Here is a 72,089-nt window from a genome sequence, read left to right as displayed (position 1 = left end):
TATATCGTGTTATTATATCATTATACCAAATCATGAATACCATTTTAGATAAGTCATTCGTATTTCATCAATTTGATTTTTGAGAACTTTAGAGATTTGTTTTTTATTGTCTTAAATTCTTGGTTTTTATTAAATTTCTCAAATTTAGTTAACGTAAATGCATTTTTTTCATCTTTATTAAAACCTTCCTCTTTGAAAAAAAAGAATCAATTTACTTTTTATCATAATATTTCTAATATAAATTTATCACCACTCGCCTATTTAGAAAAAATAAAAATTATATTCACAAATCACAATTATCACAATGCAAAATATAACAAAACTCATACTACTTTAATTAAATAAGCAATATTGTATAAATTCAAAACTTACAAAAAAATTACCATAGGTAGCGATACATAAATCATAATAAGATACTAACCTTGATCTGTGAGAGATCATGCAAGAATTTGTATTTATCTCTCTTCACACACTTTCATGATAATTTACATGGTAGAAAGATTTTATAATCAGAAAAAAAAAACTAATCTCTTTTATAAATTAATGTCTCCATTAAAAAAATTTATTTATCTTTTATTATAATTTTCCATAATATAATCTTAATATAAATAATATATAATATAATTTTAAAATATATATAAATATATAAAAAATTCAAAAAAAAATGGGGGAGCCGTGGCTCCCCTTGTCATTACCTAGTTCCGCCAATGCACTTATATATTATGAAATTGTCTTATCTCTAGTCGATGTAAAATTTCTAACAAGGCAGCACGGTTTCTCTTAAATATTATTATTTGCACTTGTTTTTTTTTTCTTTAATTATATATATATATATATATATATATATATATATATATATATATATATATATATATATATTTTGTGTTCATACGGATCCAGTACCCCACTAATTTTGATGCATTACTATTGCTTTTGTTATCTATCTTGACCTTATTGTCGTGTATTTATTCTCGTCACATGTTTGTTATCGTCAATTTTTATGCAAATATATGTATATATATTACATTGATGCACTAAATTTTTCTTGGGTTTAAGTGCATGTTATGTAGATCATTATATATTTTAATTATTTTTATTTATTTATAACAATATATAAAGAGAATTCTTTATTTTTTTTAAATTTTAGTTTTATTTTTTAAAATGTAATTATTTATTAAATTTTTAAAAATTAACCGTTATTTTTATAAATTTTTTATAAAATTGTCTATCTCTATTTTTTTTCCTATTTATCAATAGTTATTCTCTCATCTTTTCTGATATATTTCACTTCATTTTTAATAATTTTTTTTTATATATTAACTTAATAACATTACAATATTATTACCTATTAATATAATATAACACATATCTAAAAAATCATACAACACAGACACTATCAGGTCTGTGTTTACATTAGTGATGATGATGTGAGTACGTCTTCTCACATTTTTTTTTTTTTTGCGTGGCTTATAGCTTTTTGCTAATTTTTATCTTGGATTATATTTTTAGACTTAACTTTTAGATATTATAATTGGTATTACATATTAAAGTTACGCATTAAATTTTAATTATCTGAAGCTTTTAGTTGAACCTCCAGCATGGTGTAATATAATAATACTGAGAATAACAAAGCAAGCAAAGGAGGTACGATAAATATATGAGGTCGAAGGAGAAACACATATGGAGAGTTGAAATTGAAAAAAGTTGGAGGAACAGAAGAAGGTGAATTAAAGAGAGTGAAGAAGATATACATGTTACAACTATGTCTTCAACTGTTATTTGTTAACTCGGTAGTTTCAAAACATTCACTAAAGAAAATCAAAAGCAAGGGACGAGATTTTCTAAATTAGGTTAAATATTAACAACAAATTTATTGAGAGTCAGTTAAGAGTGGTTTAATCGTCTACCAAAAGTCTTTAAAAATCATATAAAATCATAAATTCACATAGAAACTGCACATCCATAAATGTTAAACTTTAGATTTCTTAGACTAATCATTTTCATGATCTGACATTTATCGAATATTTTAAGCACCTGATGAAAACATAAGAAGATAGCTCAAATTCTATTCAAATAATTTCTATTTTTATTTTTTTAAAAGACTATCAATTAAAAAAATCGATTTTAAATCTCCTATTTTTTTATCAGTAAAAAATAATAAATTAAAAAGAGAAATGCTCTAACTCTTATACATAAGACTTAACCTTTATAATAGATACTGAAACTTGGTATGGCCAAACAGCAGAAAGTCTACAAGCAAAAAAAAACTCAGCACATAAGAAGATATCCTTGATAGTAGTCAAGTTAAATCTCCTATTAAAATATTATTTAGACAAAAAAAAAAGTTTAAACACGGTGTTAAATAAATATGAGATAAAATAACATAAAGAGAAATAAAAACAATTTTTATATTAGTTTTTATAAAGTTCCACTTGAATATGTCTTAGTTGTAAATATTTTTTTTTTCTACAAACTTCTTCTAACTCAAACTTGGTAACATTTGACTTGTCTAACCAAGATATCATCAAAGTGTTTTTTTTAAGAAGTATTTTCCATTCTTTAACCAAAATCATACAAAATTTGTTCAAGTTAAGTAAACTAATTTTTTGTCATACAAATATTAAGCTTGTGATGATGGGAAAAAACATCATGAAAAACATCAATGTTTTTATTCCTGCTCCAAAATAAATAAATAAAAAATCATAATTGTTGTTTAATGACAATAAAAGAATAATATTATGTGGAATATTTTATATCACATAGAGAATTCATACCCTTTTACCTTAAGGACAATCACACTCTTTAAAAGAAGAATGTAATCCAAACTTTACAACATTCTACTATAAAAGTATAAGAAAAGTCAAATAGAAATTTAAATTATTTTTAATTTAGGATATCTGAAACCATGAACTTAAAGTCTATTATGTAACCATTATCACTCACTCGTTGTTTATCCTAGATAATATGTGACTTTCCATAATGTATTATTTTTATCACTCAACATTACCATTATATTAGAGCTAAGATATAAAAAGAAAATAAAGATTCTTAAGCTTAAAAAAATTATTTCCATATACAATATTTCCCAGGTATTTATAGGAATTTTTCAAAAGTAATTGTTCCCCTATTTTGTTGTTTTTTTGTTTTACTTATTCGTGTTTGTTGATTTTGAATTTGAGGTACTTCTTTATTCCAAAATTTCACCTTTAGTTGATTTAGATGATTAAACATTATTTGGACAAGTTTTTATCAGTACTTTCAAGAAAGAAAGAAAAAACTGAAAATAGTTTCTTTATAAATTAACATATAATTGTTCTGAATTTTTGTTTTAGTTTGTACACAAACCAATTTAGTTTATAAAAAATAAATATTTTGTTTTTATTTTGTAAGTGCTTTCGAAAAAAAAAATCTTTTAAACAGACTTATGGTCTTTAAACTAATTGAGATTTTTGAAATAGGTTTCTAATAAGGTCTCTAAACTAAACAAATAGGCTCATGGGATTATTCTTTGGTCTCTTGAAATGGCTACAACTTACGATAATTTTAAAGATCGTAAAAGTTCAATTGAAAATTAGGAATAATTTACAAGACGCGGGGCCCAATTAAAGATTGTTAGGTACCTGTAACTAGTTTATGGATTTATTTAATGATTTAACCATTTAGTTATCAGTTATTTTTCTTAATTTAATTTTAATTATAGATTTTTATTAATTGTTTTTAATGCTAGAATTTGATTCATTGTTGTTTTGTTATTGGTGATGGACTTTTTTTTTACGCTGAAGCTTTAGGCTTTATACTTGCCATGAGATCGAATCCTTATACTCATTCTTAGCAACTAATTAATATTGTATTAACCTGTTACAAGGGGAAAGAAGACACAACCAATTCAACGTAGCCAGAAAATAAAACGATTATTCAAAGTCATTATTAGATGCTTTGATATGTTTGCAGCTGTTACTGCTTAATTAAATAACAAATCTTCATTCCTTTGCAATGGCAACAAATCCAGATTTGATTTCTTTATTCCATCAATGACTAATTCCATTCTACTTTGGTACAGTACCCAGTAAAAAGAAAAGAACAAAATGGAATTTTTCCAAGTGTCTTTTTTAAATATTATTCGTGAATTCACTACAATGGAGTCAGCAAACAAATGGACTCCCTCCAACTATGTTAAATATTATTATATATATACAACTGAGTCAAACAGGGGAACTATAACTACAACTTTTTGTGTTTGTATATTTATTTAATTTTGTTCAGAATTGTTATAAATACTAGCCATATTTTTTAATATATTGTTACTTGTGAAAAAATAACCTCATCCCCAAAAAAAATGTAAAGACGTCAAAATGGAATAAAAATAGAAACAAACAAACAAAGGGATTACTCCACATAAATGAAGTTGTACAACATTAATTAATATTAATACGTCAATACTATATGTTCTGAAATTTCGACGAATTCCTTTAACCGACAAGCAAGTGTGAAAATATGTTCTGAAATTAAAATCCAACAGCAATTGATAATGCTACTTACGTAAAAAATAAAAATAAAAAGAATTTTGACATAATTTACCGACAGTTTTTTATAAGGGGAAACAAACACAGTGTGGATCTCTGGTCAATCCAAAAGTCAACAATATCGCATGAATTCAATTCATGCACACGTCGACGCATACAGTTCTAACTTTTATATATGTGGAAGTGATAAATTTTAGTGTAAGAGCTTATAAAAAGTAGTGCACAAGGGTTTAATTATTTAAAAAAAAAGATTGATTTTTGTAGTATGTTGAAATATTTAAAAAATAGGGTTAGGGCAAAATAGTTGAAGCCATTGGACGGCCATAATAATCTCTTAATAGAAGAAGTTTACGAGACATATTTTTGACTTACAATGTCTTCCATCGACATGTCCAATAGGTTCACGTCAAGTCCCAAGAATATAAATGCATGTAAAAGCAATAAGAGAAAAGCATGCGGTAGAAAGACAGATAGAAGAAAGGTCGTTGAGTTTCGTGCACGGATCTATATTTACAAATTAATTAATTAGAATAGCATTACTCTATTTATACAGATCACAACCTTCCAAATAAAACGCATAGCCATTTTGCGGTAAAAGTATTTAATTAAGCAATGGTTTTATTAAAAGCATATACATATATATAATCTTAATATTTTTAAACTATGTAACTTGTGAAAGAGAATTATGAACAAATCTGAGGTGAGAAATAGGATAAGAGAAGGGGTTAATGCTGGTTGGCTTTCAAGTTTCAATTAAATAATGAATTTAAAATTCAACAACCATGTATCAGATTTGTCGTGGTCCATGGAATAAAACAAATATATTATTTTAAAAGAGAAGAAACGTGGTATTTAAAAGGAGGGTATGGTGTTGAGAAGCTGAGAAGCTATGCTATGCTTCCTCGTTACGAGGTAGAGAACCTTCTGGATCTCTCTCCATCCACCACTTCAAGGTGACTCTGGTTTCTTTTGTTTCTGTGAAGAAGATGGGTAGAGCTCCTTGTTGCTCCAAAGTAGGGTTGCACAGAGGTCCATGGACTCCACGAGAAGATGCATTGCTCACTAAGTATATTCAAGCTCATGGAGAAGGCCAGTGGAGATCACTGCCAAAAAGAGCTGGTATATATACATAATCTTGCTTCATCTTCATCTTCATCTTCCATGTCAATGTTCTTCATTCATCTTCTTCTGCTTCTGCTTCTCCCTTTTTAATATATTAATCTGAAATCAACATCTTCCTGTTTCTTCTTTTCCTTACTCTCCTATCTTTATTATTATTACTTTTCTTGTCCTTGTTATCATCGTCAAACTTTCGTTATATAATATGTTCCTGATGAGTATGTTAAATGGCATCTTTCGTTCTCTGTTACACCATTACATCTGATTGTCCTTATTCTATTAAATTTTTTTAATCGCGTTATTTTTACAAATAAGGTTAATAAAATTTATCTCATGTATTTTTCCGTTTTTAAACATGGGTATAGTGGGGACAACGTGATAGCTGTCAAAAATTATATTTTCTCGGTAACATATTAACTCGAGTTGTCCCCCACCTTCAATCATCTGAGTTAATTAAGTGAGTTTGATTTTAATTACCACAAATATGAAGATGGTAATTAAGTGTACGATAGACACAGCGTGTTTTAGTTTTGTTTTTGAGTTAGATAATGATGGTTGGTGGTTGATGCAGGTCTTCTGAGATGCGGAAAAAGTTGCAGACTGAGATGGATGAACTATCTGAGACCAGACATAAAGAGAGGAAACATAACCCCAGAAGAAGACGATCTCATAATTAGAATGCATTCACTTTTAGGAAATCGATGGTCCCTCATTGCTGGAAGATTACCAGGACGAACAGATAATGAGATAAAGAATTACTGGAATACCCATCTTAGCAAGAAGCTGAGAAATCAAGGAACTGATCCTAAGACGCACCACAGGTTAACCGTACCACCAGAGAAGAAGAAGGGCAAGAAGAAGAACAAGCAAAAGCACGAGAATAAGAAAGCGACCTCGGAGAAAACCTTAGTTTATCTACCAAAAGCCGTGAGGGTTAAGGCTCTGTCGTGTGTGCCTCGGACGGAGAGCACCTTCACCCTGGATTCGAATTCAGGTAGTGCATCGACGAGCCAGGAGAAAGTTCAGAGCCCAGAAGAGGAAGCAAGAGAGGTAAACATGGTTTGGGGTGTAGGAAACGAAGGAGACAATGGTGGGGTTGGGATTTTCTTCGGCGAAGACCATGACCTAGTCAACACTTCCTCTTACGTGGAATGTCATTCCGATGATGTTCACACTGATCATGGTACGCTACAAAAGCTCTACGAAGAGTACTTGCAGCTCTTGAAGGATGAAGAGAAACCTGCGGATGAATTAGATTCTTTTGCCCAATCTTTATTGGTGTAGATGTAGAAATAATGGTAAAATATATGGTTGGAAGTTATAAAATAAAGTTTGCTCTAGCAAGCATGTGAGCATTGTATTATTTATTCCTTCATCAGCGTTGATTAATTAATCCCGATAACTTTCTGAGTTATTAATTAACACTTATCAAAATTATTATCTTAATTATAGAGTAGTAGTTTCTAATCTATTGATGGAATTAATAATTAGAGGCTTTTTTGAATGACCCGTGAACATTGGTTTGGTCACTCGTATATATATACAATGTTATAAAACTGTTTCTCACACAATTTTATGAAGTTAATTAACTGATGTGATGATTAAGTAGAAGATTTGATAATGATTCCCATTTCTGAGCAATGATTGAGCATAGATTAACCTATTGGCTCTCAATTCCACAATTTTAGTTTTGATTTTCAGTTAAATTATGTTTATATAGATATTATGAAGATGATTAGATGAGGAATCAAAACTTTTTCCCTTTACAGCGAGTGTGTGAGTGAGGAACATAATTGCCCATTTAGTTAATAGGTGATTGTATGTGAGGAGTGCACATGGCTATTTTGGCTGTGCATGAGAGACTATAAGCTATGAAGGAGTTAGGTTCAATAATGTCATATTATAATTATAAATTGTGCACTATTAAACTAAGATATCTTACTATGTTAGAAAGTGAGATAAACTTCCAGCGAAGATGTTTGAAACTTAGCTTCTCACGTGCTTACCTTCTAGCTCCTCATCGCTACAATTTAGATTACACCATAATCAATCTTACGAGTGTGCATGTAAAAAGAAAACTAGTATCATGAAATTCGAAAATACTTAAAGTAGTAGGTTTAACTTTAACGATTGATAAATATCTGTGAAGTTTTGAGTTCCCGAGAAGGAAAAGTACAGACTTATTGTATTACACAATTTGTGTAAAATACAGCGTAAATAATATTCAAACATAAGAAAATGAAAAAAAAATGTTTATTAAACTTAATAATCGTACTTAATAATTTATGAGAATTGTCACATTGGAAAAAAAATGGAGATATAGCATAATACTAAAATCACCCTAATCTCTTGAAAACATAATACAAGAGTCACAATGACTATATATATTAAATTTATAATATTGAATAGAAACTCCTCTTCTAAAGTTGTTGTATCTGTTTTAAAGTTCATATGAACTTCGACGCATATAAGAAAAGAAACGTGCAACTAGTTCGTCTATAAAATAGAAAACTACATTTATATATTATAAATTAAAGCAACTCCCAATCTTGAATGATGATTATCAATTATTGAGATTTGTTATTGTAAAACCCATGGAAGAGATCCAGTTATTAGTGACAAGCATGGAGTTTCTGTTGTAATACAAATCAAGGTATCTTAAATATCCTTATTGTATATAAACTATTTAACAATATTTAAGTTTTTTGTCAATTTAAATAGTAAAGTATAGTAGCATAAAAAAAGGAGATTGTAAAAATTATGTTGTTCTAATAATTACTCTGAATATTCTTTTCTTCTATTTTCAACTTAATGACAACACCTTTGCCTAAAGTCGCCGAAATTTATGCAAGAGGAAGTGATGTGTTTAATGGATGCGTGTGAGAGAAGCTGAGTGAAATAGTAATCAGTGTGTATCATTCCTGGAAAAACACTTGTGTCACTGATATGAATATCATTTTTTTTTTCGATTAAGATCTGCGAATATTAAAATGGCTTACGGAAGCATCAATAATACACCCTAACAATTTTCTTGTTGGATTTAATTATCGCCTCTATACAAATATTATTATTTTTTTTGTTAAAAAAGGACAAATTTAGAAATAAATGAATTGATGTAATAACTAATTATCATATGATCTTACATTTTCTCTCTCTAATTTTAGTATAATTGATCTTGAAAGTGTTGATGCGAAATTATTGCTTTGTCTATATTGTAATAAAAAAAAAATACTCGCAATTTATAATACAAGTTAATTAAAATTTGGTAAAATTAAATAACTACATTAAGATAATCTTAAATCTATCTAAAATTAATAAAATTAAGATAAAAAACACGTTTGAACGATATGATTCATTAATTGTAAATGCATATGACAACTAATATTATACTTTTTTAATTTAAAACGTATATACTGGTATGTTTTGTGAACTAAGCAGTCCAAACATAACTATAAGTAGGTAATGAACTTATGTTAATTTATAGAGGATGAAGCCCCCCTTCTCCAACCAAATACTATTTATTAAGATTTTAAAAGCAGAACGCAATCAAATATGAGTTATATAAATAGATGGACAATTTACCATAAATAAGGTTACTGAAAGAGGTGAGATGTCTCTAACAATTTGACAAATAAGTATGATACAGCCATTAAAAATTAATATTTATATTATTTTTAGCTCAATTTTTAATTCGTTTGATATTAAATTTCAATTTTCCAATATGAGTTTTAGATTTTAGATTAGATTTCGTAATTCCACACTACAATGTCAAAGATTGAATATGTAACGTTGCATTTAGAAGTCACGAATTTTTGGTGCCGAAATGGATGAGCAGCCAATACATTTAGACCAGTGCTTCGAAAATCAAATGTATTTGCTATAAATATATGCAGATGACATCTTCACGAGATAACAGTGTTCAAGATTTCTTTGCTGTGGATTGGACAGAATAGATTATAGGTTTTTTTTCATCACCATAGAGTCATAAAAATGGTTTGTTTAGGGGTGAAAGTACTGATATAACTACATTGTCAATTTTGGCACCCCTACACAAATTTAATAATGGCGTAGTTGGTGGTGTGGCCGTGATGATTATTTTTTTCTTTTGGGACGATTTGGTCATTAGCGAGGGAAGTTTTTTTCTTATTGATAGTGTAATCTTGGATAAGTTGAGTTTTGACTGAATGATACTGCATACTTCTATATTCTTCATGATTCTTCTACTCTTTCCTATGACAAGTTCTTGAGACAGTGGAGATTTTATGGGGAAGACAAGTTCTTGTGCTGTCACAACCTATAATCCTTAATAGATACGCTAATTGGTTTGAATTAAATTTGGTTGCTGTTGTCCTGTTGCAAAATCTTTTGCTGCTGGATATATGAATAACATAAAGACCATTATTTTTGTTTGACGGGTTGATGAATTTATTGTTTGGGAGGGAATGATTAAATTTCTGTTTTTGGGGAGACAGTTTCATAGCAAACAACAGAAACATGCAAAGAGAAGGAGTTAGAGTGAGTATTATAAAGCGGCAAACGAATGTTCTTTGTTATTGAATTCAAAGGGTATCCTAATATTCCTTTCACATGTGCACTTTCCCATCTAAATTCTCCAATATCTGTTTACACTTTGAAATTCTTCTACAAACCCCTTTAACCTTCGCCATTTTCCCATCCCTGCCAAACCAACTTCATCTGAATATCATTAGACTCAATTTCCCGCATAGCACAATGAATTCTTACACAATACACTCATTTTGCACTTTTACACCTTCATCACTCCCTTCAAATTACTTTCCTTCTTTTTTTCAAGAAAAAAAAAAAAAATATATATATATATATATATATATATATATATATATATATATATATATTGATAGTGACGAAATTGGTAAAAAAAATTCAGGAGTATCAAATTAATTTTTTTTATTTATAAATTATTATATTTAATTAAATAAAAAAAACCTTTCCATTTCTTTTACTTAAACCATTTTTACGTAATGATTCATCTAAACACTTCTCAATTTTTAATCTTTTTAATTCATTGATTTCTCACAACAAGAATATTCTAATTTTTATTCCAATTCAAGATTATTCAACTATTTCATTACGTGCAGTGAAATTTGTAATGCAGTCCAATATAAAATCCATAACAATTTACAAATTTTACCATATATAGTGAAAAATACAAAATTCTTAAAGTTCATAATGTAGGGTTATATTAATTTAGGAAAAATATAATTAGAATTAATGTCAATTTCATAAAAGAATCTCAACAAACATAAGTGGGATTCATACTGATTTGGAAAAAACTTAATTTCAAAGAAACATTATAATAAGAGAATCATAAATCATAATAGAAAGACACCAAGAAAGTATGATACTAGAAAGAAAGAAATACAAAGAGATAAATCTTGATTTATACAATAAATTATCCCAAGTTTTTTCGGGGCAGTTCCCAATACGGGAAGCTACCTGATTAGCAATTAGGAATAATGTAGATAGAAGAATGGTATTAGAACTGCGTGTGAGAGAATACTGCTATCTTCTTGGTTGCCAAAAGACTGAATGCATGCAAAAGAAAAAAAAAATCTAATGTCTTATTTCTCTATATTAAAACTGATTAATGAATATTAGTTTTATATCCTTATCGGTAGATACCAAGACCTCTCAACAGGTTACTGAACAGTCAAAGTTCATCACAGTCACATATTGTTTACACTGAACAATTCAATCCATCACCGATCGTTCATTAGAAATCCAATATATACCATGGCGGATCTTGACCAACATTGTTGGGAGAGCCAAAATAATACATCCAAAATTTATACATTTAATTATTGGCATTAATACCGTAAAAATGAATATATAACTTAGTATAACAATAAGCTACATCATTAGCGGGGAATCAAACCACACTTAAAATCCAAAAGAAAAATCGATGATAATCAAACCACACTTAAAATCCAATTATAAAATACACAGAGTACAATCCATTTTCTTCTATGTTCATAAAATAAAAAATTAATATACAATAGACTCATTAAATAAATTATTAAACTAATATTTCACTATCAAGTGAGACAAAAGATAATTACCTTCTTCTTTATTTCTTCAAGAATAGAAGAGAACAACTAAGATATGAGAACAAAAATAATAGATCTTTTTCTCTTGAGAAACAAAAGAAAATAGACATATAATGGAACCACAATTAAAATCTGATTATAAAAAACACATAGTACAATACTTTTTCTTCTATGTTCATAACATAAAAAAATAATATAAAAGAGGTTCATTAAATAAATTATTAAACTAATATTTCACCATCAAGTGAGATGAAAGAATTACCTTCTTCTTTACTTCCTCGAGAATGGAAGAGAACAAAGGAGAAATAAGAGCAAAAATAAAATATTTTTTTCTTTCCAGATACAAAAGAAAACGAAAACAGGTAAGAATGAAAGTTGAGAACAATTTGTGAGAAACTCAAACTATAATAAAAAAATAATAAAAATATCTTGATAAATCTTTTTATTCTTTATTATGTATGGTTTTATATTTTATTATTTATTACCATTAATTATTATTTTTATAAAAGAAAAGAATATTTTATTTAATATTTATAATAAAAAAATCAAAATACATATCATAAAAAAATTCTAAATTTGGGGGGTCATGGCCCTCCTCTGCTACCATTATCCTCTGCCACTGAATATATAATTATTTATAAATTAATAACAATTGTACAATATAATTGATATTAACAAATAATATAATTTATTAATTAATATTAATTCACAATAATAACAAAATAGAGAATAATAATTTTATATAGTAAAAATATATAAAATACAATATCATATTCCTCTTGTGTGTAAGTGTCACATTGGAAGATAGGATTATACGACAAAAACTTTTATAGGAATGAAACATTTCCTCCTCCATTTGAATAAGAAACAAGGTTTTCCCTACTTATGCGCATTATCACATCCATTTCATATGAATGGTCTTTGTACATACAAATACTAAACTCACCCAACATGTTCTTAAAAGCCTTATAAAATATTGAAAAGTAAGGAAAAGACCAGAGAGCACCGAATTTATGAGAACATCCAGACCACGGAAAATATTTACTCTTTTACAAATTCATGATCTTTGCCCTTTCAAATATCCCGAAAGTTTTACAGGTTTTGTTATAGGGTATGTGTTGGTTTGTTGCATATGATAGACATTCTTTTTTCTTTTCTTTTCTTTTTTTACAAAAAGAAGAAAATTAGACAGGTTTTGCGCACTGTGTGCACATTTTATATACACACACACGTAACTTCACAGTTAAAGATCTAGCATGACTGGCCCCTAGCTTGCGAGCACCGACAAGAAGGGTTTTGAAGATTTTGTTTCGTTTATATTTTGCAGTTGCGGTCCACTGCAGTCAAAGTTTGGCTGTGATGATTTCATAAAACGCTACCTGTCAACCAAAGCTAGCTAACGCTTTTGTTTTTTCTTTTCAATTTTCAAGGACAGAAACCACTGAAAGAAATTAATATGTTATATCGCAATGTGCATGGTAAGACATTTTACACTTCCTACTTTGAATTCACCCCTATACATTTGACGTATGCTATGTATGTCCAAAATTCAAAAGACATGCCATATATATTTTATATATTTTTTCAACATTTCTTTAGGGTAAAACAATGAAGTTTATTATACAAAACATTTAAACTTCTGACGGTGTTCTGATTTTTAGCTCCTTCCAATGTAGTTGGAGTTTGGCGTAGCCACGTGGGAATTTGTATTGCTTGGTCTTATTTCCATTTGTGTTAGGTCCCCTGTCCCAACAGTGAGATGTACAAAAGTCACAGAATGTTTTCAAGTTCTTGTTTTTATGTATATACTTTTACGTTTACCGTCATTCAAAATCTGTCTTTTGTGGCCGCCTCTGCATCTTCCTCGCACTTAACCTTTGAAAAGGTAGCACATACACAAGCAAGAACTTCTCTGCTTTTCCTATTATAACAACTTCATCTTCTACATATATAACCTTGATTATACTGAGTTATGACACTAATAATATTTCTTCATGGCACCTTTCCATGCTGATGAGGCAAAGACGAGTATGCAACTTCAACCTTGCGCAGCTTGCAGAATGTTACGCCGCAGATGTGAGAGTAAGTGCGTACTCGCTCCGTATTTCCCAACCGATGAAGTTGAGAATTTTGCTCTAGTGCATAGAGTGTTCGGTGCTAAAAACGTTGTCAAAATTATTCAGGTGAGATATATATAATGATGCATCCATTTTGTTCGTAGCAAAAGGTTTATCTAATTAGTTTCTTTAACTAAAATATGCGTATTGTTTGTTGTTGTAGAGGGTTGAGGAAGCAAAGAGAGGTGATGCAGTTAAATCCATGGTGTACGAGGCCATAGCAAGGGTTAGAGATCCAGTTTATGGGAGTGCTGGAGTTATTTATGAGTTACAGAAGATGATCGAGGAACTGAAGGCACAGTTGGATTCGATAAAAACACGGATCTCAGAGATTAGAGAAGAAAAGGAGCGATTGTTGAGCATTGGTAACAGTTACGATCCTTTATCTGACATCAATGTCCCTATGTTTGATTCTGCTATGGCCTCGGATCCGTTTGAATTTCATGTGGAAGGTGGCTGGCTATACAGCAATATCTCAACACCCTCCTAGAACATTATATATACCTCTGCTCAGTAATATTGTACACCTATGTGCTCATATTTTAACAATTTTACTTTCTTTTCTAAACGATGATCACTAATTAATGAATATTAGCAAAAGACATGCTTTAAAAAAACTTTTCTGTGCATACTTCATACACAGATTTAGAATAAAGATCTAGAGAGTTATAATATAAAAATTATACAAATTACATTATGTATAAATTCAAAATCCTTTCCATTTTTTGTTCTCTCTTCAAATTTATCTGAATCAACTCCGAAATTACAAAGACAGAATACATTGTAATCAAAATTGGCAATGTCCACTGGATAATGTGAAATAAACTCAGCAGAACGGCAATTTTGTTTTTTGAAAAAAAATATTATTTACGATTACTTTAGTGTAAAAGTTATACTAAGTATTTTTTTTATTTCATGTAAGAAATTATACCAATAACTACATTATTAAACTCAAAATCTATATATAAAGCAAAACAGAAAATATTTATTCATATTAATTCTAACTTTCAAATATTATACAGATATATTTGACTTAAACTTAGTAGAAAGATAAATCTTTAATTTTTTAAATTAATGGACTTGTAGATATGGGTTTTCTCAAATGAAAAATATTACTCAAATGTGTTCCCATCTAGGCAGAGGTATTCAGGACACAGCGTTTATATATATATATATATATATATATATATATATATATATATATATATATATATATATATATATATATATATATATATATATATATATTCTCGTGACATGAAATTTCTCTACCATTGTTATAACTTATAAATAATGTTATTTTGTTTAAGTTTTGTATTAATATTTTTATTATTTAATTCAAATCCCAACTTTTGAGCGTATTAAATACTTAAAAATAACTACTTTTCCATTCTGAGCTATTCAAAATTTGGACCAAATGAAAAAATTAAAATATCTCATTTTTCCTTAAATTAACTTTAATTTAATATTTATTAACTAACCAAACTAATTGTGTAAGAACTTTTTAATTTTAATTCAAATTGGAAAAGGATTTAGTTAAAATAAAATATAAAAGAGATAAGTCGTAAATATATAAATGCAAAGAAGTAAAATAATTTATCCTAATTTTAGTTCCTGACCAATACAAATGTTAATTTCGCAACAGACAGCAATATCAACAAAAATATATAGAAAGAGGCAATGGCATTTTGAGTCCCCCATTTCACAGAGTTACAAAATAAAACCCATAACCCTAACCCACCCAACATTTTGTTTGCTATACCGACACAGTTGAGGAAATAAAGACAGGGTTCTGAATTTCTAATATATGACAAATAATAATAATAATGGTTGACGTATATAGGAGATACGTTATCTAATAAATGCAAGGAGGAAAAGAACTTGCATAGACATAGGTGAATGAAACTTTTCTTTATTTGGTTAAAGTTTCGTACAAATGAATCTTTTTGGTACGAGTCTAGAAAAAAAAAACAAAGGGTTAAATATTTTGTATTTTTTTTAATTTAGAATTTTTTTATTTAGACATAAAATTAGAATTTCTTATCGTTTTAAATTTTAATATATTTTTTATTTTAAATTTTAAAAATATGAATATAGCTATTTTAATATAATGATATTAAATTTATTTTACATATGTCAAATAATGTTTCAGATTTATATTTAAATTAAAATGTATTAAACGGTTTAAATAATTTAAACATCAATCTAACACATTATACACGTTAAAATAATTTAAAGACCATCTCTATTTAAATTTTAAATTTAAAAATTAAATTATCAAAATTTCAAAATTTAGAATCACTACAAGAAAATGTCTTATAACTAAAAGTTGTTAGTCTGACCAATTTAGATATCAATTTACAAAATTAAAATTTATTAATTAGTATAGTTACTAATATAAATAACAAATTATAATTGGTCACTAAATTTGTCACTAATTAATTAGAGACCAATTTAGTAACTAGTTATGTTGATAGCCAAAACTTAGGTAACTAATTTTTAGTGACCAATTTTCTTTGGTAACCAAAACTATGGTAGCTAATTTTAAAAACCAATTTAGTGACCAATTATAATTTTTTATTCATAATATAAATTATTTTAGTAACCAATCATTTTTTTACTTTGTAAATTTGTATCTAAATTAATAATTATAGTAACTAATAGTTTTTTATCACTAAAATTAGTTACTAATGAAGCATTTTCTTGTAGTGAATATAAACAAATTCTAATTTCACATTAAAATTTAAAGATTTAAAAACATATTTAACTTTAAAATAAATATGATAATTCAATAACTCATATTTACACTATAAGTTCTTAATAATTTTTACTATGCTACTTATTTTTATGATTTTTTTAGCATTTATCTTAGTATATGAATTTTATAAAAGTCTTAGTTTTAATTATTTTTAGTTTACGCATTAGATCTTTAAGACTTAAAAGAATTCTTATAACTCGAAATCTTATTTAATACTGGAAATTTAAATTTTATATTACATCAACATCAAGAGTGTTTATAAAATTTATATATTTTAAATGTCCTTGTATTTTAAAGCTAAGCAAATGTTTTTTATTTGAATGACTTAAGGTGATGGATTAAGTAGAGTCGTTATACATATTGGTCCGGTTAAGTTGATGGATTATTAAAAAAGTTTGTATAGTGTTGGATAAAAGAACTGTTTTGACGTGTTTTAAAAAATTAAACCTAAATTCATTTAAACTATAGGTAGAAAATATTTTTCTTCAAAATAACCTACTATGACTTTTTTATCTTGATATTGTAAATTAATTTTGTAGTTTTAATGATATAATAATTTATTGTAGAAAACTATTATAGAATTTTAAGATTCATGATTCTCACATATTTATGTATATAACCATTTAATGAGATATTCAATAAGAATATGTTCTTCAATCATATTCTTCAATATTTATTTTTAAATCTCATTTTTTTCGATCTATCTCTTTTTTTTGTCTTTCTTTTTATTCTCACACTCTTTTTCTTTGATGGCTTACTGTAAAAGAAGCTTATGACTATAGACAAAACCCTAATAACCTTTTACAAGATAACGTCCATCAAGTTGGGGGGTTGAACTTGATCTTTATTTCATTGTATTTTGACTTTTTATAATAACTAATAGACCATTATATTTTATTAAATAACATTTGGGCCTATCATACTATTTCAAATGAGTCATATAATAAAAATAGTTCGTCATTTAATTCTACCACAACTTATTTTCCAAGTTTTTTTGGGCTAGTCCATTGGCCTGAGCAATGACGAAACTTGGATAAAAATTGTAATGGTGTCAAATTAAAATTTTTTATATATAAATTATTATTTTTTAAATAAATAAATAAACTTTTCATTTCTTCTACTTAAATTATTTTCTCACATCGATCGGATGTATTTTTCAATTTCTAATATTTTTCCTTTCTATTCCAATTTAAGACTATTCAAATAATTTATTATGAATAACAAAATTTGTAATGCAACTCAAATACATTCATAAAATTTTTACAACTTTAAACTGAAAATACAAAATCCCTAAATTTCATAATTTATAATTATACTAATATGAGGAAAACTATAATCAAGGTTCATGCCAATTTCATAAAAGAATTCCTAAAATCTTGATTAGGGTTCATACTAATTTGGAGAAAACTTAAGTTGAAAATAACATTGTAAGAGGAATAAGAGAATCATAAATTTAAGATACACATAAATCATAATACAATATTAATCTTGATTGATGAGATATATTGTGATAATATATTCATCAATCTATGTGTTCTTCAATCTCTTCCCTCGATTATTTTTTTATCTATCTTTTTACTTTCATACTTCATTGATGACTTACTGAGAAAAAATCTTATGTACAAAAATAAAATCCTATTCCTTTTTATTAACGAGCATCCATCAAATTAATTTTTATTTTATTTTTTAAACAATAAAAATACATAAATAAATAATATATATATATAAACAAAATGATAAAAAAATTTCAAAACTTAATAAATAAATAAATATATATATATATATATAAAATATAATATAATATAATAGTATATAATGTATATATAATATAATTAAAGACTTTTTGAAATTTTGTATAATATAATATATATATATATATATATATATATATATATAATTAAATACATGTAAAAAATAAAATTGAAGATTTTTGGGGAAATCATGACTCCCCTTAGTCATAACCATGTTCCGCCGATGGGATAAGACTATTTTTACAAATTCAGCTTTCAATTATTTAGGTTTTTAATTTTTTTGCTAATATATCGTGTAACGTTATTTGTTTATGATAATAATATTTGAATAAATTTATACATTTCTTTTCCTCTTTGTGTAACTTTTGTGTATTAATCTTAATTAATTATATTCATGCTTCTATTTGTTCATTTGATTGTGAAATGTGAGCTTACTGATGTATATGTTGTTTGTTTTATCAAATATAATTTTTTTTTTTTGGTTTTAACATCCAATATTATAATTGGAGGATTTTAATGTATAATATCTTATGTATTGAAAATACGTAGTTTAACATTGTTTAATTGTTGGGATAAAATTTTAACTTATTATTATTAATTACAAAAAGTAACTTATGATATTCTAATCTAAGAAGTATATAAGGTCAATTCACAATATATAAGTGAGTGTAATCATCATCTTACAAGTCGGTTTTGTGACATTGAACTAGACTTAAAGTCTATTTCTAACATGGTATTAGAACCAAATTAGAGTTTATCTTAGCGAAATTTCTTTGATATTTTGTTTCACCTACTATCGGACAACTAACGGATAATCCAATAATTTCTAGTCCCACGTACGAGATGAATATACCTCGATGTGAGGGAATGTGTTGGAAGTTCCACATCGACTGGAGATAAGACCAATTCAAAAATATTTTATTCGTCTAGTATGGATTGTGTTGATTAGGGGAATTTAATTTAGTTGGATGTTCTGCCACCCACTAAAACTTTGGTGGTTCTTTAGAAGTCGTTGTATGATCATTTACCTAAAAAAGAGAAGTGGTTTTATATTTTATGTGTTATTTGTATAAGAATAATTTTGAATTTGCCTCTCATTTGTTCTTTCCTTGTATATAGTTGTGGGAATGGTTGAATGGACTTTATAAATATTTATCGTTTCTCTCTTTATATTTGATTGTTCAATTTATAAAGTCTCATTGTAATCTTTTATTTTGAGTGATTAAAGTATATGTCATTATTATTATTATTACATATATATGAATGATTTAGAGAATGAGAAATCACAATACACTTCAGGTTTCAATTATTTTTACTTTTGAGTGAGAATAAGTTAATTAACCTCAAAGTACTTATTTAATTATTTTTATAATCATAATTTGTGAAGTGTAATTTTTATTATAAATTTTGTTATTCTCATACTTTGTATTTTTTTTTTTGTATTTTATTTTAATGAAATATCAGCATATATGAAAGTTGATAACAATGCTTAACCTAAATTATATGAAAGGTGACCGTGTATATTCTTGTTCACCTACTACAATGTGTAGTGCCGAATCTTTCCATCGTTCCCTCCCAAGAAAAAAAAACAAACAATAACATGGATCGCAGTTATGCTCATTACTCGTTGAATAGAGTATTCAATTTCTTCCGCACTCTTTCCGTCATTGTTATTTACTACTATTAATTCTCCACTCCACCATAAAATAAAACTTCTAAGCTCACGCAAGCACATTGTTTTATAAACCCACCCAATTAATGCAATTCTTCTCATAATGCCCCGTCACCTCAATCAACAATAATTAATTCTTACTCCATACTTTCTAAATCAATAACCATGCATATTTACCAATAATTTCATTCAATGATTTTAAATTAAAAGATCTTACAAATAATAACTACAAAAATTATAAAAACCAATTGAAGGGCTTGGATAAAAAGTTGTTACTGATCAAATTTCATACCTACACCGCAAAAGTCAGCATTTATAACTTCTTTACCAAATTAATTAATATTTAATTCCAAGGACAGGCCGAAATCGTGTTTGGCATATACCTACACGATTGGGATTTTCCTATGCCATTCTGCACCTTCATAATAAATAAGAAAAGAAAAAGAAAAGTGAAAGCTCACTCTTGTGATCTAAGAAAGATAAGAGTGCTTACTTAATTCTTATCATATGATGGCCCGCTGGAGAGGTAATCAGCCTTTGATTTTGGCGCTTACTGCCACGTGTCACTATCAGAGCGTACACAAAAACCTCTGTAGATTGATTTCCTGTGGGCCACCATTGCCAAACGCACACACCAACCATTTGACAAAGACTGCGTAAGTAGTAAGAGATAATGCCGAAAACGGCGTCGCTGTGGTCCTAAACCGGGGTTGTTGTCGTGTCCATGACGGAGCAGAAAAAGGGTGTGTGAGAAAACCGACAGCATAGAGTAGTGGAATGATAACGAAAACGAAAAAACAAACAGCGTCATCTCCTTCTTCTTGTTCACTCTCTCATTCGTTGGATCCATCCATCCCTTCATTCACCTTCATCCGTGATCTGCCGGTTTCTTCCTTGGTTCGTTCACTCAATCCTTCTCTCTTTTCTCCGTTTTCGTCTCAATTTTTTCATATGTTTGAATATTTTGTGTGATTAGTCCCGGGATATGGTCGGTGTGCTTATTTTGGTGGCTCGAATTTGTGGTGTCTGTGTTCGTTTTCTGCAATTGCTTCAGATTTCGTTTAGGTGTTGACTGATTCATATGCTTGTTATGAATATGGTTGGGTTTGCCCATTTGTATCTGTTTTGGTAAGTTTTTTTAACTTGAAGCCTTGGAGAGACACTTCCGCGCAAGAGGGTTTTCAGTTTCTGTATTATTTCTTCCCCGCCCTTTTGAACTATTTATATGATTTGGTGAGTGCATGTGCAAAACCCAAAACTCTGTAACGGGTTTTGGGAACTTTGAGGTTGTGGCGTCCCTCTTTTATGCAGGGTTGCGGCGACCATCCTTTTCCAGGCTTTTTAGCCATTTGCATCACAGGTTTGGTGATTTAGATACACATACACTGAAAGCATGTTCTATCAATAATTTCTGGCTACTGTGGCATTATTTGAGTTTTGTTATTGTTTTCCCTTTGGGGATAGAGTAAAAGAAATCGAATACGAGAACTATTTGATGAAAATTAACAAAACCTTATTCATTAATAGCATGTGCCACAACATAGCCTTAGTTACAATCAGGGACAAATGCAGAAACAAGTTAGGGAAGGAGTCAGTAATGAACAAACTTTAGCATATATAATTATATTTAAGTTTATATGTTTTTATTTTTTATAAAATTACGGTATACATATACAATTCTTTAACAACAAAATTGAGAGGGTGGGGTTGCTTACCAAACCTTGGAACTCATACGCTTTGAGCATGTTGCTAAAACATCGTAGAGTGTTTTTGGACTTCAGAGTTCGGGCTTCTAATCTACCATTATACGAATTCCTTCTTGCATTTTTTTTTTCTTTTGTGTAAATGTGGTATGAGTGTAGATTTTTTAATTTAACTACTTGTAATTCTATTTTTGTTCAGAAAGTATGAAGAAAGAATAGATAAACGATGGCAGGAGCAGAAGCGAGGGCTCTGTGGCAAAGAACTGCAAATCGTTGCTTTGTCCAAGAAGATGCGAAGAGAGCTCCCAAGTTGGCTTGTTGCCAATCTTCATGTGCAACATCAAAATTGGTTGATATGGAGCTTGACAGTACAGCAGATGAATCTGATCATACTACAGTTAACGTGACGCAATTTAACAGGAAATCATCAGTTTCTAATTTATCATCAGACTCTAGGTGGTGGTTGCATTTGCAACCTAATTATGGGTGTCAAAAGGGTCTAACATATGAACAGTTAAATGCATTAGATGAAGAGGTCGAAACTTTGATAGCTAGTGATGTAAGTAAGAATTCTCAAGAATTTCAGGAATTAATGAATGTGATGGCAAAACATGAGATAGTGGACGTTGAATGTGTTGGCTGCTCAGAATCCTCCATGAAAAGTAATGAATTTTCATTGGAATCAGATTATTCTTGGATTGAAAGTGATACAGCCGAACCATGGTGGCGGACTACAGATAGGGATGAATTAGCTTCATTTGTTTCGCATAAATCACTCAACCACATTGAAAATTGTGATCTTCCCCCACAACAAAAGAAGCATCTTAGAGGATACCCATGTGCACGCATGAACAATTGCAAAACAAGGACGGGAAATTTAGATTCAGCATTGATGCATAAGAACCAGTGGCCTTCTGCCCGTGAAGGGCTTTTATATTTTGCTTCTGATAAATGTTCAAGGTATTTGCTGTTAATTTCATTTTACTGCATAATGATATATTCTACCATAGATTTTATTCTGCCAGTACTTTATTTTTCTTTTATTCATGCACAATTTGTTCTTTTTATTTGCATAATATATGTTTGGCCCTGCATCATTGTTTGCAGTGATACCCCCAAGCATGAGGATGTCAAAAGGAGTGAACATATTTTCGATGAAAATCCCAGCAAAGCTCAACTAATGGAAGCATTGTGTCACTCTCAAACACGTGCAAGGGAAGCAGAGGAAGCAGCAAAAAAGGCATACGCAGAGAAAGAGCATATTGTTACTCTCATTTTTAAACAGGCCTCACAACTTTTTGCCTATAAGCAATGGTTACAACTGTTGCAGCTGGAAACACTTTACAGTCAGATTAAGAACAAGGATCAGCCAATCTCTACTCTCTTTCCAGTGGCTCTTCCATGGATGTCCTATGAAGGTAGAATCTCACGAAAGAGGAAACAAAAAATATCCAATCCCAAACAAGAAAGGCAAGTCAATGCAAAGTGTGATATTACAACATATGTTGTTGCCTTTGCTTTAGGATTGAGTCTTGTAGGAGCTGGCTTGCTTTTAGGATGGACAATGGGTTGGATGTTGCCTCGTTCATAGTTCTGTAAGATTTGATCGCAGCCCTGCTTGTCATATAAATTGATGAACAAAGGGAACTTGGTTAAGAGGGAATGTGGCTACAATCATTTTACCGGATATGTATGTAATGTTGTAGATTTGTTGATGCTTCTTCTATTGTAAATTCTAAGTTGTGCTTTGGTATTGGATCTGTTGTGTTGATGAGATAATGTACATAAATCTTTGTGTAGATAATGTGAAAGAGCTTTTTTCTTTAGATACCTCCCTCCACGGGAAGTAGATTCTTTATTATGCTATTTTGTAGCTACTAACTGCCAAAATCTTTATTTGAGTGACTAGCTAACCTTATAAAAATGTTGGGGATGACTCTTTGTGAGGAGAAAGGTTAACATCTTTCGTAGTAGTTGAATTTGTTGTACTCTGTATCCAATCTTTTAAATTTATAAGACTATATCTTGGTTTTATGCATTTGTTCTTATTTTCTCGGATCCTACCTGTATTAAACTAACTTATTCTGACCAAGTCTAGTCAATGGACGGCTCCAACCAGTGGCGGATCTTGGCTAATAAGTTTGGGGGAGCCAAAATAATATACTCAAAATTTATATTTTTAATTATTTCCACTAATAAAATAAAAATTAATACATAATTTAGTACAACTGTACTTAGAAAATAAATCACACATATCTAGAGTATTGTTATTTCAAATTCTTGAACTATCAATAATTAAATCAAAACTAAAATTTTCAGCTATTTTTTTTTTCAACTTAAATATGAAAATCTTTCCAAAGAATTAATACGAAAATTTTCACCTTTAATTTGTTGAACATTAAGAAAAGAATCATTTAGTTGAACGATATGATCATTAGTATTATGTTTCAGAATTTGTAAAGAAGTTGAATTTGTCTTATTTTTATCTACACAAATAGTTTCCCTTTTATGACTTTCAAAAATGAATCTATTATTTTAGTTTTCATCACAATCTAATCAAAAATTGAGAGTTCCTAACAAAGAATGTATGATAATCAAGCAACAATTAAAAACCGTTATAAAACAACACATAATACATTAACTATTAAAAAATATGTTAACTATTAAACAAATATTTCAGAATCAAGTGAGACAGGAGAATTACCTTTTTTTTTCAATAATGAAAGAGAACAAACGAAACAAACGAAAGAAAAAATAATGAATTTGTGTCTAAGTATTTTTTCTTTTAAAAAATAAAAAGAAAACATGTGAGAGGAAGAGAAAATTCAAAAAGACAATAAAAAAAGAAAATAAAATATATCTTAATAAATATTTTTATTCTTTATTATATTTGATTGTATATTTTATTATTCATTATTATTAAATGTTATGCATTATAAAAAAAAAGACACCTAATTTAATAACCATCAATTGTGAATATAAATTACATATAATTTAAAAATTTTGAAAAAATAAAATAAAAATTTATAAATTACATATAATATAATAAAAAATTAAAAAAAAGGGGGGGCCATGGCCACCCCATGCCCTTTAGAAGCTCCGCCGTTGGCTCCAACAATTTCATTAATCTAGATTAACATATAAATTGTCTATCAATATAAATTTAGTTTGCATTATGTATAGTTCATTATTGAGCTTATGGATCCATTATATTTGATTTAAATTGTTTCTAGTGAAATGTACAAGTTCTTACAAGAAGAAAAAAATATTATGCTTAATTTCAATCTTTTAAAGATTTTTTTTAGCTAATTCAGCATTCTTTTTTATAGTGAATTGGGTTCTGTAGTCGATTATGTTCTACTCATAACTCAAATAGTTATTTTCTACTCAATTTATATGAATTAAATCGATTAAATAATTCTACTAAAAGCTCTATTCAACATTTACTAAACTAAACATCAAATTTTATCTAATGAAAAAATCTCAAACTTTCTTGTCTTCACATCTTCACAAGTTTTATGATTTTGAAGTTCTAAAACTATATTTTACCCCAACTACATTGTAAACATTCAAACATTTGAATAGAAAATAAATAATTTGAGGATTGTTGGAAATAAAGAAAAGAATAGCAATGCTACTGTTACATAATTTCAAAAATGGATTAACATAATTGGTCAAAATGATTTGAGGATCAAAATCTGAAAGGATCTAATTTTAAAGGACAGATATACTAGAAATACAATTTTGTATGCATACTATCTATTATAAGTTAAAATTTATTGGAATTTACAAAATTGTGAGTCCTCCTAATTATTCTATAAGCATTTTATTAATTTTATAATTCGTATTAAAGGTTAACATATAATAGGTGTGTTAGAAATATGTTCAAGATAGTGCTACTAATATTCTTCTTTAAAAAGGTACATTACTCATTGAAAGAACTGAAACAATCATAAAGTCTTTATCATTTGGATTCATAAGCCAAACATATTTGACATAATATCTGTTAGTTATATTTAATTTGTCCAAAAATTATAATCAAAGACGTTGTAGACGTCACATGAAGAGGGAAACTAAAAAAATGTTGAACAGTTTTCTTCCCCTGACCAATAATATATTTCCTTTCAAATAGTCTTACCTTCGCGTAAATACAATATACAACTCCAGAAGGTGGGCTCCCTCTGTCAGTTTGGGTCGGAATTACGGGCTCATTGTATGACACCATTAGCAGCCCACTAGCAGCCCAATATGCTATACAGAGAATGATGGGCCGGAGTTGTAGGTCCAGCAATGTAAAATTGAGAAGGAAAAATATAAAAATACAAACACACACAATAAGTAGAAGATTCTAAATTGAAGCAAAGAAATCGGAAGCGAGAAAGGAAGAACGAAATCGAAAATGGCAGTGATGGAGAAGTTGAAGATGTTCGTCGTTCAAGAGCCTGTTGTCGCCGCTTCCTGTCTCATCGCTGGCTTCGGTATTCTCAAAAGCCCTAATCTTAACTCTCCCCCTTTCGCGAATAATTTCATGTCAGAAACTCCGTTAGTGGTGACTGATTTATCTTTCTATCTGCAATTACTTATTGGGATTCATTCTTGTGAGACTTCTGAATTCTGCACTTGATTTTCGGAGAATTGTAGAAATTTTTAGTGTCAGTGTTTCAACGGTTTGGATGTAGATTTTAATGTGATTCGGTATTTGTCATAATACCCTGGACATTCAGCATGTCCATTTAATTAGCTCCCTATGTCCCAGACCTAGCAGATTATATGTGCTCGTGAAATTTCTTTTTATCTGTTTTTTTACTTGTTTTTTGTTTGTTGTAGTGTGACTTCAGTGTGCATTTCGTGCCTGTGATATTAGATTTTTTACTTTTGCTGTTCAGAAAACTGTTATCGTGAGTCTTGATCCTCCTTTAATCAGGCTAATTCCAATTGGCACATAGCATTTGGATCTTTAATCACGCTAATTCAAATTGGCACATAGCATTTGGATCACAAGCATTAAAATAATTCCTGTCTTTCTTACATCTTATTTGCTTGAATGTGTTATGCTTTTATTTGATAGGTCTACGTGCAGTTTGGCATGCACCATTTGAATCACATTGAAGAAATTGTTCTAGCCTGAACTTTGTGCATCCAATTGCCTGAATCTTTTCTGCTTTTATTTAATAAAATTGCCTGACAAATAGGGACGAATTCAAATTGCTCTTTAAATATCCTTTTTATTACTTAGGGCCTAAAATAAAAGCATAGCGTTCTATTTGTGGTTCTTGGCTCCTTTCTATTAGCTCCCTTGGTGTGTCTGGAAAGGCAGAATGATAGTGAGAGTTCTGCCTCTGGTTTTAAAATTTATTTTGATTAATGTTATCTATAACCAGTGTATTTCTGTAACGAGTCTACTCAAAATTAGATTTAGTTTAAAATTGTACATATTTTGGTCATAGTTATTTTCTACTGACAGGCTAATCACTTATCTTGCCGCGTAATGCCCCTCAGGTCTATTTCTTCCAGCCTTTGTGAGACCCATGTTGGATTCATATCAGGCAACCAAGCAACCTCCTCAACCTGCTTTAAGTGATGTAAGTGTTGCTTTTGACACTAACTTTATTACACTGTTTTCAAATCCAAGCAGTTCTATAAATCTAGGTAATATTTTTGTTTCATCAGTGGTAGTAATATTATTCATACTAAAATTTCTTTTGGTGGTGCTATCTCCTAAAATTTAAATTTCCAGACTCCAGGATAAGCTTCAGTTGTTTCCAATGTCCTTAGAGAGAATACTCCGTCCCCTTCTTTCTGAATAACGTATAACTAATAAAAGGTTAATTTGAAACAACCGAGTTTCAGCATCAGAATGTATGATCTGGGTTTTGAAAACCGTCCCTAACTTTCGTCTCATCCACTCTCGCTCAACATTAGGCAAACCTTCGTGATATTTTTGTACCCTCCGCATTTGGATGTTAACCCTCCGTTAGTAGCAAGAATTGCTCGTTTTGAAGGGTTTATAATAACATTTCTAACGGCAGCTAATGGGAGTTGCATAAGGGGGTGGCTCTTAAACTTTAGAACCAGTTCTTCTGTATATTACCGTTGAAACAATTGACGCGACAATTCTGATATAAAATCGTAGCTTATACAGAGTATTTTTTAGATAAGTTTTTATATGAACACTTCCAAAAAAGTTAAATAAATTTAATTACACGTTAAAATTAATTTATGTACAAGATAGTTTATATAATTTCTTTCATGTTAACTTTTTTAAGCAATGAGTTTTTACTTTGCATAATTTCATTTTAGTTTTTGAAGAAGTTAATTTGATTTTTTTCTTATTTGATCTTAAAGTGTTTTTCGAAAACATTATTCAAACATATGTCCGTAAACTATCAGTCCTAACCATCCTTAAAGCCTGTGAAACCATTGCATCCTTTTTATGTTCATTGCATCGATACTGAGAAATTGAAGTATTAAAATCCCATGTGAAATAAAAGAGCGAACCCAAATTGAGTTATGCAATCCCACCGTAGTTGATAATTAGAAATGCTACAAGGGCTTTCTGCCACCAACAATACCACATTAATGGTCTCCTGATGCTGGTGTCTTGTTTATTGCAGGTGGTTGCAGGTATGTCTGGTAAAAAGTAAATGTGATTTACTTGAGAGATGCAAGGGAAAATTTGCTGACTTCCTTGTTTGAACTCATTTTAAGTCTAAATGTGAGAGAAATAAGACTACGGAATATTGGATTAGGTTCCCTGTTTGACGATATCGTCTGTACCGGAATCCGTCAGTGGTTTCATTTCATATTAATTTCATTATGAGTTGGGTAGAAATATCAGTTTTTTCTGCCGCTTGATTAGTTCTGCTGTACTAGAAAATATGATTTCTTAAACTGTCCATGGATCAATATGAAGGATTTTTTTGATACGTAGACCCATGGATGTTATTTTGTTTGGCATTTAAATATTGAAACATTATAACATCTTCACGAGGTCTAGGCGGTTCTCTTGAATACTGAGAATTTAGGTGTATAGAGGACTTTTTAGTAACAATTTATTTCATTCACAAGATTTCTAATCTTAAAAATATAGTCTAGTTTTACTCGAAATTCGAACTGGGAATCTAACGATGATCCGAAGGATGCTAAAATTAATAAATATACCGGTAATAATATGCACAATTTCTTATTGTTTATTATTAAAAAGGCAATGAGTTAGATTTTGCGTTCATATTTATTATTTTTTTTAAGATGGTATTTGTACAGACTACAAAACCAATACCATCTGCACCAAGTGCGATATTTTATTTATTTTGGGATAAAACTCGTGATTGTCGGAAAAGAAAAACTTTTTTCGCTCAAATGTGAGAAATTGTATTAATGAAAAACAAACGTGCTATTAGTACATATTAAATAGTGTACCGACGAGATTGTTTTTTTTTTTTCGTAAATTATTTTCATGCATAAGAAATATTCTTAAGAAAACAATAGAGAAAGATGATAGCATGGTTTTGAACTGTTGTGAGCAAGAAAGAGAAAGACGTGAATGAAAAATATTCAAAGAACTTGTACAACAAACAGCATGTGTAAAATATTTAATTTGTTAATTAAGCCCTCATTGATATTGTACCGACAAAACATGAAGAAACTTGTGAAGTGTGATGTGTGTCCATGTCATTTTCCACGGGCCATGACCATAAGATAAGACGGAGACTTTAACAATGCCTTCTTCCCACCACTTTGATAATCATAATACCTACTTCTATTAACAACAATTCTTACCAGCTAAACAACTAAAGCAAGTAAATAAATATCATATACATCTTTGCAGGTTACAAGCATCAAGTTTTAGTGCAGAGCATAGCAGCAGAAGAAACAGACTTTCTGTCTGCAACCCTTCTATGTGTCACAGTCATCTCATAAAGTAAAATATCATCAGAACCATTGGATAGCTCCTAAAGAACTCATTTTTCACCAGATAATGCATTCCAAACAAATTGAAATATGGCCCTATGGTTTAAGGCCACCGCCACACCCATCTTTCTTCACTTTTTTACTCCTCCGTGGAACCACCAGCTTCAACCCTTCACAAATACTTGTCTGCAAAAAATTTTATACATTGCAAGATCAGACACCCTTCTCATTTTAATGACAGATCTGACATAAACCCCACTAAAAGCAGCATGTTTCTTTTAAAAGTAACTTTATTCAAGTGAAACACTAATAATACAGGCGAAGAATGAAAGTCCCAAGTGAAACACTGTAGCAGTGTTTTCAAAACAGAGGTGGGATGGGAAAGAACATTGGATGTTGAAAGGAAGAGTAAAAGCTAACCCAGACGCCAGAACGTTTGATGCTTGAGATGGTTTCAGTGTCCTTAAAATCAGTGGAAGAAGAAGAAGACGAAGGAAAGACGTGACTGGCCCCAGTGACCTCTCTTTTTCTGAGTTTGAAGGGCTTTTTCTTCCAAGAACCGAACCAGAGAGAGTCCTTGAAGTCCCCGGCTTTGGAGAGAACCATGGCCCCAAGAACCTTGGTATCAGAACCATAGCAGTTGGAGGCAGCGATTGTGAAGGAGGGAGAACGAAAGGTGTTGGAAGTGACATAGGGAGAGGGTATGAGCAACCTCGGAGGGAGTTCCAAGGACTTGGGAAGGATGTCGGCGGGGTTGGAGAAAGGGATGAGGGCACTGCATGGCCTTGGTTTTCCTGGTTGTTCTTCCCAGCGAAAAGGAACAGCTGCGGAGGTGTGAAGTGGCGGAGTAGCCATTCCTGATCTCTCTGGGGACGCCATTCGTGGGATGGAGAACAAGGCTAACCGTCCTATCTTCTTCTGTTCCTCACTTTCACTCTCATTCTCTCCCTCAAACCCCATTCTTCACAAACCCCTTCACCACTGCTTTTTTTTCTCTTTTCTCTCCCCTTCTAGTAAGCTTTCTGTGTTACATCTTATAAATAAAAGTGAAGAGAGAATATCTCGTCCCAAAAACCTACAAATTCAATACTCATGACTTTTTAAAATAAACGGGGTAAATAATAAGTTCTTTGTATTACAATTATATTCTTAATATAATAATTTTTTAGTTATGTTATTTTATCTTTAATAATAATTATGTGTAATTATAATAAAAAATTAATATTAATGTGTATTCTTCTACTTGGATAGATTAAAGTAGAAGAATGTATGGCTTAAATCTTGTATAAATATCCGTATTGATGTTTCTCTCTTGTTGTTTACCTTAACCATTATTTGGGAGTGGCAGAAATTTGTGAACATGTCTGGCATGGACACCCGTGCATGCAAGAGCGTCACAAGAAGGCCTTTAAGAAAACATTGTGTTCTATATAGATGGATTATTTTCTTAGTGTTTGTCCCTAGTCAATATGCTTTATCTTCTGCCTTTCCCATGCCACAAGCTTAGGATACCAAATTCCAGTGGAAATCGAGTTACATTATATGAACACAGCTTCTATTGAGATTTCTAACGTGACATGTCGTTTCAGATAACTATTTAATATGTCAAACATAAATCTTACCAAACAAGGCTAATAATGTCTCTACAACTATCCAATATCATTTTTCTTTACTCACTAAATAATTCATATATATTTTCTTCTTATCATGTCTAACTGTTTATTCATTTTTATTAACTATTTACTTTTTTAATTTTACCTTATCCATATTTGTTTGTAACTTACGTATCAATTGATCTTGCATTTTTGTTATACTTTATACATTTATTATGTCAAATATTACAATTAACTAAAGACTAAAATTCTATGCAGTAACTTTAAAAACTGCGGAGGGTTTTTCTTTTTCTTTTTTTTCAATCTCGATCCTCTCTTTGAGTGCGGTGATGAATTAAGAAAACTAAAATTAAGTTTAGAAATTGTACACTGAAAAGACCACCAAAAGAACCACTTTTACTCTCTCTTATTGTCAAATACGCCAAAATTCATCATTATTCCCACCACCCTCACAACTTCAAAGTCAACAACTATATAAAGTAAATCAGAATTAAGTAACGCACACACGTGATTATTTTTAAATTGTATATAGCACTATTTTTCTTGTAGTCCTTCTAAATTTTTATTTTGGATTATTCTTGTTATTTTGTTTTAGTTAATGTAAACTATTGTTTTCATTTGTAGTCCATATAGTATTTTTTTTTTTATATTTTGAATTAGTTCTTTTAAAAAATATTTGATATATATGGACAGAAAAACTATTATTACATATTATACGAATAAAAAATATTTTAGAGGGACTAAATAAAATAAAAAACCAAAATAAAAAATTACAAAGTAAAGAAAAAAGTCAGACAAAATTAAAACATGGCCATATGATAAAATAAAAATATATGATTCTATGATAGATTTTTTTCGCTGTCGAAATAAAAAACCAAAATTACATTAATAAAATGTATTTATGAAGCGAGACAATGTTTAGAAAGGCCACTTCAGAAAGAAAAAAAGGTAGTTAATAAAACGGTGAGTTTGTTAATTTAATTAATTGACTTGTTATAAGCTCAAAATTTATAATGTAAGGAGAAATTTATTGTTTATTTGAGAAGCTCATAAAACTTGACTTATCTGTTTTATTTTTCTAAAACGTAAAAGTTAGCGTCAATTTTTAAAAAAATGGCATAGATATAACAATGTATACACTATCACTTTGTATTATTTTTATTTTTATAACATGTAATAAACAATATAAAAATGTAAATAATATATTGGTATATGAATTATTTGATATGCAACATTTTTGAATATTTTATGGGCAAATGTCACCTTTCTTGGTACTATTTGATTTACCTTGAAATGGGTAAAAAGAAAGAAAATGGAATTTTGTGTATATAGAAGACAAAACAAAGTCCATCATGAAGTTATGAGCTACAGTTTTTTTATTGGACAGACACGACACAGCACCGACACTTGCAGACAGTCATTGAGTAATAATGCAGATAACCACTTTTTTCAACACTAATACACGTAACGAGTTATAATAACAGAGCAAATATGTATAAAAACCTTAATTAAATAAATATAAAACCACTTTGTTTTGGAACAAAAGAAACAAAGGGAATAAAGAACAGAGGAAGAAAACATAGCGTGGAGAAGTTTTCTCTCATTTTGCACTGAAGAAAAAATGCAGAAATCAAATTCTAGGAAGATCAATTCAAATATTTGTTTTTTTTTTTTTGACAAAAGTTGTTAAGCAGATATTTGAAACAAAAAATCTCTATTTATTATTAAACATTTTTATTTAAATTGTTAAGATAATGTTATATAGATGTTTATTTTCTTTCTAGAAAAAAAATATTCTATAACAATTATTATCCAAGGTATTTAGTTTCATTTTTTCTAATTTTTTTTATCTTTTCTTTTGTAGACCAAACAATATAACATTGCTTTTCTGATGCCGGCCCATTTTCAAAAATCATTTCTTAAATCAAGTCACTTAACAATAAATTAGAGAATATCTTTTGAATAAAAGTATGTATAAAATTAACATAGTAAACATAATTTAAAATGAATTTATAGTGTGTAACTAAGTCTCACTATAATATTTCTTGCGTATAACTAAGTCTCAATAAGCTACACAATAAATATTTCTATATTTGTTTCTATAGTGTAATAATATATGACTTAGTTATGTAAGCCACACACTATAACATGAGACTTTTATATTTCTCTATTTTGTTCCGATCCATAAAACAATAGAATAAAATATAGTATAAACAAAACAATATATCGTAAGTAGTATTTTAATACATATATTTCATTTTAAAATATGCTTGCATAATATAAAAAATGTCTCATTTTCTTACATTTTTGTTATGATATCCGTTTACGTGATTATGGTTGAAACTCGATAAATTTTATAAAATCCTTAGATTATTGAAGATTCGAGGTTATTTCATTATTTTTATTTGTCTTGATAATTGTTACTTAAGATAGGTCATCCCTAAGATTTTGAAAGAATAGAAATATTATTTTATGAATAACTTATAAAGGTTAATAATCTACATTTAGAAGCTTTTTGTGTGAAGACGTAGGTGACTTAGTTAAAAGGAGGTTTTGAAGGAATGATTGTCCTATGTACTATTCAATATTAACTCGGATAAGCAATGTTTGGTCTCTACAAAAACATAACTTTCAATATACTTTAACCTATTTCTCTATGCTTCCACTTAGCTTCAATAAAATGTTTAGCTTATTCAGACAAAAAGTTTGCTCATGTTTTGTAACATTTTACTTATTTACCACCTACAATGATTTAAAATATAATAATTTTTTTAAGTTAGGGTAACTTATTTATCTTAAATTTTTTATTTTTATATCAGTGTAATTCAATCATATCAAATGAAAATTAAATAATATTGATAGCACTTTGAATCTAATTAAAAAAAAAAAAACTCATACTACGTATTAAATGAAATAATGAATTATCTTTGCAAAAATACTTAACTTAAATCCTCCCTGTAGAAGGCAATTTAGTTCACATGCAATTCATATTTCATCCGTGTAAATAAATACATAAAACTCTATTCACTATTAAAAAAATTTATATTTCCTATAAAATTTATTTTGATTTCTTTTTTAGGAAATACATAAATTTTGTTATGAAAAACATTTACAAGAAATTGTTACCAAATTTTTTGTAAAATATTTTGTATAAAACACTTTTCACAACAAATTTTACAGAAAATACTTACGAATTTTATAATTTTGTAGAAAATAATAATTCACAAAGAAATTATTTGCCAATTAAAATTATTAAAAAAATAGCAGGAAAAATTCTTTATGATAATTATATAATAAAATTTTTAGTACTGATTTCCTTATATTTATGATAATTATATAATAAAATTTTTATATTAACAATATTATATATAGAGATAGATAAATAACTTTATAATATATATCGATTCACATAATCCAGCAACGGTTGGTCGTACACTAAACAATAAAATTGTTTCAACTAGTAGCTTATTTTAAAATACCAAAATGAACTTTTTTTATAACGTGTGTTTTAATCAGATAATAATATAACACCTCTTTCCTAAGACACTAATTTGGTTAATGATTTTAATATGATATTTATCCAATTCAGTAAAACTACATTTGAATATAATTGTTTCGTTTGACCTAAAATTTAAAGTCAGTTTGGTTTTTTTAATGGGTTTGTTTTTTGAAATTGGGTTTAAGTAGTAGGACAATTTGGGCCGAGCTAAAAGAAATGATCCATATGGGAGGTATCTAAATTATAAATAAAAAATATATTTTTTCCTTCTAAAATATATAAAATTTAAGATATCCTAAGATTTTAAATAGCGATTTATATAATAATATCTAGTTCCAGTGTCTCTCAATTTTTTTTTTCATTTATTAGTATCTTTAATATTAAAATATATTACTTTTTTTTTGTTTTCTGAGTGGTTTAAAAAATGATTTGTAAAAGAAAAACAAAAATGAGACCCTATGAACTTGTTTTTTATTCGTGAAATTATTTACTGAAAATTTTACATGGATTCCATTAAACCGTAATAAATAAATAAAAAACACGTAAATAACCAAAAACCCATACAAATGTGAATTTTGAATAGATATTCTTCGTATGATCGTCTTGCTCGTCTGGATCCCAATAATATTGGACCTATCACCACACAACCAATAATAATATTTTAAATTAGTATTTGTTTATTATTTTCTATAGCATTAAGGACGTAACTAAATGTAAAATATTTCCTTTATTCAAAAACAACAATAAACATAATTTTTTTAGTAGTTTTAAGCAAAGTAAAGTTTAACACTATATGTTAAATTGAATTTAAAATTTTTAAATTTTACATGAGATATCAATAAAATTATATATTTTAATTTCAATCTTTATATGTATTTATAAATTTTACTTCAAATTATAGCATATTAATGTATGTTTAAACTATACTAATTCTGGGGAAGCAGCCGACGCTGGCTGTATTAGTTTTTTCAACCAAAGAATTCTTTTTTTTATCTAACTTTAAAAGAAAGTGGTAAAAAAAAGTAGAGTTGATTATATTTGTAGTTTGTGAAATTTTAAATAAATATGATTTTGATTACTATTTTAAGAAAAAACAAATCCTAAATTTTTCAAGAAAAAAAAATTGTTGGTTTTCATGTCATGAATTTGAATGGTTAAAAAGTTTTTTAAAAGTCGATTTAGTTACTAATAAGTTTGAGAAAATGAAGTTATATATATATTTTTTAATTTTTAAAGACTTTAAGAATTTGAGAACAAATTGATATCTTTACGAATAAAAGAGTTGACGCAAAGATATGTTTATTAGAAAAAAAATGAAAGAAGGCATTATGTTTGAAAAAGATTATAGAAGTAACACCTTTTAAACATGCAAAGAAAAAGTGAGGGTGGTGTTGTGTTGTGACGCAAGAAAAACCGAAGATGCTTCCACATCGATTACTTGTGTTTACTTTTGATTCATCTTATGTTAGATCACCTATATTTAGCTCTACACTTATTCGGAAATCATACAAAGGTCCCACTTAGATTCTCTTGTTTTCACCAACAATAAATTTGCATTCAATTTTCACCATCTTCATCAATACATGCTGGAAAATGCCTCCACTCTTAATAATCACAACCTATTTTTTCAAATTTTGAAAAGGTGAAAATCAAATATTTGCTTACAATATCTAAATCTAAATTCTATTTATATTAGAAAAAGAAAAGGCAAAGCGCAAAGTGTTCCAGTGCGGAAAAAGAAGGTGACCCAAAGGTGAGATGCATCTAGAGGAAGAGACAGTGGCTGTCTGATTATTGCGATTAAAACAAACACACTTCCTTTTGACCTCTTATGAGCACACTTGCTTTGACTATACCATTTTCAAAAACAATCTTCTCTATTTTCATGAAAACAAAAATTGAGGATATTATTGTTGGAAGCAACCTTAGCCTCCAATTTGGTACACAATGCAACAAACATAATTCTATATTCGCACAAACATTTGTATCTCCTGTCTATAAATCTGTAACATCTGGAAAAGTGACATTCTCCGGCGCACATGGAATAAATTTCTCGTTACGTATCATCATTGAATATGCTTTAATTTCATTTAACACCTTTACAAAAGACATTAAATGAAAGACAATAACAACTCATAATGAAAAACCTCTACATCATAATCGCTTTTATTTTATTTTATTTATTCACGGATGCTTTTTACCTACATTACAGATATCCATGGAAAAAGACACTCTTATTCTAATGAAATAAACCACTTTAACCAATCACTTGAAGACAAGGGACGTTTAATCTAACCCAAGAAATTTTTCATAAACTCTTCAAAAGCTTTATTAACTGAAAATCATTTGAAAAATAAATAATGTAATTTGATTGCATTACAAATTGTGATCCGTAAGAGAAATAGAAAAAGAAGTAATTACAACGGTAAAATTATGTAAATAGCAAAAGATTTCCAAAGAAAGTTAAGTGTTGGGTCGTTACCCAACACGGAAACATTTAAATGTTATGCCAGAAATAATGATAACACGAGAATGGGCATTGTTATTTGTTTGGGTATGAGTTGTAACATCAGTAAAGGAAAGCGCCAATCTAATAATGTTTACCTTGTACCAAATAATATGAGTGGTGATTCTGAAAATGTAGACAGATTAGTTCTAACCACGTAAATTTGGTATGAATTGGTGCCATTGTCGTAGGTAATGTCATTTCCCAACAATAACATTCATTCAATCGATCGATCAGAGGGAGAAAAAGAAGAGGCATGGTTGATTATGCACCCCAAAAAAAGTATTCACAAATAAAAAGTGCCTAAATGTAGTTATATATTATATTAGTCCACTTACACACCTTCACTACTCTACAATTTAAAGTCGCATAAAACTGAACAAATCAAACCATGAAGCACCCTAAACCCCTTCCAAACCAAAAAAACAAAACTAAAAAGGTTAAGCTGTCAAATCGCAAGAGATTTGCTGAGTTTCCTCCCTATTCTGTGAATCTTGGCTCAACAAAGTCTCCTCACCCTCTGATGAACAACCAGAATCCTTGCTTTTCAACTTCTTCACATCTTCCCTCGAACAAATGAAAATCCTCTTCGCCATACAACAGAATTCACTGCAATGCAAATGAAAAAGAATTCAGAATTAAAGTCCAGTTTTTGAAGTTGCAGGTAAAAGTAATGGCGCTAAAACTACTACTTACGGCCATGGATCATCACCCGCGAGCATCATGTCATTCTCATCATCAGTGAAAGTAATAACCCATTTGGTTTGCATTCGAAGCTCTCCCTTGATATCAAAAATTTTCTCAAGCTCGTCTATGAGAGCCTCGTAATCTTTTAGGACAGTGAGGTCAACAGCACGACCAACAGCAACACCTTGCATTTGCACCTTCTCAAACACCAAAAACAATCTTATTTGTATTATTCATTTTTTGAGTTTGCAGAAAATAGGAAAAGGAATGTACAGAAAATTATTAGTGATACCTTGGTCCGAGTCCTGGTGGATGGTAGTGTGGGGTGCTTGGCGTGTCTCTCACTGGGTGATCCATCAGAAATAATTTGGTTGTGCAGCTTATTGGAGAGTGAATAATTGTGATTCTGACTAGGCTGAGTTTCACATGCAGCAACAGGAATAGAATCTTTGGGACCACTAGGAATTATTATAGGTGGACATCCTAGTTCTTTATCGGGGAGGGCAACATTAGTAAAATTGTTAGTCAAATTAACTCCGAACACCCAACACTCCATGGGATTCTCACTTCTTTTACCACATTCCACGGGATCATGTGCCAAATCATCATTCGTCCTAGATGAAACAGGGGCATACCCAGAGACAGTTGATTGTGCTGTCACAGCTTTGCTGTTTTTGGGGTCCGGAAAAAGGTTCGAAGACACACTCAAATGTGGGGAAGATGGCCACATTCCTTCCACACCCACTCTGCTCGAGCTGCTCTTGTTACCATTCATGGGATTCGCATTTATTTCTTTCATCCTTGTACACCATATTACTGCCCTTTCATTGCTTTCCACCTCTGAACTGCCACCCAATGCAGTAGGGTCATGCGATAACGATGCTCCATGATACCACAAACCCGCACCAGGGGAATTGGGGCCAATTTCTACATCCAACCATCACATAATTTAACTCATTGCTCATTTAATCCTTAAACAACCAACACATGTTTTAGATTAGATCCCTTTTTTTTCTGAAAAAAAAAAAAAACAAGAAAACTGATTTAGGTGAAACATGTTGTACCAGAAGACGAAACCTCAGGAGGCCTGGATCTCTTGCTCTTCACCACTTGTTGGGTCACATTCAGAGCAGTGGAAGCAACGAAAGGCTCTATCTCCCACGAAGAAACTCTCTCTGGCCTTGGAATTATTGCTGGTTCATCCCATTGAACCTGAATGGCCAAAACATTATAAACGCTAAATTCAAACAGAATAAGAATTCAGATGGAAAAACTTAGGTCTAAGTTCAACCTTCAACGAACGCCATTGAGAGTTCCGCCATCCTGGAGAAACATCCCCAACCCCAACAATAGTACCAGAAAACCTGACCAAAAAATTAAAGTAACATGACAATAAAGGACCAACTATATAACTCAAGGGGACACTAATTGCTTATGTACTAAAATAGATACCTTCTCTCAGGTGAGTCCTCCACCTCAAATCTCATCTTGAAACGCATGCCAACTGAAAACTTGTTCACTGCCTCTAGATATTTGTTTAGACCAATAATAAACTGGCTGGTCCTGAATGTATCGAAAGGCATGTGGAACAAGGGTTAGACATTCTGTTACATTGTAATTATAAGGTCTGTGGCACCAAAGGCAAACTTTAACATGTTTACCCACCTAGGCTTGTAATACACCACAAACATGGTACTGGTCAAAAATGCATGAGAGGCAGTGGCAAGCACTCCAAGATGCATACTCTGGCTTGATATCACAGAAGAAGGCATGGGACTTTGCTGTCGTGCTACACGCCTAACACCAACTCTCAGTTCGCCATTCTCTCCCCTGCAACAATCATGTCAAAACCAAAGTACAGACCATCATAACAGATGAAACAACATCAGAGACAATAATACAATAAGGTTCCTAAGTTTTAAAACCTCAGAAACACAAAAGCATCTCCAGCAACGAGTCTCTTGGATGTCACAAATGTACTCCAGCCAGTTGTGAGCAGGTGCCTCCTTGGTTGACCTGATCATGTTTACAAAATGGGAGAAGCAAATTTACGCTCACTGGCTTTCATTTTATTTCATACTAACTATGGTCATAAATCCCCAAAAAATACTTGAAATATTAAACCAAAATTACCTCTGAATATATGCTTAAACTTCCACTCAAACCCATGAAGATCCTTTGCTGCCAATTCCTGAGTGGGGATAGTTTGGGTCATGTCCTGCAATACATAGAAAAAAGTAGCAAGCGTGAAAATAAGGAAAGTTGGGGTTCCATTAAATATATTGAGGCTAAAGGAAACTGAGAGAGGTAAATACCAATGGAGGCAGACACTCGGTAGCATGCCTCCGAAGAACTGAAAATCCTCCATGAGTGCTGGTATCAGAAGCAGTTAATATTTTACTAAAAGAGTGAAAACTCTGTTTCTGGGTCTCGGGTGGACTTGGGTCTGGACTCGTTGGCTCTTCTTGCTGAAGAAAACCACAAAAGTAAACCAAGATAACTCCTTAGAAAAAATACTCTCAACTTTCAACCTGAAAAACTATTTTCCTTTAGTATTACTATGTATTTCACAGTCGCAGAGGAAATCGTAAAGCAAGCCAAATACAAAACAAACCCATTCCAGGTAGAGTAATAACGAGGGAATTGGGTTCAAAAACTCAATCAAATTCTCTCAGAGTCACTAAACGGATCCGCACGACCGAAGCAAAAAAAAAAAAAATGGGAAACACTTATAATCTCACATTTGACTCCGGAAGCAAAGTGATACGAGCATAAACTTCATCTGTTTCTTGTTCCGCCTACAAATTAACATAAAATCTTATGATAATTACATGAATTACAATAATAAATATGCAATGAAAGGTATAAGAAACTTACCAACAACTGAATGTGAACAACACGACAGAGAATCTTGGACGGGAGGTTGAAATGAGGAATTTGCTGGCTCAGCTCCTGGTTCAGTCCCTGATTGGTGGAAGCTTGCAACTGCCGAAAAATAAGACCAAAACTCTCGTAAATTTCAAAGCAAACAAAAAAAAAAAACGAAAGCTACGAAAAAAAAAACACACTTGTTCCATGTGACCCTGCGGGAAGTAGAAAACTCTCTCCCCTTCGCAAGGAACATCCACCAAAGGCCCCGCACATAGCTTCCATAGCTGCGTGTACAGATCACCATCTCCCACACCTAAGCGAACATAAATCAAAACAATTAAGTAAGATCCTCGTTTTCACAAATGAAAGGCAATGCTCTGCGTGGTTTCTCAGAAAGTAAACAACTTCTCCCCTTCACTCTCCTTCCAAAACACAGTCCCAGTAAGGAAGACACAACACATCAACAATTGAACCAAAACCGCGCAGACCCAAGTTCCTCTAAACCACAAAAAAACCTCCTTGAGAACCTTACAAAGTGCTTCAAACATAAAAAAAAAAAAACACACCCAGTTGTTTTTATTTGTCAAACTTTCTAAGCAACCAAGCAGAGCAAGGTCCACAAAATCCCAACGAAGCATAAGCCATTGACCTGTTTCTGGCTGAGAACTGGGCACACTTCTGACGGGAGCTTCCAGATGTGCCATTCAAAACGGCGTCGTAGAGAGAGAAGAAGAGAAAGAGAGGCAAAAGCTGAAAGCAGTGCAGAGTGAGAAATAACAGATGAGATTACCCCATGAATACAAAGGAGAGAGAAATAGATGGCGAGACAAGACAGTTATACGCGAGTGAGTGAGTAATGATGAAGAGTTAACAAGTTTCCTCCTTTTTGCCTCTCGTAACGATCCTGCCACACAATTTATCTCATGTACTGTTAACTCCCTCTCACTGCTTCGGTTACAGAACTTTTCTTTCTCTTTCGCTCCAAAAATCCTTTGGAATGACCAAAGCTTCTTTTATGGTGTCGCCGACGGTGATTATTTCGCTCCGGAGACAGCTGAATCGTCGTTTCCAAATTCTAAAGAAGTGGTGTGGTACTCTTTTTTCTTCTTCTTCTTCTTCTCTCTCTTGTCTTCTCTGTCTATCTATTATAGATTGATTATAAAGTATGGTCCTCTAGTCTACAGAGTCAGCTTAGCCTACTGTAATTTGTTCTCAAATGAAACTCATTGGCCATCATTTTGGTGGAAACCACACTTCATTATTAAACAACAAACGTGTTTTTGTTTCTATTTTCAATTATGTTACAAAATACTCATATTGTTCTTTTCTTTTTCTTTTAACTGGTACAAAGTTTATTTATGAAAATACATTTCTCCTCCACTTTTTATCATGCGAATTTAGTATTTATGTTTATATCCTACGTAGTGCTGTTTGAGTGTGTATGGTTGTACTTTAGGACATGTGGGTATATTTTTTAAGACATAAAAATTCATATCCTAATTCTTCTCTGTCAACACCATTCCCTTTTATCCCTTAGGTAGACCTAGATTTGTTTCAACCAAACGATCACCAGTAATAATTAGTATTTTTTTTTTCTCTTAGGCATTTATGTATTTGTCCTCGAATTAAAATCGATGTTCCGTTTCCATAATTTACTTTAGCTTTTAGTGCCCATCTTTAATTACAAGTTTTAAAGACAAATTAATTGAAAAAAAAAACATTATAAAGTTAAGCTCGAATAGTTTCAAAAAAAAAATTTATTTTGTATTTTCGTCAAATGACGTTAAGCACTAAAACATGATAAAATATATGCATCATTAAAACTACGAATAAGTTAAAAATTAACTAAACATGAATTTAGAGAGTCAAAGTTATAATATAAATAGTTGAGAGTTATGGATGAATCACAATGAACCTATATGATAAAAGTTTCAAGCTAACTATTACATTTGTAAATTTTAACCTAAAATTTTGTTGGAATTTTTTCTTTCATACCTTTCCTTTTTTTTATATGATATATTTCCTCTCATCTGAATGATGATCTTTTTTGTTGTGGTTTTCTTTCAGTCACTTCGATCATCCTTTTTAGTTATAGTTATGCGATCAGTCAATCCGAATCATCGATTCTAATGTCATTGATGAGTTTATATATATTTTTGTCATACGAGACAAAAAAGGAACTCATCCTCAAGGAACGATTGTTGAAAATAGTCCAAGTGTGAGTCAAACTCTCACATTAGATAAAATACACAAAATTAAACATTATATCAAACTAAAGGCTCATAACATAATTATCTTGAGATTTTGGGATAAGAATGGTGTCAAATACTTTATATATGTGTAAGACCAATGTCATATAATATAGAACCACAATCTCTCGATATCTATAACTCACGTGTGTATATATATATATATATATATATATATATATATATATATATATATATATATATATATATATATATATATATATATATATATATATATATATATATATATATATAACCCCATCAAATTTGCATGGATCAAAAGTTTAAGTTATAATATAAATGGTTGATCGATGAAGAAGAAACTCTTTTATTAGTTAATTAGTTGAGAATTTAAATTTATAATGAAAAGGTTAACATTTATCTTGCACAATGAATAATAACTATAAATTAGTTTATGTGGAAACATGCATTATCATCTGGAAAACTATTTTACGTTTTATAAAAAGAATATTTATTCATGTACTAATAATGGCTTATCACAGACAGAAAAGGTTCGATTAGGTAAGTATGGCAATTTTTGGTACTAATTTTTATTTCAAATTCTGTAGTTCCTTATACAACTTGAATTAAACTATAGGCTCACTATTTAATTGTGTGTTTGATTGGAGAAAAAAATTGTAGTGGAAAACCCACACTGCAGTAAGACATAATATTTTCTGCAACGTTCGGAAAATATATTATGCTAATTGAATATATATATATATATATATATATATATATATATATATATATATATATATATATATATATAAAGGTAATTATGTTTTTTTTTAAGATTAAGAAGATATCTATAAAACGGTATCTTTAACTCTGATTTGAGATATAATATTTAGGATTAAATATGTTTATAGTCCTTCAACTTTGAGTAAAAGTTGAAATTAGTCCCTCTTGAAAATCTAAAACCAATTTAGTGCATTGTCTTTAAAAATGTGTGGATTTAATATTTTAATTGAAACCAATTTTTTTAAAAATTTATTTGACATTTTAAATGTGTTTTTCTGCTAACATTAAAACAAACATATGTCAAACATTATAAACAAACTAAAATATCATAATAAATAAGTTTGAAACATCAAATAAATTTAATAAAATTTGATTAAAAAGACCAAATTTTCACATTTACATCATTTATGCACTAAATCAGTTTAAGATTTTCAAGAAAAATTAATTTTAATTTTTACTGACAAAAATATATTTAAATTTAACCCTATTATTTATTATACTTCATCCTGAGATATCATTATTTTATGAGTATTATTTGTAGATATATTCTTAGTAAATTATGAGTATTTGAATTCGCGTTCTGTACAGATGATTTATTCCTAAATTCGATAGATGATTACACAGTTGCATTAAATAACTAAATTGTTTATATTTGTAGAGAAAAAAGTTTTAAAAGGATAATTTTATAGTCTATTTATACTTTTTTATCATTTATCCACTAAAATTTATATCTCTAAAAATTTAACTTTTAAAATAACAGGTGCAAATTAATGTAATTTTCAAATGATGTGAATAGTGAGAGGCAGATGGGCTAAATCTCCTATTAACTTTTATAAGAACATTGAAATCTTATTTTATTATCATTAGTGGATGTAAGTTGTTACGCTTTGCCGTAACCAACAATACCTAATCTATTGCTATAATTTCCCTTAAGAAATTATTAGTATAATTTAGTCGAACACGACGGAATTATTTTAAACATAACAAAAGTTAAAACCAACCGATGTCGTTATTACAAAGTAAAACTTAACTGTAAGTTAATTCCTACAGTTAATAAAAATTGGGACATATTAGATTAAAGAAAGACCAATTTTTAATTAATGATATACTTATTACATTCAATTTAATATTTCTGGTAAAAATATTTTTAATGTATTTTAAAACAATAAAATTAATGTTCATCAAGGAAGAAACAATATTTTTTTAATATATCTTAAAATAGTATTCAGTTTACTTTTTATATTTATTTGTTGATTCAATTTAATTTTTCTTTTTAAATGAATAATATTTTTCGTCTTCAAAATATAATTGAATTCATTTTATTTATCAACAAAAATAATAAATTACAAATTATAAAGTGATCAATTTTAAACTCTAAGTAAAAATACAATATTAATATAGTAGTGAAATTTGTAAATTGCACATCAGAGTTTATATTTATTAATATACACAAATAATATTATATATTCATGAAATGAACATTAAATAGGAATAAATTTAATAAATATATAATAACGACATTATTAAATATTAATTCATATAATTAATGTAGAATATATAATAACGACATTATTAAACATTAATTCATATAATTAATGTAGAAGAAACATAATGAAAAATACTTTTATTCTAAAATGATAGGAAATTATAAAAATCCTCTAAAATAGATAGTGGTTCAGTTAGGACCACCAAGTTAGAATATTATGTTTAGGTATAACATTTATAAAAAGGATAAATTTGATCACAATTTATAGAGGAATAATACTCAGCTATTTTAAAAAAATAAGATTGAATTAAAAAATATATATAAATATAGGGAGTAAATTGAATACAAGACAATGATATTTGATATTAATAATGACATGTGTTGTTCACACTAACAATGACACTAACACTTTCATATGATATTGACAATACAACGAGAAATAACACATATCTCACATGTGGACAAAAAAAAAATACTACAAATTCATAACATGTTTTTAGTGATGTTTATACAAATCTAATGAAAAGGATTAAATTAAATCATTTAAACAAAAATTGAAACTTAATTGAAAAAAAAAATAAAGAACCATATTGAATAAGTTCAACAAAAATTGGGACCAATATCTTTATAATAATATATTTCTTTTTCCTTTTCTATGTATCTTGTAACACCCTAGATGGATATTACTAGATAAAATTTATTTTTACAAAGTATACTTTAAGAAATTCAGACATTTTAATAAGTTCCCAAGCGCGGGAAATTTAAAAACTTGTCTCGTCATAATCCGTTCATACTATCTCTTCTTTATTACAAGTTCATACTGGATAAAACCTCGTAAGGTCTATTACAAAATATAAGAAAGCATAGCATAAAGAAAATTCCCCATCGGTGGTCCCCGCTCTGTCGCTAAGCATTCGCATGATCACCTGAATTCACGTCTGCTCCCACGTAACAAGTCACGTGATCATCGCCAAACACAAACACACAAACAAGCAAGGGTGAGCTGAGAAAGAAAAATTATACAAATAATAAGATAATAAGAATTGTCCCTCACCCAATCTAACTTAGTCAATTTTAGTTTATTGACTTTTTTTTTTATATCATTATACCCCAATCTCATAACCTATATGAGAAAGATCCATTCACAACCTTGGTCCTTAGGGATTATCATGCTCCCACGAACCTACCCGCTCGTGGTCCAACTCTACGGACCTCCCCGCCCGTAGTCCAACTCTACGAACCTGCCCGCTCGTAGTCCAACATGCGTGAACACCTACTATGAACCTCCCCGCTCATAGTAGCCTCAAGTGTGAGCACGGAACATACGAACCTCCCCGCTCGCATCCCCACACAAGAGTACAACAGATACGGACCTCCCCGCCCGCATCAATCACGCATCTCAAATCTCCGTTACGAACCTCCCCGCTCGTAACTAATCCAGCATATCCTTGACCAAGCTATCAACCCATCCATGCAAATCCATCTGCAATGGACCCTTGCCCCTGCACTATTACCTGGCGCTGCCTAAGCGCCACCAGGCGAAATTGTACTATACACTGCCTAACGGTCTTAACATGCCGTCGGCGCCACAAGTTCCAAAATTCCAAAATTTATGATTATTCTACCGCCGAGTAAATAAAGAGAAGGATAGATTACGAAACTAAGCCACATTAAAATACGTTAAGTATTTTAATTATCGAGAATATAGTTAATTCCCTGTATCTATTCCAACTTGGAAGTTTAACATATAATGCAAAGAAAACATTTCCACTACTTAAAGCTTTCCCTGAAGTTGCCAAACTTATAAAGTGTAAATAGAAATTTATTAAATGCCAACCATAATAAGGAATTTAACACGACACCAAGCCTCTCACTCCAATCACAGAACCCTTCCTCTTTATCTCAAATTCACAATTCTTACAAAACGAACCCCTCATTAACAAGAAAAAGAAAGAAAACCACAAACCGAACAATTATCTAAAAACGTTAAACATTTCAGTTAAAATAAAATGAAAGATACTCTGCCAATTTTCAACCCAAGTAACTTTTATATCCAACTCATTCCTATAAAATATAACTAACAATCTTTGAACGTTAAAACTTTAGATTATAAATATTACCTAAAAACCAAAACAGAATATCATCAATCAAGATATAAATAATATCCATATAAAGCTAGGTAATAATCTATGTATGTTACAATATAATAATACCCAACAGTAACTAATTTAATATACTAATATTTTATTACTTTAATTCCTTCCATGTAGACATATTTCTATATGTAATATATTATCATGCTATCAATCGAAATCTTCCTATAATTCATACTAAATACGTAAGTGCAAAACCAAAAAAGAAGCCTCTTTTACTTTTTATAATCATCGATCATCATAACCTCACTGCATCCAAACTTTCTCTATAAAAAAAAGAAAACTGCTTTGCATACTTGTATGACAACCCACACGCAGAGACTAGTTTATATATAATATATATAACACTATTATTATAATGGTTCACCTAAAAGATTGCCAATGAAAAACTCAACTATAAACCCCTTGCATCCAACACCCTGCTATTACCACCACAGAAAATAAAATTAAGAAAAACAAAAGAACAAAGATGGCATGTCGTATGTATAATATTAACCACTGTCAAAAACACCAGTGCATGGTATATTTTTAATCAAGGCAACAATCACGATAAAGATCAAATATTTATTTTTACCATCTAACATAGAAACGAAAAGTAATATCGTTTTATAATCCTCCCATCACAACGTTTGAATCACACATCAAACCAATTCATCGTAATACTCACATAAAGGAAAGAAAATAAAAGTTCAGAAACAAGGTTCATGCCACAGAAATCATGTGTCCACATCACAATTTTGCCATCCAACTTGGTCATAGGTTCAACAAACCACCAACCACAAGGAACACAAAAATACACACCAAAGAGAAGACAACCAACAAAGATAAGCATGAAAGTTCAGCTCCCCTTACCTCTGATCCTCGCTCCAATTGAAATTTAACGAATTGTGCTTGTTGTCCAAGGCCCCCTCTATAGGTATCTTCTTCAATTCCTTCAACCCTCACTCACACCCTCTAGAGCACGAAAATTCCCAACCTCTTCTCTGTTTTCCTTTGCTATCACTCACTCTCACTCTTGGCCTTCTCACACACTCATTTCCCCCTCCCCAACTCAGCCCAATTTAATAAATTAAAAGAAAAACGAATTAAATTTATTTTTAAGTTTTATAACCATTATTCTTGTTTAGTGCACCTAAACTGACACCCCTCTGTTTTCTCATGGAATTCCTATAGTTTTTTTTTTTTCAGATTTTCCATCACCTGGCAAAAACAAAAATATAGATAAAGTCCCTTTCCTTTAACCCAAGGTTCGAACCCATGACCTCCCAACTACCAAGTTCATGCACAACCACCAAACTAATTCATGTTCCTTGTCAATTTACTCATTCCTATGAACTTAAATCATGCTTTCACATTCACAATATAGTAGCAAAGTAAAATAAAATTAAATAAATCTACTAATGACATGCTCAGGACTTGAACCCAAGTCCCTTCAACCTAATTAAGTGCTCTAAACCACTTAGGTTCAGGTTGTTTCTTGTCTAGGATTTATCAAAGAAATCTCCTAAGGTAGTCCCAACCCTTCATTTCTTATATTCTTTTAATTATTTATTTTTATGAATTTCCTGGATCTCACATATCTCATTCGTTTCCTCCTATATGTATTTTCCTTTTAATTTTTCCTTCTTTTATTGAAACATATATGCTATAACAAATTAATATAAACATAATAGTATTTGAGATTCTACATCGGATTGAGATAAAATAAATTTATGATATAATATTAAAGTTATTATAGAGTTTAACCTAACAAAGTTTGTTGTTTGTTGGATCTATTATTTAACTCGCTATTAGACCATTTGTATATATTTATAATCATTACAAGAAAATATCATATTATCAACGAAAACATAATTTGTTAATAAAATAACATTTATCGATGAATTTTACTGACGAATCAATTATTGACAAATATTTTTGTCAATAATTAAAATCATAAAATTCGTCAAAAAATTATATTTTACAAAGAATTTAGATCAAGTGTTTGCTTTTGCTTTGACCTTGTCGTGATAAAATTTGTCGAAAAATTTGTCAATAAGAATTTATTTAAAAATAAAAATTCTATTTTACAAAGAAAATTTTTTTGTCAAAAAATTTATCAGTAAAATGTAGATTAAGTGTTTGCTTTTGCTTTGACCTTGTCGTGATAAAATTTGTTGAAAAATTTGTCAATAAGAATTTATTTAAAAATAAAAATTCTATTTTACAAAGAATTTTTTTTTTGTCGAAAAATTTATCAGTAAAATGTAGATCAAGTGTTTGCTTTTGCTTTGACCTTGATAAAATTTGTCGAAAATTTTGTCAATAAGAATTTATTTAAAAATCTGTTATTAATTGATTATTTAAAAGAATTGTCAATAAATTTATCGTTAATTTAATTTTTTAAAATTTGTCAGTAAATCTATTGATATATGTTTTAAAATTCATTGGTATTATCATCACTAAAATGAGTGTTAATTTTTCTGCCAAATCTAAAAAAAATGTGTTCTAAATTAAATGAAGATGAGTGAGAAGAAAAGATGAAGAGCGCAAAGAAAGAGAAAGAGAATGTGGAAGTGGTGGTGACAACAACGATAATGATGACATCGACAACATCGACAAAGGAGGAGGAGCTAAAGGTGATAGATGCAGTGACAACAATAGATGGACGTTGTCGAGGAGGAGGAAAAAGAAGAAAAAAAAAGATAAAGAAGACCAAATTATTATATTTATCAAAAGAAAAGAAAATTGTCGATAAAAAATATTTACCAATAAATAATTAGCAACATATTTAGACCGATGACAATTACCAATAAATTTTACAGAATTATTTTTCACTATGAATAGAATATTGGTAATTTTGTTTTATCAAGATGTCTCACACTTATATAAGTGGATAAGGAATTGGCATTACTAGGTAAGATTGAATAAGAAATAGAGTTTAATAATAAAATCCATACTCCTTTTATCTATTCCGGTAATCACATCATGATGACACCTTAGAACATAAAGTTTGATGGGTTGAAAATAATGAGAAAATATAATTTATATGGTTTTGCTTTCATATCTCTTAATCACGCATGAAAGCAGTCAAATTGTAAGATTTGCACAGCAACAAGTCCATCAAACCCTATCTCGTGTGTGCAAGTCTTCCACTTAAAAAAGGATATATTACACGTCAATGTATGAACATGTAAAAGTAGATCAAATAATTGTTGAGGTTATATTTGATTGAGTGTAAAAAGAAATTGGTGGTGACACTTTGAGCTTGATTTTATTTAAGAAAAAGGAGAAGATAAAATCTTGGTATCATTAACTCCCAATGCATCGGACACAAAGGATCTTCTTTTCATTAACCTAACTATTTTCTGACCCTTTTTTTAGGCTGAAAATACAGATCTAAATTCTGCAATGGACCACTTTCATAATTTTCTTTCACTTTTCCTTTAAATATTGGCGATGAGAGGGAGAGAATGAAACTGTAAAAACAAAAGGATCTTGGTGGCTATGGGCGGCAAAATATAATAATTTTTTTCCTAATGCTGCTCTTATCTTCTTAAGCTACTTGTAAGAACCTTTTTATCTCATAGAATATGTTATTTTTCTTAGTATAATTAATATTCATTCAATCTTGTCACAAAGTAGATGCCATGCAAACAGATACTACTTCATATTACCCTTCTTTAACAAGGTTATTCTTTTCAAAGTCTTCTATAATTACGTATAAAATATTATCAACCTTCACGTTTTTACTAAAGGAGATCACAGAAATCCTTTCATGCCTTTTCAGACAAATTTCTTCATAACAATTTTAAAAAATAAAAAAAATTAAAGATTTATCTAGAAATTGAAATTAACTTATCTATCTTTTTTTTTTTTTTACTTGTTTTACCATAAAATCTTTGTCGACAAGTTTATTCTAGTATCTTTCCTTGAAAAACAGAGTTCGGTAACTTAAAAATCACAGTTGTTAGATATTTGTGACACGAGTCTACATATCTAAGTAAATCATATATTATATATTATCTATAAGATTGTGATTCTATTAGAGTAGATTTGGGAAAATAAATTTATTGAAATATACAATACTTCCTTTGATGTAGACTCTATGACTTTAATCATTAAGATAGACCAAAAAGAAAAAAAAAATGTTATTCATGAAAGAGTGTAAGTGTTTTAAAACATTTTATTCATGGAAAGGACTCTTTTTCTATTTTAAATATGACCATGTAAACAATTTTATTGTTTAACTTGCATACCTAAAGAAGAGAGAAATTGTGAATAAAAAGCTGAAATAATAAGTCATATATTTTCTTCTTCTTTGAACTCTAAGTTTCACTCTACTTTTGTTCTCCATCGTTTTCTTAATGTGTAAATTTGACATTTATAATTGCAATTTTAATTCTTCTTCTTTTTTTTCAAATTTAAACAAATTTGATTTACTAATAATATGTCCATTTTTTTATCAGAAAATAATAAATAATATAAAAATAGAGTTTTAGAAGTGCTCTAACCCATATAAATAAATAAAAAGTAAAAGACATCTGAACAAGGATAAAAGTATCGAAGATTTTTTATAAAAACAACTTTAACTCATAATGAACCTAAAGGAGACCTTAACACTACATGTTTTTAGCTATAACAATACAAAATATTGAGTTGTGATGTCAAAATAAATATGTTTACATTTTATATTAACAAGTATTTATATATTAGTGATGGAGTACAACTGTTTAATTTTAAAGAATCAATGGATTATATCTGCAATTAAAGTTTTATAAAAAAAAAATTACTTGTTCGCAAAATTATTGGGAGTAAAAAGAAAAACCTAAAATTTAACACTGAATCTAATAAACTTCCATTTATTTGTTTATTCTCTCATTTTAATTTGACATAAAAGCATCTTCCTATATTGTCCAAACTAGAAAACCAAATATTTCAAAATTGTTAAACTAAAAAAGAACATACATAGTCAATAAATAGTGTTAATACTAACACCTTGAAAGAGCAACAGTTAATAATTATGGAAATATTTTCTGCGGAGGATATTCTATAACTATACATTAATTGGTGTAATGGATAAGTTTTATTTGAACGAAATAAATTTTCTCCTATTTGAATTTTCATTTTTCAATGATAATACTTTTGAATTTATTTTAAGTTATTTAGCGGTGAGAGAAAATAGTTAAGTTGAATTCGACTTTTAAACTATCTAATAAATTAAACTTGTAAAACTAAGCTATTTAAAAAAAAAATTAATTGAACCAAACTACTTTGTTAGTTTAGTTTAAATACTGAACTACTAAATTAGTAGTTAGTTAGATACTGATGAATTGATTTATGACAGTTTAAAAATGAAAAAAAAAAAAAAAAAACACTTGTTGTATTTACTCATACAATATCAAATATACAACAAGATAAACATTTTTTTAATTTTTTTTAAATCATTGACTATATATAAAAATGCAATTCAACTTCTCGAAGAATTATGTTATTACTTCATATTTAAACTTATTATTATCTACAAAATTGCGTGCAGAGTTTTAGATTAAAAAAAAATGTTAGAATTTGAAAACTTTTAATGCATTATTTGGATTTAGTAGAAACAATGAGTAGCTTTTCGATATTTTTGAGAATTTTATCGATAACAATAATGAATTAGTTTGGACATAATTCAATTTATTTAGTATGAAATTTATGTTGATTTGAAACTAAAAATTAGTAATGAATAACTACTATCTTCAAGAATATAACTCCAATATAAACAACTTCTCACCTCAAAATCTTAGATAAAGTTTAGAGATGATATGGATAATTTTTTTAAATAAAATTAAAAGTGAACTTATATAATCTATTTACAAATTTTCGTATTCTTACTTATTTAAAATTATACCTCTAAAGAAAATTTCAAAGATCGATATAGTTATTATTTATGGTAAATTAATTGTTGTTATTTGACCAAAGGAAGGAACGAGTAAACAGCATTACGTTACCATATCAATGTTTGATTATCTACTTTGCTTAAAATATTACGGGGCTTACGGAGGACCGTTCTTTACATCCATCTCGTGAATCTGGAATAAAATAATATTCTATCATTATAATTATAATTTGTTATGTATATAAATAAATAACAAAAAAAAGCACACACGAATGAGAATATAAATGCAGATTAATATTTACATAAGTTAATAAAAGTTAAGAGGTTGAGTGGGATCCAAATCAGATTCTTAACTATGTTGAAGCCTTAATACGCAGTTTTTTTAAGCTAAGGCAAGAAAACAAGTTCTTTAATTATGGTCAATTATTGTAGCCTCTCTTTTTTCATTGACACCAATCTATTCTCATATTTTATTTCAAAGATAACAAATATAATATGTCAACATTCCTTGACTACCGTTTTATGATACCTCAAAAACCAAAGACATCAATTTCAAATTCGAATTTTTATTCTGAAAATTAACAATATGTACAACTTTGTCATTTTGGCAACCATTTAAACTAAACTCATCAAAATGGAACACAATACTGGCATATCAAATTATATATAATCTTCATTGTTCATGTTATTTTTGCTAAAATCAACAATAATTGTATGATCCGTACTTATATAGACGGTTAAATATCGATCTGTCTATAACAGTATCTTAATGTAAAAAACAAACTTTGCTACAGTTTATGAATTTTTTTTTCAGATAATAATAAATTGCAAATTCAATTGCCTCAAAATCTACAACCCAATCGTATTTACAAAATTTTGTATTTATCTTAATGTACTTTATTGAACATTAATTTGTTTATGAATTTTGAAGACAACATATAAACAATGCATAAAGATTTGATATTCAGATAATAATCACATTTACATAATTTTACATGGTGAAATTTAATTACCATCTTACTATATTAGAGTTTGTTTTAATTTATATATGAAGTTGATAGTATCATATTCATACCTACAAATTTTGTTGATCATATTAACGTGATCAATTTGATGTATAAATCCATCACTTGAGTACCTTCTTATGGATAATAGCTTACTATGTGTTTGGATTATAAGTAAAATGGAAAAATAATGCAAATATTGAAATAAAGAAAGTAAAAGAAAAATAACAGTTTCCATGGATAAAAAATAGAAAAATAAGTAAATTTTGTTTGCTCATTTAGAGTAGTGAACAAGAATAAAAAGTTTCTATAAAACAAGAATAAGTTGGATGCACGCGCCATGAAGAAACCTTTGCTAGTGAGGACTAGGTTAGGTTTGTTCACTTTAATTTTGTTAACAACCTTTGCTTTGCTTTACTTTAATTTATTTATTATTATATTTTGTACTAATTAGAGTTGGATTCATCTGGGTTTTAGTGCAGTCGATGTGTGCATACCCTATAAAAAATAAAAATAAAAATAATACCCCTAAGGCTTTATTTAATGAAAACTCAAATAATTTAATGTTAAAATATGCGAGGACAACCACAGGATTGAAGTAACAGACCATTTTCATTATCTTATGGATGGTTTGGCAATTATGGAAGCACGTTTAGAATAATATTTATTATATTTTAAATTTTGATATAATTTAACTTTCAATTTCTAAAAATAAATAAATATATTTTTTTTAAATTTAACTGCTTTAAATAGTTTTTTAGGTTGATTTTTAAATTATTACATTGTTTGACATGTTACAATTCAAATGTTAAGCTAAATCACCGTTTAATAACAAAAAAGTTTTGTACCATTTCATTTTAAAGTTTGAGACCAAATTATATTAAAGTTTGAGATATATAAATTCAAATTTTATATATAAGTTTAACATATTCAAGAAAATTTAAGTAAGTTTTATATTTAGTATAAATGAAAAAAAAAATCATATAATCTCTTTTTGAATGTAAAAGTTTTGTAATAATTTTATCTTAAGTTATACCAAGATTATTGATATATGAAAAATATCCTTAAAAAAAAAAAACTAATGCAAAAGAAAAGATTGTCCGTGCAACACTGCTGAAAACTTTTTGAGTTATGATGCATTGTATATCAACTTTGAAGTTGTTTGATCCGATTGTTAAGAATGGAGATTTCTCATAAGTCAAACCTATTAGATCTTGTCATCCTCATCACCCTTTCCCATCCCTGTCAAAAGGTCTTTACAACACTACATAATCCAAAATTAGCATTGAAATCTGCAAAATTAGGGTTCATAATTCATTTATCGAATTAATTTGCTACTGTTTGTAGTTGGATTAGATAGTGGAAATTAACATGATTGTTTTCCGAACAAGTAGAAGAGAATAAATAGAAGAAGCAGGAATATTACAGCAATTAAATTATGAATGTGCAAGAAAATATTAAACAATGAACGATTTATTAGTGGAAGCCCGTTAGGCAGTGAAGCACTTAAATATGTAATTAGTGGAGCCAGGTGTTTAAGAAAGCTAACTTCGTCTTTTTGTTGGCATTTTGTGTACTCATTTTGCATTTAGTAAGATCTTGTTCAGTGGTGGGAACCCAGTTTTTATGAAGTTGCAATGAATGTAAGTGAGATTATGTTTAACAATTCTGTGTTCTTCTCAACAATTTCTATCAATGATTTGCATTCACCACGCTTCAAATTATTAATACATTAGTGGTAGTGGAGTAAGCGTCCTTAAAAATAATTTTAAGTTTGAGCAGTAAATGGAAATAAAAATTAAAAATTAGAACTTGATTTCAAGTTATAGCATAATCACTCTTTTACCATGAATTAGAACTTAATACTTAAAAATTAAAAATTACTATATATAATATTTTGGTTGAACTAAGTTTTTCATCCCTGAACATAACTATTTTTTCTACTTTCGTCCTCCGTATTTAATTCAAGGGTTAAATATGTTTTTGGTCCCTCAAGTTTCAGCGAAATTTGGAATTAGTCCCTCATCAAAACTTTTGACCAATTTAGTCCTTCATCTTTCAAAATGCGTGAATTTAGTCCTTTTAACCAATTTTTGTTAAGTTTATCTGACGTTTCAAGCGCATTTCATGATAGTATTTAAGTTAATATTGAAGCAAAAATGTGTCAAACAGTATAAATAATTTAAATACTATCATGAAATGCGCTTGAAATGTCAGATAAACTTAACAAAATTTGGTTAAAAAGACTAAATTCACGCATTTTGGAAGATGAAGGACTAAATTGGTCAAAAGTTTTGATGAGGGACTAAACCCAAATTTCGTTCAAACTTGAGGAACCAAAAACATATTTAACCCTTAATTCAAATAGTCAGGCTAAATCTAACCCTTTGTTGTGTGTAAAAAAGGGCTAGATCTAACTCTTTATTGTCTGTAGAAAATGGAACAAACTGGCCCACAGTAATAAAACAGACTAAAATTTGTGCGCCAACTTTTTTTAATTTTTAATTTTTTATCTATAAAATATATATAAATATTTTATAAGTTAATAAATAATTAATAAATGTCTTTAATTTAATAATTAAAATAACTATTATATCTACATATTACGATATTACAAATTACTATATTATAGTTAATAATTAAAAATTAATATATGACTCTTAATATTTAAATTACAATTTTTATATTTTTGAACAGATATAATATAAAAAAAAAAACAATTTCTTAATTTCTTAAATTATTAATTATTTTAGAAATTAGGCTAGCCAAATTAAAATAGATTGACAAGTTGAAAATCATGATCTACTTTATCACTCCTAAAAAAATAATAAAAACTAAACCAAAAAACCCCGCTTATCATGAATGAAAAACATAAGGCTAATAATAACACCCATTAATATAATTTTTTGCCATGATATATCTAAATGTCAGTAAGAAAAATTACAGTCAACATAAAGGAAATAATGAAATATATTTATACATTTTGAGTTCTAATTATTTTGATATGGGTGATTTGTCTTTTTGGTTCTCTTATCATAATACTGAATCTTAACTACTCACCAGGTTTCATTCATATGAAAATCACTTTTTCACATGTTTAGAAATATAAAGGTAAGTAAACAACGCCCATTGATGTGGAAACCACATTGATGCAGAACCAAACACGTAATACGTAATATATCACCTCACCTTATACCATCATTAGGTCCAATCGCACATAAACAGTAACATAAGCCTATTCCATCAACCACACGCTAACATTGGAATAACTAAATACACTTACAATACATGAGTAATGACACAAATAAAGTCAAGTAACACTCCAATGAAAAGTTCACAAAAAATCATCCTTTGAGCTTTATACTACCACAAAATCAATGCTACTGAAAAGTAATAAGCTATGAATTTTAATCTTGATCAATTTCCCTAGTCTTAACTTAACAGTGTTGCAAATAACGACTTTGCGATGATTTTGCAAAGGTAAACTCAAATGATAAAATTTCATCCTCATATTTCATTCAATAGTAGTTGCATCCCAAAAAAGAGAAATGCAATGTGTTCGCAAAGGTAAACTCAAATGCTACAATTTCATCCTCATATTTCATTCAATAGTAGTTGCATCCCAAAAAAGAGAAATGCAATGTGTTCCGAAGCAGATATCGCAAAATACCTACATAAATTTTGTACTTAACATGCAAGTTTAAACAAAATTGACGGATATATTCATTACAATTTGCTCCAGTGCGGCTGAAAAGCAACAAAATGAAAGGGAGCATTAAATAATTATACATTAAAATACCAACACATCACATTGCACTTGAAAAATATGCTTTGGTGCTCATGGATTCAGACTCAACCGTACTTCGAAAGCCCAGTACATTCATCACACTAACTGCAGAAAAACAAACATAGATTGTTTATTGAAAACCCTTGGCTATTTCATAAATGCAGCAGTAGGCTCTGACTAATAGTAACTCCATATTATATTCAAGCATTTTAGTATAATTCATCATTATCACACAAATGGGAAAGTTGATGCGCAAAACAAATGCATAAACGTTTATTCGAGTAAAAGTAACAAGATTGAAAATTAATTCCTCGTTCGGTAAAACCATATGGAGCAGATGAAAGTAGAGCAAGATTGAAAATATGGAACAGATGAGAGTAGAGCGAATGATGCAATTGACTTGCACCATACACACTATCCCAGTCACTCCTCTTATAACATGAAAGTAAGTTCATTCGTCAAAATGATTTTTCAACCTCTACAAAACAAATTAAAATTATAAAGGTTGCATCCAACACCATTTCTAAAACCAAACCTGTTTTCCATGTTCCACCTTTTTTACCTACTAAAATATGCCTACTTCAAGAGCTACCACAATTTTGTGCTTAGTATTACAATTTGTAAACGTTACCACAAATGCTACGGAACTAGTAGGTGTAAAAGAAGCTATGGGAATTCCTAAGACAATAAGTGTATTGGCAAGATTGGGACCAATAATTTGTAACTCAGATTCATTCAAACAAACTTCAATACCTAGTAAAAATAATGGAACTGTAATTCGTAACTCAATCTAATCCATCCCACTGGCCACCAAAAACTTATATACTGTAACAATCGTTAACTATGAAAATCCCACCCAATCGTTCGAGTCCACCATAGAACATACAAGTTACTTCCATACTTAATCTCAAAAATATTTGATTTGAAAACTTGAAAATGTCATTGGTGTCTAATATTTAAAATCTGACAGCCAGGACACTAGATTTTCACGATCAACTCAATTCCATATTCCAACTTTATTACCTACTAAAACATGGCTACGTTACATTTGTAGATGTTACCTCAACTGTTACTAAACCACTGATAGTGTTGAGAAAACCTAAAAGAACAACTGTCTTGGCATGATAACTTTTGTTAAGTATATGAATAATTTTTTATTTTATTCTGTAAGGAAATACAATACACCTGTACTCACTGTCCAATTGAAAAAAATTTAAACACCTTGCAAGTTAGGGCAATCAAAGAGTAGTTAGTAAAGGACAGGGTTATCCGCCGCACTGGCCAGAAAAAACCTATGCATTATCACAACAGTCGTTAACTATCAAAATCCAACCCAGACTTAAGAGTCCATAACAGAACATATATGCTGATTTCAACAAGGTCTTACTAAAATTTGCCAACTACAAAATGAAGTCCAACATTTCAGATTCTAACAGACGGAAACTTCAACAAAGCAAACCTACCAAACAAGATTGATAAAAACTAAGGTGTCTCAAGTACTTACTCAAACAATTGTGAGATTATAGGCGTTGCAAAGCTGAAGTAGTGCTGCTTGATTTGCCGGATCTACTACTTCATTGATGACCTTCGGGTATCTCCCAGGGGAAAGTGCTGACAGCCGAGAAATTGAGGCAATAAAAAATTCTCTGGGATCTCTTATATCTTTTAGTGGATCTTCTTCTTTCTTCCCAGCATTGTAAAGACGAACGAATGTAGCAGTATAACCAACATTTTCTGAAATATCTGGCACATCAGTCTCCTCATCGGCCCTTTCCTGTTCTGGCCGTGAAAGAAGAGTGACAATGCTGTCCACCATCTTACCCCAGGATTCAGCAGCAGCAGTATCCAAAAGAATTGGAGATTCACAGATGAGTCTGGTTGAGGCAACAGCAGCCAACTTAAGCTCAATAGCTCCCGTAATCAGCTTAAGATTAGGTATCCAGAATTGACTCAAAATCACATTAAAAATATCTGGCTGCACACCGTTCATAGTATCGACAAGGTTTGAAGTGCCGTGTTTAATCAGAAAAAGTGAAATAAATATCAGAAGGGACTTTATGAGCTTTACTGTTCGTCTTCTTTGGAGCTCCCTGAAAAGAGCAGCCCAGATATGGGAAATATAAGGTTTGATAACACCGTACTCAAGACTCTCAATGACAGTGTTGAGCACATAAAATCCCTGATCAGATGTGCTAGAAGATTGTATAAGTGTGTCAAATATGCCAAGCACCTTAGTCAGTCTATCCCCTTGGTTGATCTCATTCGGTGCCTTTTGAAGGAAAGCCTGGAGTAGACGCACAAGTGCAGGAACATTTGGGGATCTTTTCCACGAATCAGGCGACAAAAGAATGACAAATATCTGCATGTAAATGGGCGGAATGGGTGATTTGTTTAGCTCAACAAGCTGAGCCAGCAACTGAAACGTGTACGGAAAAAACTCGGTTACATCATTGGTCAAAATTATTTCCAGCTTAGGGAAAAGGCTTGTCTCGAAAACAGATACAGGCAAGCCATTCTCACAGCCCCGTTTCACAAGAATAGCTACAGACTCAAAGAGATAATGATTGAAAACGGGATTTTTAGGATTTCCGCAAACTTCCCCAAGAATGAAGGTCAACCCCTCAATGCAAACTCGAGCAACATCAGCAGAAAGATCAGCAACCCCCAGAACCCTCATAATGCATTTCATCACATATTGATTCTCCTCAGACTCTTGGTGCTTTAAGGCACTGAAAAGATTGTTCATCAGCACCGGGAAGATGGGATTGATGTCTGCTGAAGTATAGCGAGCCCCACCCACCTCATCTTTTACCAACAAGAGCTTCTCAATACAACTTGCAGCGTAAGAATGTACAACATTTGATTCCGAAGCAAGGAACCGAACCAAATCCGGGAAAAACCTCAATGCCACGGACTTGGATATTTGATTACGGAACATAGTAAAAAACTTTAGTGCACCTGCCTTAAGCATGGGATACCCATTCACATCGGGACTCTGCAGCTCAGGGACAATTACGGATTCAAAAAAGCTCTGAACGTCAACAAGCTCAGTGGAGACGTAACTGGTTCCAGCCTTCTTGGTAGCGAGAGAAACAACCAAGTATATAGCACAGTCTTTGTCCTTCCAATTACCCACAGGGTTGGCAGCAAATGAACTCAACAAACTCTGTATCTGCGAAGAGACAATGTTCCTTACAACATCCCCATAATGCGTGGCAATTCCCTTAAGAAGCTCACATGCAATCCTCCTCCTAGTATCAAGATCACTACCTTCCATATCCCTTCTTATAAACTCTATATAATTCATCTCAAAAAGCTCCTCATCATCATCCCTCAACTTCACATTGGGGATCACAATGCCCTGACAGATTTGGGGAACAACCCCTTCACTGGCAAACAAGGTGTGGTGAACACTAGTACTGACCGTGGTCAAAAACTTGATTGCGGTAATGGCGAGCTGATCCCGGCTAGAAGACTGAGACACGTTCCCCAGCAAGGTCCACACAGCAAGAGCGAAATCATTCAAATAAGCCTGAAACTCCTCCTCATTCTTTTCCATATACAGATTAATATTCTCACAAACCTTGGCCCTAAGCTCATCGACAATAGCAAGACCATCGCCACCATTTCCCTCGAGAGCAGGATAAGTGGTGGTGAGATATTTTCGAAACTCACCCATCCACTCCTTCATGTGATCCTCGAAGAACTCAGGTAGCTCCTGAAAATTCAAGGAGTAAAAAATGCTACAGCACAGACTCTGCGACTCGAAAAGCGGGCGCAGGTTTGCGCCGGAATTGACACTGGCGTCGATCAACGACGCCGTTTTGAGGAAAACCTCAAGCAAAGGCGCGGCAAAATTATCGAGGCAATACTTCAAATCGAGGAGAAGATCGTTGGTTTTAAACACGAAACGAAATTTGTTAAAAATGGAATCGGCGGTGCCCAGAATGCCGTTAACGGAGGCATAATCGGACGCCTGTGACGCGTTTTTCAGATTGGAAACGAGTTCGGGAAGCAGCGCAGGCCATGCCTTGGGGAAATCGTGCTTACCGATAACGGCGAGGGCTTCGCTGAGCTGACTCTGAATCTTACGAGTAGCTGAGAGCATGAGTGGAACGATCAGGGACTTTATCTGCTCTTTCTCCGGGGGCAGTATGGGAGTCTCGGAGGACCACCGCGTGCGGAGATGGTTCTTGAAGTTCACGGCGGCGGCTTGCCTGATCTGCTCGTCCACGGAGGGTTCTGCGACCAGGCGGAGGACCACGAGGCCGTAGTTGGGGCGGTCTGCGGCTTCGGCGAGGGAGGCTTCGGCGCGGCGGCGGGGCTCTGGCGCCGGAGACAGCGTGTGGAGAAAGCATTCCGATAGAAATTGCAGAGTCTGAGGGTTCCACTCCATCTCCACAACACTTTGTGAGAGGTTTTGTGTGAAAAGGAATTTTCAATTTAAAGTTTGAACACCCAAAATTTTGTTCAGTGATTCACTGCACACATTTATAACCTAAGAAGACACGTGTAGACTTGTAATAATAGGCTACATACTACAGTTTAGGCCCAATTACGACACCACGACCCAGTTTGACAGAAATTCATATTTTTTATAAAATAATTTTTTTAATAAGGATTAGACATTTTACGCCTTAAAGAACACATAAGTTATAGTATATGAATAAAATGAAAATTAGTTAAATAATATATATATATATATATATATATATATTTAATGATTGCCACAAGCTTTCTATAACAATAAATATTATTACAAATTATTTTAATATGTAATCGATTCTTTAAAAGATATGACAAATAAATTTGTGAAAGCATTGCTTGTGTAAGCATTGAAAACCGGTCACTAATCCTGTTAAAAAATATTTAATTCACTAAAGACTGGTATAAATATGTAGTTCATATTCAAATTTTTAGTATACATATCTATATTTTTATTATTTAAATTACTTAAATATCTTTAATTTATTTAATATTTTATTATAAAATTTAGATCATTATAATATTATATTTTTAATTTAATTTTTTTATATATTTTATAAATATGTATACAAATAAATAAGACACAAATGGATATAGACTCGTAGAATTTCAAGAATGGTTACAAACTTTTGTTCCAAGAAATATAATCAAAAATTTGTAAAAGAAATGTTAATAATAACAATCAAATATCTTGATTAAGTTAGTTTTATCTTTCTGTCACTTTCCTTTCTAAGAAAGTTACTTATTTGTTTTGTAAAAATAAATCTTTTTATTCCTATATAAATATATCGTTTTAATTCCGATTCCCATTTTTTTTGTTTTTAGTCCAACAAATATTAATTTTTTTATTAATACATTGCTTTTAGTTGTAGCATATCGATTTTACAATTTTAGTAAAATAACATAAAATACTCTGTGGAATCATCTCTTACAACTATACAAGAAGACTTCATCTAGAAAACATGTTCTCTTATCCTTAATATAAAATAACAATCAGAATCTTTCAAATATATCATTTTAAAAATAAAATATCGAGTAAATTAAGTGTCTTAATCTTTTCAAACGGATATCAATGTAGAAAAAGAAAGAAATCACATATTTCTTTATTCATTATCATTCGCATGTTCTGATTTAAAAGATTAAGATTACAAATATGTATTTATATTTCATCGATATAATTATTATTCTTTAATATTCATAGATATGACTATATTTATTTTTGGGTCAAATATATTTTTATTCCATGTCCAAAATTTTGATATATTTTAATCCACAAACTTTAAAAAAATGAATATAATTTTTTAATTAAATTATGTTAAATTTTTTTACATGTTAAACATATTAAACGAAAACGTATCAAATTGTGTAAACAACAAATGTTACTATAAATTTCGTTTGACACGTAAAAAAAATTAACATAATTGGGTTAAAAATATTATATTCATTTATTTTTTAAATTTCAAGACCAAAAATGTATCAAAGTTTAAAGACTAAACACATATTTAATTCTTTATCTTTTTTATCTTGGTAACTAAGCAACAATAACACAATGAAAACCAAATAGCTTTAAAATAAACTTTAATGTCAATTTTCAAATTTTTTCCTTTTTAAAAAAAATATTCATAAAACTCAGAACAACTTATATTTGCAATTGAAATCATAATTCCATAGCTACTTATATATTATAACACGTTGTTGCATAAATTAAGGCCACAAAATGTTGGAAAGATAACAAAATTAAAACATAAACAAACAGAAACGAAAACGAAACTCATTTCAAATCTTTCATACACAAATAATATGTAAAATAATAAGATGCATAAAACAGAAAAAGAAAGGAACAAAATGACAATCAACTTCAATATGTTTCGTTCTTTCATGAAATACTAGATATTTAGCTATATGTAACATTGACCGGCTATCCCAATAAAATCACATCCATTTAGAATTATTAATTCTCAAATCACCAAGTAATTGTTTGAGCCATTTTAACTCATGTAGTCTTTGTCATACAACAATATTCAAATTCTCTATAAGAGTGAGAAACTATTGATTGTTTTTTAGCTTTCCAAGATATTGAAGAAGAAATAAGTGTCATCTAATTAGTCAAATAGTGTATTGTAAGTGGAAAGCCACCAAATCCAAATCACATCATCCTTGTAGTTCCATATTACTATTAGATTGATGTAGAACACCTTGCCCAAAATGTTTCTTCAAATATCTAATAACTCTTAAGGTTGTATTCTAATGCTCTTCATGAGGTTTTTGCATAAACTAAGATAAAAATGTGTATAGAATAAACAAGATCAAGTCTAGTCGGAGACAAATAGATTAATCGCCTAATCAGCCTTGTTAAGGTTCCAAATCTTGAAGAGGTGTATCAAAAATCAACTATAGTGTATGGTGTTGTCCCATTGAAAAATTCGTTGGTTTGGCACCTAATAAATTCATGTCTTCAATGATTTGCAATGCATATTTTTGCTGACAAAGTTAAATCCCCTCGTGATTACACGCTACCTCTAACGCCAAAATATATTTTAAGGCTCCCAAGTGCTTCATATGAAAAATAAACACTTAAGCTTCATTTTATGCAATGATCAAGTCATCCACATATGAGATGTATTTCTTTCATGTGCAACATAGATAGTGAGTAATATGAATAGGATTGCAAAAAGCATAGTGCTTCAATATTATAGCCATATAGCAAACTAATAATAAAGAATTTGTTTTAAGTCGAACAAGGACTTTTTCAACCTCCAAACTAAATTGGGTTAGTGTTTTTTAAACCTGAAGGAAATTTCATGTACACCTCCTCAACCAAATCATCATGGAGAAATGAATTACATATATCTATTTGGTGAACATGCCACTTTTTAATTGATACCACTATCAAGAAGGTAGGAATGATAATGTAGTCATTAATGCTATCCAATTAATTATATTTTTCCAATTCAACTTCATTATTGCCTTGTGAATAGTCAAGGAAGTTAGGGTAAAAATAATGATGTCAACATGGTAGGTAGGATATGGGTAGTAGCTCCCACATACCCTACCCGTTGAATAAATATTTGCCTTATACTCGTCTCTATATTCGTGCAAGTATTTGTTATGTGGTACTTGCATATTTTTTTAATATCTACGGATATCAATGGGTATCTGCGTGTATTTAGAAAAAAATAAAATATTTAACAACATATTTTAACCATAATTTCAAATAAAATACAATACATAATATTCATAAATTAAAAAAAAAATCCAAACAACTCATTTAGATAGTATTGAATGACAATTTACAAAGAAATTGAGATTTTTTAAAACCAAATGATAAGAAATGACTCAGTTAAAATCAATGTGTTAATATTTTAATCATATTTTTTATTTTTAATTTAAATTAGAGTATAGCAAGTACGAACATCCACGGGTACGGATACTATAATACTCGTACACAATTTGTTAACATACACATATAAAAAAATACACATACCCATTACCTGCCGTATCAATTTCTTACCCGTTATGGATTTTATCCATGAATACCCGTGAATACAAACTTTTTAACATCCTTAAATAACACTAATCTAAATTGTCTCTCAGCAAACACATAATTGATTTAAACTAAAATATGTTTTATAAGTCTACACTTAAGGCTTAAGAGTATAAAATAAATGGTGCAAATAAAAATAAATAAATTAAACAATATGTTAGAATGCTAAGCACAAATTAAATATAAATAAATAAATAAAACTAAATAATAAACTAGCTAACAAAATTCCTTAAGGAAATCTCAAATCTAATTTATTTATTTCAAACTTGAATATGAGTGTTAAACATGTATTAAATATAGGTAATTGTTTTGAATAAATATTTAATGTAAGTGATTAGTAATTATATTACAAAATTGTTATATATGGTACTTATGACCTGTTATAATTAATTACCTAAATATTCCTCATGTAGTTTTCTTTTATAAATAGATAAAAAATCAATACACATCTCTTAAACTCTTTTTCCTAAGTAGTATGAAAAGTAATATTCAAAAATCATTTAATTACCATAATAAAATTAAATATCCAAGAAAATCTTAAAGAATGAATAATTGTAGAAGTGTAATGAAAAACATTAAGACATAACTTATATAATAAAAAAAAATCAAATAAATACTTTTGTTAGAACATCTTTTTGTTGCGTTCACAAAATTAAGTCTTAAAGGTTAATATTTTAGTTTTACACTACCTTTCTAATAAAATATCTTGACATAATATAAATTTAAAAGTTTGTATGAATAAAAATTATTTTTTCTATCTTAAGCCACTATCCTGACATAATATATATAAAAAAGAGACTTTTATATTAAAACAAAAATTAAAAAAGTAAACTTAAAAGTAATATGATACAATGAAATCCATCATCTCAGAGAATTATCCCTACAATGAAAATGCTCTTATCCACCTTCACCGCTTTGTTGACATTTTGTGAGTACTTCTTTGCTTCATTACCATTTAATGGCAGGTGCCTAGTTTTCACTATTTTGCAAAGAATGCAAGAGTTTTAGGCTTAGGAATTGAGTTCTCCTTAGAATTCAAATCACAACAGTGAAGGTTTAAACAAAATTGGCCAGAACATTATATTTTTACTCACTTAGCTGCTGAAATGATAACCGCTATAAAATAATATAAGGGAGCATTAAATAAATATAACTTCAATACCTTTTTCGTCTATATTTTTGTAGTGTTTATTGTGAATAGTCTTTATTTTGACAGAATATTTAAAATGATCATCATTTTCGCAATTCGTGTTCTATTTGTGACACCGTTTAAATCAATAACGGAACATACATGTGACACTGTTTGTATTACGTGTTTAAGATGTGTTACGTGTACTATATAGTATTTCGTTATTGATTTAAACGACGTCACAGAAAAAGACCAAATAAAATACAAATTACGAAAATGAAAACCATTTTAAACCTTCAGTATAAATGATAACCATTTTAAATATTCTGTCAAAATATGGACAATTCGCCACAAACAGATGCAAATGAGGAAAAAAAAATTATTTGTCAATAAATATATACTACACTGCACAGCAGTCACATTGCAATTAAAAAACAGAATTTAGAGCTTATGGATTCAGGCTGAAACTGTGATATTCATGGCTGAGATCATAAGTAGAATCAATGCATTATAACTTGTATAACCCATGATCATTAGCAGAAAAAAATTCTAAACTTGATATCCAAAACAAATAGAAAAATGACGAGGAGAGAGATGTAATAAAAGTTAGTACACAAAATTGAATATTAATGTTTGGGTAAAAGTAAATGTTCAAGGACTGAAAATTGAGTAAATGGTGGGACTCACTTATCAGATACAGACAACCGCAGCCACCCTTCATACAGCATGAAAGTAAATTCAAACTTAAAATTATGTTTCATCCCCCCTATGAAACAAGTTAAAATTATAAAAAAAAAAATGAAAAAAGGAAATCCTATTTCATTTTAACAACCAATCCTATTCCATATTCCAACTCTATTGCCTATTAAAATATACTACTTTAGTTTTGAAAATTTTACCTCAAACCCATTCCATATACATATAAACACATGCATTATTGCAACAGAAGTTGACTACCAAAATTCCACCCAAACTGAAGAATCCACAGCAAAAGATACCAATTGCATTCGTAGTCACACAAATATATGCAAACTTCAATAGGACATTGGCTTCCAATCTTTGAAATTCTAACCTAAAGGAAAACCCACAGAAAGAAAACCAAGCAAGAAAGATGGTTTGTGTCAAGTACTTAAACAATTGGGAGATTAAAGCGATTGCAAAGCTGGAGTAATGCAGCTTGATTTGCCGGATCTACCAATTCATTGATGACCTTCAGGTATCTTCCAGGAGAAAGGGTCGAAAGCCGAGACAACGAAGCAACAAAAAATTCTCTGGGATTACTTATATCTTTTAGTGGATCTTCTTCTTTCCTCCCAGCATTGTAGAGACGAAAAAATGCAGCAGTGTAACCAACATTTTCTGTAATATCTGACTCATCAGGTTCCTCGTCAACCCTTTCCTGTTCTGGCCGTGAAAGAAGAGTGACAATGCTGTTGACCATCTTACCCCAGGATTCAGCAGCAGAAGGATCCAAAAGAATTGGAGATTCACAGATGAGTCTGGTTGAGGCAACAGCAGCCAACTTAAGCTCGATAGCTCCCGTAATCATCTTAAGATTAGGTATCCAGAACTGAGTCAAAATCACATTAAAAATATCTGGCTGCACACCGTTCATAGTATCGACAAGGTTTGAAGGCCCGTGTTTAACAAGAAAAAGTGAAGTAAAAATCAGAAGAGATTTTATAAGTTTTACTGTTCGTCTTCTTTGGAGCTCCCTGAAAAGAGCAGCCCAGATATGGGAAATATAAGGTTTAATAATATCGTACTCAAGACTTTCAATCACGGTGTTGAGTACATAAAATCCTTGATCGGATGTGTTAGAAGATTGTACAAGTGTGTCAAAAATGCCAAGCACCTTAGTTAGTCTATCCCCTTGGTTGATCTCATTTGGCGCCTTTTGAAGGAAGGCCTGGAGTAGACGCACAAGTGCAAGAACATTTGGGGATCTTTTCCAAGAATCAGGCGACAAAAGAATCTCAAATATCTGCATGTAAATTGGCGGAATGGGTGATCTGTTTAGCTCAACAAGCTGAGCCAGCAACTGAAACGTGTACGGAAAAAACTCGGTTACATCCGTGGTCAAAATTATTTCCAGCTTAGGGAAAAGGCTTGCCTCGAAAATAGATACAGACAAGCCATTCTCACAGCCTCGCTTCACAAGAATAGCAAGAGACTCAAAAATATAATGATTGAAAACAGGATTTTTAGGATTTCTGCAAACTTCGCCAAGAATAAAGGTCAACCCCTCAATGCAAACTCGAGAAACATCAGCAGAAAGATCAGCAACCCCGAGCACCCTCATAATGCATTTCATCACATATTGATTCTCCTCAGACTCTTGGTGCTTTAAGGCACTGAAAAGATTGTTCATCAGTACCGGGAAGATAGGATTGATGTCTGCTGAAGTATAGCGCGGTTCACCCATCTCATCCTTTACCCTCAAGAGTTTCTCAATACAACTTGCAGCGTAAGAATGTACAACATTTGATTCCGAAGCAAGGAACCGAACCAAATCCGGGAAAAACCTCAATGCCACGGACTTGGATATTTGATTACGGAACACACTAAAAAACTTTAGTGCACCTGCCTTAAGCATGGGATACCCATTCACATCGGGACTCTGCAGCTCAGGGACAATTACGGATTCAAAAAAGCTCTGAACGTCAACAAGATCAGTGGAGAGGTAACTGGTTCCAGCCTTCCTGGTAGCGAGAGAAACAACCAAGTACAAAGCACAGTCCTTGTCCTTCCAATTATTCACAGGGTTGGCAGCAAATGAACTCAACAAACTCTGTATCTGCGAAGAGACAATGTTCCTTACAACATCCCCATAACGCGTGGCAATTCCCTTGAGAAGCTCACAGGCAATCCTCCTCCTAGTATCAAGATCACTACCTTCCATATCCCTTCTTATAAACTCTATATAATTCATCTCAAAAAGCTCCTCATCGTCTTCCCTCAACTTCACATTGGGAATGACAATGCCCTGACAGATTTGGGGAACAACGCCATCACTGGCAAACAAGGTATGGTAAACGCTAGTACTGACCGTGGTCAAAAACTTGATAGCGGTAATGGCGAGCTGATCCCGGTTAGAAGACTGAGACACATTCCCCAGCAAGGTCCACACAGCAAGAGCGAAATCATTCAAATAACCCTGAAATTCCTCCTCATTCTTTTCCATATACAGATTAATATTCTCACAGACCTTGGCCCTAAGCTTATCGACAATAGCAAGACTATCGCCACCACTTCGCTCGAGAGCAGGATATGTGGTGGTGAGGTATTTTCGAAACTCACCCATCCACTCCTTCATGTGATCCTCGAAGAACTCAGGTAGCTCCTGAAAATTCAAGGAGTAAAAAATGCTACAGCACAGACTCTGCGACTCGAAGAGCGGGCGCAGGTTCGCGCCAGAATTGACACTGGCGTCGATCAATGACGCCGTTTTTAGGAAAACCTCAAGCAAAGGCGCAGCAAAATGATCGAGGCAATACTTCAAATCGAGGAGAAGATCATTGGTTTTAAACGCGAAACGGAATTTGTTAAAAATGGAATCAGCGGTACCGAGAATGCCGTTAACGGAGGCATAATCGGACGCCTGTGACGCGTTTTTCAGATTGGAAACGAGTTCGGGAAGTAGCGCCGGCCATGCCTTGGGGAAATCGTGCTCACCAATAACCGCGAGGGCTTCGCTGAGCTGACTCTGAATCCTACGAGTAGCGGAAAGCATGAGTGGAACGATCAGAGACTTTATCTGCTCCTTCTCTGGTGGTAGTATGGGAGAGTCGGAGGACCACCACGTGCGGAGATGGTTCTTGAAGTTCACGGCGGCGGCTTGCCTGATCTGCTCGTCCACGGAGGTCTCCGCGACCAGGCGGAGGACCACGAGGCCATAGTTGGGGCGATCGGAGGCGTCGACGAGGGAGGATTCGGCGCGGCGGCGGGGCTCGGGCGCCGGTGACAGCGTGTGGAGAAAGCATTCCGATAGGAATTGCAGAGTCTGAGGGTTCCACTCCATCGCCAGAAAACTTTGTGAGAGATTTTGGGGAGGGAATGTGAGTTTTTCAAGTTTTTTCAGTTTTCATATGCTGTACTACTTAAAGTTCAAAACCTAACGTTACCAAAAGTTTAATGTTTAGGCCCAATCTCTACACTTACTCTGAAGATATAGCCCAATATTGGAATAGTTATTTTAACTGGAAAATATATAATTTTTGTTTCTAATGACAAAATTTCATTTCATAAAAAGTACGTATTTATCAAGGAATTCTCTTCCTACATCTCCAATATTTCTTCATACACCCCCAAAGTTTTGTGTCACATTCCCAATTTTTCACTTCCGGAAATTATGACAAGCTTACGTACGTTGACTTCTGAAAATTTACCAAATTGGAAGTTCACTTTCAAAAATTAGATTACCAATTTCCCCCACTTTTGGAAAACTCTTCAAATCTGGGATTCATGATAAACTTACAGAAGTCGACTTTTGGTACGTGTTTCTATTCTACAAAAGTAGACTTCTGATGGTCATTGTCGATTCGTTTTCCTTTATCAGAAGTCATTGTCATTTTGCTTGACCATAAGTTGATTGCTTAAGTGGAAGTTGATTGCTTCATCAGAAGTTGACTTCCGATTGCCATTTTCGAGTTTGCATTTCAGATTCGTGACTTTCACTTTTGGTTAAAGGTTTCACAATATCAAAACAGAACACTTCTACTCTATCCTATTCGTAAATTATTCAAAATAATTAACATAAATGATACGGAAAGGAAAGTGTGGGAGAATGTGGAAGATAAGAGAAAGAGAAAACGTGAGCTTCTTCGGGGTGA

The 72,089-nt window shown here is 30.4% G+C and overlaps 6 protein-coding genes and 2 pseudogenes across 7 annotated transcripts; 4 read left to right on the top strand and 4 right to left on the bottom strand.

Moving 5' to 3' along the window:
- Window positions 1-5,387: 5,387 nt before the first annotated feature.
- On the top strand, window positions 5,388-7,088 carry LOC114188238 (transcription factor MYB123-like). The gene is made up of 2 exons (XM_028076806.2): window positions 5,388-5,642; window positions 6,214-7,088. The coding sequence occupies exons 1-2, from the start codon at window positions 5,510-5,512 to the stop codon at window positions 6,924-6,926; spliced, it is 846 nt and encodes a 281-aa protein (XP_027932607.1). The 5' UTR covers window positions 5,388-5,509; the 3' UTR covers window positions 6,927-7,088.
- A 6,634-nt stretch (window positions 7,089-13,722) lies between these two features.
- Window positions 13,723-14,335, top strand: LOC114188553 (LOB domain-containing protein 11 pseudogene; annotated as a pseudogene).
- A 6,374-nt stretch (window positions 14,336-20,709) lies between these two features.
- Window positions 20,710-23,555, top strand: LOC114188237 (uncharacterized). The gene is made up of 3 exons (XM_028076805.2): window positions 20,710-20,923; window positions 21,929-22,689; window positions 22,837-23,555. Exons 2-3 carry the CDS (start codon window positions 21,956-21,958, stop codon window positions 23,318-23,320), a joined length of 1,218 nt encoding a protein of 405 aa, XP_027932606.1. The 5' UTR covers window positions 20,710-20,923; window positions 21,929-21,955; the 3' UTR covers window positions 23,321-23,555.
- A 2,487-nt stretch (window positions 23,556-26,042) lies between these two features.
- On the top strand, window positions 26,043-28,659 carry LOC114188242 (fiber). Its single transcript, XM_028076811.1, has 3 exons — window positions 26,043-26,207; window positions 27,229-27,311; window positions 28,344-28,659. The coding sequence occupies exons 1-3, from the start codon at window positions 26,129-26,131 to the stop codon at window positions 28,371-28,373; spliced, it is 192 nt and encodes a 63-aa protein (XP_027932612.1). The 5' UTR covers window positions 26,043-26,128; the 3' UTR covers window positions 28,374-28,659.
- Window positions 28,660-29,311: 652 nt separating this feature from the next.
- LOC114188241 (uncharacterized protein At4g00950) lies at window positions 29,312-30,675 on the bottom strand. Its single transcript, XM_028076810.1, has 2 exons — window positions 30,061-30,675; window positions 29,312-29,826 (listed from the first exon to the last, which is right to left on the bottom strand). The coding sequence occupies exons 1-2, from the start codon at window positions 30,598-30,600 to the stop codon at window positions 29,737-29,739; spliced, it is 630 nt and encodes a 209-aa protein (XP_027932611.1). The 5' UTR covers window positions 30,601-30,675; the 3' UTR covers window positions 29,312-29,736.
- A 6,825-nt stretch (window positions 30,676-37,500) lies between these two features.
- On the bottom strand, window positions 37,501-42,005 carry LOC114188236 (auxin response factor 18-like). 2 transcript variants are annotated; one of them, XM_028076804.2, is made up of 15 exons: window positions 41,658-42,005; window positions 41,466-41,566; window positions 41,014-41,129; window positions 40,823-40,930; window positions 40,687-40,743; window positions 40,261-40,413; window positions 40,079-40,163; window positions 39,871-39,961; window positions 39,611-39,775; window positions 39,398-39,508; window positions 39,237-39,309; window positions 39,010-39,157; window positions 38,238-38,872; window positions 37,955-38,142; window positions 37,501-37,867 (listed from the first exon to the last, which is right to left on the bottom strand). In XM_028076804.2, the coding sequence occupies exons 2-15, from the start codon at window positions 41,518-41,520 to the stop codon at window positions 37,699-37,701; spliced, it is 2,154 nt and encodes a 717-aa protein (XP_027932605.1). In that variant the 5' UTR covers window positions 41,521-41,566; window positions 41,658-42,005; the 3' UTR covers window positions 37,501-37,698. The 2 variants fall into 2 exon arrangements, with proteins under 2 accessions (XP_027932605.1, XP_085530825.1); XM_085674699.1 differs by having other exon boundaries at window positions 41,466-42,005.
- A 15,885-nt stretch (window positions 42,006-57,890) lies between these two features.
- On the bottom strand, window positions 57,891-62,568 carry LOC114187039 (cellular apoptosis susceptibility protein, putative / importin-alpha re-exporter). The gene is made up of 2 exons (XM_028075141.2): window positions 59,604-62,568; window positions 57,891-58,204 (listed from the first exon to the last, which is right to left on the bottom strand). The coding sequence occupies exon 1, from the start codon at window positions 62,493-62,495 to the stop codon at window positions 59,604-59,606; it is 2,892 nt and encodes a 963-aa protein (XP_027930942.1). The 5' UTR covers window positions 62,496-62,568; the 3' UTR covers window positions 57,891-58,204.
- A 5,663-nt stretch (window positions 62,569-68,231) lies between these two features.
- On the bottom strand, window positions 68,232-71,409 carry LOC114187202 (exportin-2 pseudogene; annotated as a pseudogene).
- Between the last annotated feature and the right edge of the window lie 680 nt (window positions 71,410-72,089).

Source organism: Vigna unguiculata, chromosome 6 (assembly GCF_037176805.1).
Source record: "Vigna unguiculata cultivar grain cowpea cultivar isolate G323 ecotype 2 chromosome 6, ASM3717680v1, whole genome shotgun sequence".
NCBI classification, from domain to species: domain Eukaryota; kingdom Viridiplantae; phylum Streptophyta; class Magnoliopsida; order Fabales; family Fabaceae; genus Vigna; species Vigna unguiculata.
This window is presented reverse-complemented; position numbering and strand designations above follow the sequence as displayed.

Excerpts from the sequence above, each read along its gene's own strand:
- LOC114188238 (XM_028076806.2), top strand. The coding sequence starts at position 5,510 with ATGGGTAGAGCTCCTTGTTGCTCCAAAGTAGGGTTGCACAGAGGTCCA. Across the intron at positions 5,643-6,213 it reads ATCACTGCCAAAAAGAGCTG|GTCTTCTGAGATGCGGAAAA; the intron begins GTATATATACAT and ends TGGTTGATGCAG.
- LOC114188237 (XM_028076805.2), top strand. The coding sequence starts at position 21,956 with ATGGCAGGAGCAGAAGCGAGGGCTCTGTGGCAAAGAACTGCAAATCGT. Across the intron at positions 22,690-22,836 it reads GCTTCTGATAAATGTTCAAG|TGATACCCCCAAGCATGAGG; the intron begins GTATTTGCTGTT and ends CATTGTTTGCAG.
- LOC114188242 (XM_028076811.1), top strand. The coding sequence starts at position 26,129 with ATGGCAGTGATGGAGAAGTTGAAGATGTTCGTCGTTCAAGAGCCTGTT. Across the intron at positions 26,208-27,228 it reads CTGTCTCATCGCTGGCTTCG|GTCTATTTCTTCCAGCCTTT; the intron begins GTATTCTCAAAA and ends AATGCCCCTCAG. Across the intron at positions 27,312-28,343 it reads CTCAACCTGCTTTAAGTGAT|GTGGTTGCAGGTATGTCTGG; the intron begins GTAAGTGTTGCT and ends TGTTTATTGCAG.
- LOC114188241 (XM_028076810.1), bottom strand. The coding sequence starts at position 30,600 with ATGGGGTTTGAGGGAGAGAATGAGAGTGAAAGTGAGGAACAGAAGAAG. Across the intron at positions 29,827-30,060 it reads TCAAACGTTCTGGCGTCTGG|ACAAGTATTTGTGAAGGGTT; the intron begins GTTAGCTTTTAC and ends AATTTTTTGCAG.
- LOC114188236 (XM_085674699.1), bottom strand. The coding sequence starts at position 41,520 with ATGGCACATCTGGAAGCTCCCGTCAGAAGTGTGCCCAGTTCTCAGCCA. Across the intron at positions 39,310-39,397 it reads GAGGACTCACCTGAGAGAAG|GTTTTCTGGTACTATTGTTG; the intron begins GTATCTATTTTA and ends TTTTTTGGTCAG. Across the intron at positions 38,873-39,009 it reads TCCTGAGGTTTCGTCTTCTG|AAATTGGCCCCAATTCCCCT; the intron begins GTACAACATGTT and ends GGTTGGATGTAG.
- LOC114187039 (XM_028075141.2), bottom strand. The coding sequence starts at position 62,495 with ATGGAGTGGAACCCTCAGACTCTGCAATTTCTATCGGAATGCTTTCTC.